Source organism: Canis lupus, assembly GCF_048164855.1.
Source record: "Canis lupus baileyi chromosome 27 unlocalized genomic scaffold, mCanLup2.hap1 SUPER_27_unloc_1, whole genome shotgun sequence".
Lineage (NCBI taxonomy): Eukaryota > Metazoa > Chordata > Mammalia > Carnivora > Canidae > Canis > Canis lupus.
Window position 1 is genome coordinate 519,924 of NW_027326442.1, and position 69,920 is coordinate 589,843.

Sequence of the window (69,920 nt, forward strand, 5' to 3'; positions counted from 1 at the left end):
ACAAATGAGAGAAGAGAAATAACAACCAACACCACAGAAATTTTTATAAGACCACAAACAAAACACCACAAACTTTTATAAGAGAAAAATTATATGCCAACAACTTAGAAAATCTGGAACACATAGATCAATTTCAGGAAATATATAACATAGCAAAAATGTAAAGGAAGAAATAAGAAACTTGAACAGACATATAATCAGCAAAGAAATTGAATCAGCAATCAAAAATCTCCCAACAAAGAAAGTCCAGGACCAGATGGCCTTCCCATTGCTTTTCTACCAGACCTTTAAAGAAGAATTAATATCTATTCTTCTCAAAGTATCCCCCCCCCCAAAAAAAAGAAGAAAAGGAAGGAAAACTCAAATTCATTCTATGAGGCCAGCATTACCCTGATACCAAAGCCAGAAAAAGACCCCACTACAAAGAGAGAGAGAGAGAGAGAAAGAAAGAATTAAAGGCCAATATCCCTGATTAACAGAGATCAAAAACTCTCAATAAAAAACTAGCACAGTAAATCCAACAATACATTAAATAAATTATTCACCATGATCAAGTGGGAGTTATTCCTGGGTTGCCAAGATGGTTCAATATTAACAAATCAATCACTGCGATACACCACATTATTAAAAAAAAAAAGGATAAGAACCAAGTGACCATTTCAACAAATGCAGAAAAAGCACTGACAGGGGATGCCTGGGTGGCTCAGTAGTTTGGCGCCTGCCTTCAGCCCAGGGCATGATCCTGGAGTCCTGGGATCGAGTCCTGCATCAGACTCCCTGCGTGGAGCCTGCTTCTCCCTCTGCTTGTGTCTCTGCCTCTCTCTCTCTCTCTCTCATGAATAAATAAGTAAAATCTTTAAAAAAAAAAAAAAAGCACTGACGAAACACAACCTCCAGTCATGGTGAAAACCCTCAACAGATTAAGTTTAGAGGGAATGTATGTACCTAAACATAATGAAAACCTTAGATGAGAAACCCAGAATATCATCCTCAACAGGGAAACACCAAGAACATTTCCTCTACAGCCAGGGCCAAGACAGGGATGTCTGCCCTCATCGCTCTGATTCAACACAGCCCGGAAGTCCTAGCCACAGCCATCAGACAACAAAAAGAAATAAAAGGCATCCAAATCAGCTAGGAAGATGTCAAGCTTTCACTATTTGATGATGAATGATTTTCTGTATAGAAAACCCAAAAATCTCCATCAAAAACTACTAAAACTGATAAATTCAGTATAAGACACAAAGTGAACTTGCAGAAATCTGTTGCATTTCTATGCACCAATAATGAGGCGGCAGGAAGAGAAATTGAGGATTCACTCCCATGTAGACTAGCACCAAAAACAATAAGATATGTAGGATTAGGCCTAACCAAAGAGGTGAATGCCCTGCACTGTAAATCCTATAAAACACTGATGAAAGAAATTGAAGATGACACAAACCAATAGAAAGGCATTTCATGCTCATGGACTGGAAGAACAACTATTGTTTATATATCTTTAAAGATTTTTTTTTAATATATATTTTTTTAAATTTTTATTTATTTATGATAGTCACAGAGAGAGAGAGAGAGAGAGGCAGAGACACAGGCAGAAGGAGAAGCAGCTCTCCATGCAGGGAGCCCGACGTAGGACTTGACCCCGGGGTCTCCAGGATCAGGCCCTGGGCGGAAGGCGGCACTAAACCACTGAGCCACCCGGGCTGCCCTGTTGTTTAAAACAGGGCGGGGGCCAGAGGCTCCTTTTTTTTTTTTTTTTTTTAACTGGGATCCACTGTGGGCTTTGGCCATCTAGATTCGAATTCAGCTCCACCCTTCACTCCGAGTGATCTCGGGCTCATTGCTCCCCAGTGCGTGGTGGCCGAGAGGCCTGCTGCCCAGAGCCCCCATCCCCTGCTGCTGGTCCCGCTGGGCTCCTCTCGGGGACTTACCCTCAGCCGTAGACAGCCGCCTGGGCTAATGCACGGCCTCCCCCGACTGTGCCCGCTGGATGGTGGAGGTAGGCCCCGAACCCAGGCCCTTGCACCCCGGAGCAGGACCCCTCGGCAGGGACGTGGGGCTCCGGGTGGGGTTAGCCGGGACCCCCTGGGTGTGTTGCACGTGAGCTCGTCTCTGCGCGCCGCAGGTCCCCGTCCCCGCTGAAAGTGCTCTCCAAACACTCGCGCGCAAATCTCCATCTCAGAGGTTTGCTGGGAGCTCAACCTCTGACAGTGGGGCCGGGGGATCCCGGGACCCGCCTCCAGAATGGGACCTGGTGCGGATGTCCTAGGTGCGCTGGCCGCGAGGGCCCCGCGCACACGGTCTCCCGTGCGACCTGGGCGGGATGCCGATGGGAGGCCCGGCCCGGGCACGCAGGTCACTGCGCTGAGGCCCGTTACTCGGAGTTTGAGCCTGGAGCGTGAAGCCCTGAGTCAGGGACGCCTGGGTCCTGAGCAGGAGGTGGTGGGACAAACGGACCAGACCGGCTGTGGCTGTGGACCTGATCCCGCAGACCCCGCATTGTGAGATGCTCATCCTGTTTGAGAGGGTGGAGCACCCCAATGGCACAGGTGCCCTGACTCCCCAGGACTCTCCAGCCCAGCCCCCACCGGGGCCCCCAGAGGGCTGCTGCCTCTTGCTAGGTCCCTGGCTAGAAACCCTTTCAGAACGGGGCCATCGTATCACTGGGGTGGGAGCCAAGGGGTTCTTCAAGTCCTTGCCTTGCCTCAGGACGCTGGGGCAGCACCAAGAGAACACAAAACCTGGCTGACCCACTCAGGGTCCATCTGGAGCCTATTCCCTCCAACCACCCCCACGTTCCTTTTGGGTTAACTGGGGTACAGAGCGAGAATAAACAATTGCTGAACCGCTAAAAAAAAAAATCTCAAAGACTCAAAGAAATAGATAACACAGCAAAAATGAAAAAGGAAGAAATAAGAAACTGGAACAGACAGATAACCAGCAAAGAAATTGAATCAGCAATCAAAAATCTCCCAACAAACAAAGTCCAGGACCAGATGGCCTTCCCGGGGCAATTCCACCAGACATCTAAAGAAGAGTTAATATCCATTCTTCTCAAATTATGCTCAAAGCAATCTACACATTTAATGCGATGCCCATCAACATAGCAATGGTATTTTTCACAGGACTGGAACAAATGATCCTAAAATTTGTATAGAACCACGAAAGATGGGCTGCCCAGGGGGCTCAGCGGTTTAGCACCGACTTCGGCCCGGGGCATGATCCTGGAGACCCGGGATCAAGTCCCATGTCGGGCTCCCCGCGTGGAGCCTGCTTCTCCCTCTGCCTGTGTCTCTACCTCTCTCTCTCTTTCCCTTCTCTGTGTATTCTCATGAATAAATAAATAAAATCTTTAACAAAACAAAAACAAACCATGGAAGATTGAAAATAGCCAAAGCAGTGTTGAAAAAAAAAAAAAAAACAAAGCTGGGGTTCCAGATTTCAAGTTATATCACCGAGCTCTAGTGATCCAAAGAGTATGGTGCAGGCACAAGAAGGAGAGCCTTAGATCAATAGAACAGAACAGAAAACCGGAACAAGACACACACCTGTAACTCTATGATCAATTAATCTCCAACAAAGCAGGAAAGAATATCCAATGGCAAAAAGACAGTCTCTTCAACAAATGGTGTTGGGAAAACTAGGCAGCCACGTGCAGAAGAATGAAACAGGACCACTTTCTTACACCATGTATGTAAAAAATAAATTCAAAATGGATTAGGGACCTAAATGTGAGACCTAAAACCATAAAAAGAAGAAAAGATAGGCAGCAACGTCTTGGACATTGGCCATTGGATCTTCTTTCTAGGCACGCCTCTGAGGCGAGGGAAACAAAAGCAAAAATAAACTATTGGGACTTCATCAAGTTGAAAAGGTTCCGCACAGTGGAGGAAACAACCGTAGCTAAAAGGCAACGTACAAAATGAGAGGAGATAGTTGTAAACGACGCATCCGATAAAGAGTTAGTGTCCAAAATAGATAAAGCAAATATAAATCTCAGCATCCTAAACACAAATTACCAATTGAAAATGGGCAGAAAACATGAATGGACATTGTCTCTGACAGGACATCCCGATGACCACCAGACACACGGAAAGTCACTCAGCATCACCCATCACCAGGGAAATGCAGACCCAAACCACGATGAGACGTCACCTGACAGCCGTCAGAATGGCTAAAATTAACAACACGAGAAACAACAGGTGTTGGTGAGGCTGGGGAGAAGGGGGAGCCCCCTTATACTCCTGGTGGGCATGCGACCAGGTGCGGCCACTGTGGAGAACGGTGTGGAGGGGCCTCAAGAAGTTAAAAGTAGAGTGACCCTACGATGCCGGAATTGCGCAGCAAGGTACTTGCCCCGAGGATACAGAAGTACAGATTCGAAGAGGGACGCGCAGCCCAGTGTCTGCAGCAGCGTCATCAACAGCAGCCGAACAGCGGACTGGGCCCAGGCGTCCACCGACAGATGAGTGGGCACAGGCGATGGGGGAAATACAGTCACTGCGACGTCACTCGGTCATCAGAAGGGATGGAATGAAGCCATTGACAACGACGTGGGAGAACCGGAAAGGACTGACGCTAAATGAGCTAAGTCAGTCAGAGAAAGACAATTACCATACGATTGCGTTCACGTGTGGATTTTAAGAAACCAATCAAACTGGCAAAGGGGCAGGTGGCGGGGGGAGATGAGAGAAGCAAACCAAGAAACACACTCTTTTTTTTAAATTAATTAATTTATTTATTTATGATAGTCACACAGAGAGAGAGAGAGAGAGAGAGAGAGAAAGAGAGAGGCAGAGACATAGGCAGAGGGAGAAGCAGGCCCCATGAACCGGGAGCCCGACGTGGGATTCGATCCCGGGTCTCCAGGATCACACCCTGGGCCAAAGGCAGGCGCTAAACCACTGTGCCACCCAGGGATCCCAAGAAACACACTCTTAACCATAGAGAATAAAGTAATAAATACCAGAGGAATGGGGGGGGTGGATAGGGAAATGGGGGATGGGGATGACGGAGGGCACCTGGCATTGTATCCAAGGGTTGAATCCCTATGGTGTACACTTGAAACTATATTACAGTGTGTTGACAAACAGGAATTCAAGTAAAACTTTAAAATAATAATTGTTAGTATTGATGAAATGGTGCGCCCAAGGGATAAAAATACAAAGGAAACTAAAAATCCAAATAAAGAGTATTTAGAGCCACAAATCCCCTCATTATCTCAGCTCAGGAGACGCCTGCCCTGTCTATTCTCACCCCAGCAGAAGCCTGGAGTTGGATTCTCTGGAGAGGCCTCTGACTGCGTGGAGCCAGGCTGTCCTCGAACCCAAAACCTAAATATAGTGCATAAAACTAAACCCCTGAATATACTGGAAGTCCCAGCACCAGGCACATGCCAAGACCCAATCACTAATGGTACACAGACAATAACCTAACCCTAACCCTACTGAAAACCAAACACTAACCCCAAACCCCTAATCCATAATCTAACAATAAATACAAACCCAACCCCTTACCCTAACCCCTAAACTTAACCCTAACCCTAACACCTAACCCTAACCCTAACCCTAATGCTAACCCCTAACCCTAACCATAACTCCTAACCCTAACCCTAACCCTAATGCTAACCCCTAACCCTAACCATAACCCCTAACCCTGACACCTAACCCTAACCCCTATCTCTAACCCTAACCCCTAACCCTAGCCCTAACCCTAACCCTTACCCTAAGTGGTGTGGTTTCTGTTTGTGACTCACCTAGGAGCAAACTTGATGTTAGGTTGGTTATACGTGTTTTGATCTAGATATGACATGAACACCTCTTTAAAAAGATATTCATTGACCCAATGCAAGAAATCCCTGCTTGCCATACACCTTCCCCTCACCTTTGAATCCCTTTAGTAGGAAGATATCCAGTCCCTACACCCCTTGTCTCTCCTTCCTATACTGGAGACAAGGTGTTCTCCTATGCTGAACCCAGAGAATGTATCCATTTGTATTTCCCCCCCCCCAAAAAAAAGGAGAAAAAAGAAAACCACTATGAGAAAGAGCCCCACCCCAAAAGAGGAATTCTCATGCCAACTCTTATTTATTTGAAAAAAGAAAATTCAATCAATTCCACCCTGAAATGCTATAGGAACCCTTGGCTTCTGAGATTGTGGGTAATTTTTTTTTTTTTTTTAATTTATGGGTTTCAGTAGTTTCCTGGTTTTCAGAATATCCTTTTCAAATAAGAAACACAAAAGAAAAATTATGGAGTTTTTTTGTTTGTTTTGGGTTTTTTGTTTTGTTTTTTCTAAAACACTCACTTCTGAAGAGGGTGTAGCAAGGCCTCTGTGGAGGAGGCAGGGGGACCCCATCACCTGCAGACCAGCTTCTGTGAGGCTGGTCACTAGGCCAAGCAAGCCCCCTAGTGGGGAAGCCTGGTAGCTTCCTCCACTCCTCTAGGGTCTGTTAAAAACTGCTTTTATAGAAAAAAATTTGTTCCTTGACGTGGATTTTGACAATGACTTTTTGGGTTTAACACCCAAAGCACAAGCAATAAAAGCAAAAATCAACAAGTAGCAGTACATCAAACTAGGAAGCTTCTGCATAGCAAAAGAAACAAGAGGCAACATATGGCAAGGGAGAAAATATTTGAAAAACCGTGTATCTAACCGGCAGTTGATATCCAAAGCATATAAAGAACTCATACAACTCAATAGCAAAAAAATTTAAAAATTGCTAAAAAAAATAGGCAGAAGACTTGAATAGACATTTTTTTCCAGAGATGTACAAATAGTCAACAAGGACACAAAAAGATATTCAACATCACCCATCATCAGGGAAATGCAAATCAAAACCACAGTGAGAGGTCACCTTGCACCTGTTAAAATTGTTATTATAGAAGAAAAAAAGGGAACAGATGCTGGTGAGGATTAGGAAGGAAGGGAATGCTGGTGCGCTCTTGGTAAGAATCTCAACTGGTACAACCACTACAGAAACCAGCATGGAGGCTCCTCAAAACACTACAAAGAGACCTACTGGGACGCCCGACTGGCTCAGTTGGTAGGACGTGCAACTCTTGATCTTGGAGTCGTGAGTTTAAGCCCTGCATTGGGAGCAGAGATTACTTAAAAATAAGTAAAAAGGGGCACCTGGGGAGCTCAGTGGTTGAGCAATTACCTCGGGCTCAGGGCATGACCCCAGGGTGCCGGGATCGAGTCCCACATTGGGCTCCCTGCATGGAGCCTGCTTCTCCCTCTGCCTGTGTATCTGCCTCTCTCTCTCTCTATGTCTCAAATAAATAAATAAATAAATAAATAAAGTGCCATATGATCCAGCAATCCCACCTCTGAGTATATTTCTGAAGGAGGTGAAATTATTATTTCAAAGAGAGACTTGCACCCCCATGTTCATTGCAACATTATTCACAATAGTCAAGACATGGAGACAACCTAAGTGTCCACCAGTGGATGAGTGGGTAAGCATATATATATACACTGATATTTCTTAGCCATAAGAAAGAAGGAAATTTTGTGGATGGATGCATAGTGTTAACTGAGATAGGTCAGAGAAAGCCAAATACTGTCTGAGCTCCTTGGACATGAAATCTATAACCATCGGACGTAAAACAGAGAGCCAGAGGCTAAGGAGTGAGGGGAATGGGGAGATGTGGTCCCTGAGTACAAACTTTCAGCTATAAGATAAATAAGCCCCAGGATCTAGTGTGCAGCATGTGACTATAGTCACCACTGGACTGCTGCCCTGAAAGGCGCTGAGAGTAGAGCCCTCATGTTCTCTCCAGAACAACAATAAAACGATTGTGCAGCAATCCCACGAGAAACCTAATCTGCAGCTTTGGCAGCGAAGAAAGATAGGCTATTCATTAGTGTGGCCCGCCCTGGAGAACGGAGGGCAGATGTGCAAAGTCCCAAGCCCTCCCGTGGCTTACAAGTGAGGGTTTTTAAAGGCTAAAATTAAAGATCAGGCCTCAGGCAGGCCTGGCATTCAACAGTGAGTTAATACAACATCCTATATTGCGGTAATACATCCTGTGATTCCTATCCCTAGAAATTTATTTATTTTTTTAATATTTTACTTATTGATTCATGAGAGACAGAGAGAGAGGCAGAGACACAGGCAGAGGGAGAAGCAGGCTCCATGCAGGGAGCCCGACGTGGGACTCGATCCCAGGACCCCAGGGTCATGCCCTGAGCCGAAGGCAGGCGCCCAACCACTGAGCCACCCAGGTGTCCCTTAAATTGTTTTTTTTTTTTTAAAGAGCTTATTTATTTGAGAGACTGAATGGGGGGAGCAGAGGGAGAGGGAGAAGTAGACGCCCCGCTGAGCAGTCTGCCCAATGGAGGACTCGATCCCAGGATGCTGAGATCATGACTGAGCTGAAGTCAGATGCTTCACTGACTGAGCCCCCAGGTGTTCCTCTATTTTAACTACATTTACCTTAAGTGACACATACCTAAAATTCTGCCCCGGGGATGGACACGGGGCCTCCACGCAGGTTAGCAAGCCAGATCTGCTGCCTTTCTTATGCACTGGGCCCTCACCCCCGAAGGGTTCAAGGGCGGCTACTGCGGATTTTGCGGTCCTCATCGTTATCACAAGTGCGGAGTTGCTTGCACATGGTTCCAGATTAAAACGTCTCATTTCAGTGTGTGCTTCCTGAATTTTAGTTTGTGGCATTAATTCCTTTCAGGGTGCGCTAGCGTGGATGCTGTTTGCTGGCTCCGCAGCCAGGGAGCCTCACCTTAGCCGGGGAGGAGTGCACCCCCAGGGGGCTGGGGACCCACTCACGGTCTCCCAGGAGTGCTCTCTGCACCAAAGCTCTGCTGCAGCTGGGACAGGCAGGAGCCGGCTTCCCCCCGCCCCCTGAGCACCCCCTGACCTTCCTGGCCTCTGGGCTTTGGCTCCCAGACTGTGCCCTCTCGCCTGGCAGCCAGCTGGCCGCCGTAAAGCCTCTGCCCTCTCTGGTCTGCGGCACTCCGCACGCTTCTTTAACAGAGGTTGCTTCCTGCTGTTCCAAGGCTGGCCACCCGAGGGTGTCCCGATGGCCCTGCCGCGGCCATCCCGCTGCTCCCTGGCTGATGGCACCTTTTCCAAGCCAGCGGCCTCCCACTCGCTGGAACTCCTCTGATAAATCCTGCGGCAATTACTGCCTTATCACTATTAATAATAATAGTAGCTATTATTTTCTTTAAGATTTTATTTATTTACCCATGAGAGACACAGAGAGAGAGAGAGAGAGAGAGAGGCAGAGACCCAGGCAGAGGGAGAAGCAGGCTCCATGCAGGAAGCCTGATGCGGGACTTGATCCCATGTCTCCAAGGTCACGCCCGGGGCTGAAGGCGGCGCTAAACCGCTGAGCCACCCGGGCTGCCCAGTAGCTACTATTTTTGAGACATTTTCATGTGCTAGTAGCCATGGTAACTGTCTGGATGCTTTCCACAAATGTTGTCTTTCCATTTTCGCAGAACCCAGGAGCAGACAGGAGCATCCCGTCCCACGTCTCAGGGGACCTGTGCTTCCCTGAAGCAGCTTACACTTACTGGGTCCTTCTGCTAGCACGTGGGACCGGTCTGCTGGCGCTTCCTTTACACAAGGGGTAGGGTCCCCCATCCAAGGAGCTCTGAGACTTGCACCTGTGGGGTCATCCCAGGGGGCCGGGGGCTCGGGGTGCTAGCGAGCTAGCCTTTCTCAAAGGGCTACCCAGAGCAGCATTTCTTTAGAGGGACAATATAGGATTGGGCTGCCAGAGTGGTGCCAGCCCACCTACGTGCAAAGATCCAAGTTGTTTATATAGACCGGGGACCCACACAAATGTTTGTCTAGGGCCTGCACAACCCAGGGATGGCCCTGCCCCTAAGGCAAGCATGGTTATGATTGCCATTTTATAAATGAGAAAACTGAGGCTTAAGGGAGCCAAGGAATCTTCACCAGAATCCCCCAGAGGAGCTGAAACTTGCATATTATCCTTGGTGTCAGAGCATGAACTTCCAGCCGCTCTGCGACACCATCCTTCTCTTCCTTTGCTGATCTCAATGTATGCTCAGCCCAAATGCTCCTGCGGGCAGAGGCAAGGATGTGGGAGCCCCGTGACCTCCCGGCTTGGCCTAGCATGGCGCCCCACACACGGCAGCTCAGGAACTGCAGTACTCGGTTGAAAAGCTGGAACGTTCCCCCACAATGAAAGTCAACCCAGTGAGAGTCCTGATCTCCAGGATCCCTAGCTGCTCCTGGGCCCGTGGAGGCCTGAGCGGAGATGCTGAAATGTCCCCAGGTACCAAAAACTTCCCAACTCGTAGGTCTGAGATGGATGAGAGAGACGGTGGGGAGAGGAGGGCCAGATGACCACGGATTTGCTAGAAGTCCAAGAAAAGAATAGGATACCTCTGGAGATGTGCTTTGTGATTCAAAGGTACTATCCACAATTTATTGTAAGTTATTTTTATTGATCAAACTCACTAAATTATAGGAAGTCTTAAAATTCTTTCCATTGGACTTTTAAAACAAGCTTGTTTTCCACGCGCTCCAGCAACCACAGGCTTTCAGTAATGCAACACAGGCTTCGGAGCCCTCGTCGCCAGGCTTCCCCGGGCCATCCCAGCCTGGAGCCAACACCAGTCTCCGTGAGAGAAGCAGGCAAGAGAAGCTAAACTGTTTCTCCGGCTCCATTTCCACCTGCGATAGCAGGATCCAGCCCTGCCCTCCCCACCTCCCACTCCCAGACATCGGTGGGAGCTCCGAGGGGCGTGCACAGTTTCTCCTCCCTGCTCCACGTGCCACAGAGTCACTCCCAGAGCCCGAGCCCGGCCTGTGGTTGGCTGCTTCGGGGCCTGGCCAGGCCGCCTGCTCCCCGGGGACCTGGGGCGAAGGTTGGCACTGAGCCTCTGCCTGCAGCTGAGTCAGCACCCCTGGGCACTGCAGTGATAGTCTCCGCTCCCCTGGGCTATGACGTGGGTGCCCAGCACGGAGAGGGACAGAAGGCAGGTCTGGAATAGAAAGTACTCCCAAAGCCTCCGCTCCCTTCTCACACTGAGCCATGTTCCCAGCCCCTAATTTTTATTCTCTGTCTTGTCTCCCCCTAAATTCTTGGCCAAGAGCCTCCTAGTCATTTCAACAGGGCCCCCCAGAAAGGCCCCACCCCAAGCAGTGACATTGCACACCAGTGAGGACGGGCCCGAGTGCCCCCGTGGCACGGTGCGGTCAGAGACTCTGCTTAGCATAGGCTACGTCTTGTGGCTGGCATCCTGCTCCTCTTGCCCCGGTGCTCACGCACACACACACACACACACACACACACATGACCCGTGTACACAGTGTACACACGCGCTGCTCCGTGCCGCGTCAAGGTGGGGATTCCTGCGGCTGCTGTGACCAGTCTTCCCAGCCTTGGCCTCTCAAAGCCGCAGGGACTTGTTTGCCTGGTGCTGGAGGCTGCAGTAGGGATCTGGGTGTTGGCCCTGCCGTGCTCTCGGGAGGACCCTTCCTGCCTCCCGTGGCTCCTGGTGGCTCCCGGTGTCACTGGGCCTGTGGCTGCCTTACCCGGCCTGTGCCTCCACTTCCCCACGGTGTTCCTCCCTGTGTGTCCCCGTGTCTTCTCCTTTCCTCTTACAAGGACACTGGTAAACCCAAGATGATCTCAAGGTCTTCAGCTTGGTCAATGAAAGTTAGTAGCTCCACTGAGCGTGCACTACACGCCAGGCGCTGCACACACTTCATCCAGTTCCCACAACAACCGTGCAAAGGTGGGTGTTATTGGTCCCATTTTAAAGATGGGAAAAGTGAGGCTCAGAAGAGTTGCCTAAAGATGGAGTGTTTTGCAGTGATATCGCTATGGAAAAGTCAAAAAGCAACGTGTGTATCTTATTTGGACTTTTATTCAAACATCCCGACTGTAGCAAGGCATCTTTGAGACAACAGGAATTTTTTTTGATGATTATTTCTTCTTTTTTTTTAATAATAAATTTATTTTTTATTGGTGTTCAATTTGCCAACATACAGAATAACACCCAGTGCTCATTCCGTCAAGTGCAACAGGAAATTTGAATGTGGACTGGTAAATGGCACTGTCGATCCGCCGCATCCGATCGTGGCGTGGTGGCTCTGTTTCTAAAACGTGATTATTTGAAGGTGCCGACTGAAATATTTATGGGTAGATCAAGCCTGAAAGAATGTTGACTATTGATGTTAGATGCTAGATTCCTGTGGAAAGGGCTTTATGCTTTCCTACTTTCATGTGTATTTGAGAATTTCCATAATACAAAGTTCTGGATAGGGGTGCCAGGTAAGCGGGCAAAGGATGTTGGAAGACCCAGTATGTAGATGACGGGGGTCTCGCGAAGAGGGTGTTTTAGCAAAGGCTGCATGGGGCATGGAAGGAGCTAAGTGAAGAATGTCCTCTGGGAAGAAGATTCCAGCAATGGGAGCTTGTGCAGCGCTCCGAGGTGGGAGTGTGAGAAGGGAGGGATTCACTCCAAAGAACTGGGCAAACTGTAAGAAATGGGGGCCCCTGGGGGGCTCCGTGGGCGAAGCGGCTGCCTTCGGCCAGGTCACGATCCCAGGGTCCTGGGGCTCCACGGGGTGTCTGCCTCTCTCTCCGCCCCTGCCCGCCGCCCTGCTCAGCTCTCTCTCTCTCAAACAAATAAAATCTTTTAAAAAATGAAAATATGACAACTAGCTTCCCATCAGCATTATAGATATTAGTAATGTGCTTTATTGTGTTAAGCAATAGAACATTTTCACATGGTATCGCTCACACTGAGTTACTGTTTTGGAATTTCCAAGACCAAAGAAATTTCCCGGCTGGGGCCCAGGTTGCTGACCCTTGTAGCTCAGGAACCTGCTTTTCAATGACTCCCTGGACTCGGACCGAAATTAGCTTGTTTCCTCCCTGGTGTTTTTCTCTGTTGGTTATTAATTTAGTTTTCCTGCTTCTCATGTTTATTTTTTCATTTTAAAACTCTCCTTCACTTTTCCTTCTTTTTTATCCACTTGTCTCTAGTTTGTAAGTATTTGTCTATTTTTGCCCGCCGCTGTGTTTTGGTGTTATCATAAACTTCCTGCAGTGAGCTCCGAACAGGCTCGGACCAAACCTCCCCCCAGCTTCCCCCCAACTGAAGGGAGCTGACCTCAGGCCGCCTTGGGCTCCAGGCGCGGGCTGCGGGACCTCCAGCCAGCTCTGCCGAGGGGGTCCCCACGCCAGTCTCCTCTGGAGCCCTCGCGAGGGGACCTTGGCCACGGTGGAGATGGTCCAGCACATTCTGGGTGGCCAGGTGACAGCAGTGGAGGTCACAGGGGGGCCGCGGGACTCCTCCAGCTTCCAGAGGCCCCGGCAAGGTGGGAGTCATGAAGACAAGGTCACCCCCACAGTGAAATACTCTGTGTCGCTGGGAAGGGCTCTGGTGGGGGTGGGGCGTGCTAGCCCTGGGGCTCCGGCAGGAAGAAGAGAGGCAGGAGGCTGCTGCCCCCATCCTGCTGCGGCCTGGGCGGCGGCTCCCAAGGTGCCCAGCCCCGGAAAGCTCAGGGCAGAGAGCCCGCTGTGGGGGGCACGCAGTGCGGGGAGCAGGACTGCACGCTGGGGCTTCAGGACCAGTTCACCTTCACAACGAGCCACGTACCTTCCGTGGCCGCCCCCTCTGCTTGCCCAGGACCCCGGGGCCAGGAGTCCCCCCGCACAGCCCGCTCCACGGCTCCTGCCTTTCGAAGGACAGAAACCCGAAGAGCTCTGCAGTGGGTGCCGAGTAGGACACGCGCCACATTCCGCTCTGGTCAGTGACAGGCTGCTTGGGGACCTCTCGTTCCTAGTCCCAGCAGGAGATGGACTTCAAGGCAAACTCTGAAGCTCCATGGACCATGGGGGTCATGAACACGAGGACTAATGCCCTATGCAAAGCCCTGCTCTGGCCACAAGGACCCTCGGCAGGCTGGCTCGGGGTCCCTGTGTCTTACACACGCAGGGTGGGACCCAAGACCCTCTCACGGGCCAGAAATGCGATGAGATCATGGCCGTGTGTGTGCTCCTGGGTAACAAGATACAAGCCGGAGGGCCACCCGGCCGCCCCGAAGCCAGAGCTTTCAGCTGATCCAACAGTAGCTGGAGCCTCTGCCACCCTCGGGCCACATGACGACCTGCCCTTCCCTCCGTGACCACTGCGCCGAGAGTGTTCAGAGGAGCCACGTGGGGCCCGAGGAGGCCAGGGGACAGGCTGGAGGCCCATGGCACAGCCAGGCTGCCAAGCCCTTCCCTGCCTGCAGCCTGCAGGGAAGGGAGACCCCCGTGCCCCCATCCCCTGCCCCACACCGTGACCTCTCCACCAGCGCAGATCAGAGCAGGAATGCCTCACTTTTGGAGGCCAGGTCTCCATGCAGACCAGGAAAGACCGCTTAACCCCGCCAGGCCCCAGCCCCCAGTCTCCCAGCACCCCTGCCTCACCAACCCAAGTGGGCTGCAGTGAGGCCCAATCAGGCCTCTGGACTGCACCCCACGGAGGGCACCTGTGAGCAGCCAGCGCCAGGAAATTCCCCAGCGTATCCCCAGGGACTCCCATCTACCCACAACATCAGCTGGGGTGGTGGGGCCCCTGGGGTGTCCAAAGCAGAACTCCGGCAGCCCAGATGGGTGCTGGAACCAGAGGTGAGACGCTCGCCTCTCCCTATTGCAAGGTTCACTGTTGGCGGGGATTACGGGGAGCTTCTTCAGGAAGTTCAAGTTCAAACGTACAGGATGAAATCTTTGTCCAAGGTTTGCCAACAAAACTTGCATGAACCTGAAAGAAAGCAAAGAGGGAACGTGTTTTGAGAAACACACTTGGAGTGTGACCCAAAAAGGAAAAGAGTTTCAGGTGGCCAAGCCACATTCCCCACACTTTAAGTGGAGGGCGAAGGTCCTGAGTTCTCCGGAGCCGAGCAAGCTGATGGGGAAGACAGGCTGGTGATCCACGCAGACACCTGCCAGGGCAGCTGCCGTGGGACATGGGCCTACCAGCGCCCTCAGGATGGTCTCCCAGCCCCGGGGCAGTTTAAACATGGATCCTGTACCTCCTTGGCCATCACATCCTTGCTTCCAAACCACCACTGCTCGGGGGCAAGAGGAGGGACTACTCACAGCTGCAGCAAATGTGGGTCTCCTGTTGGCCCTGAGTTGGGAAGGGAGTGTGAGTATAGGGAGGTAAAAAACAAAAACAAAAACAAAAAACCAATACGGGTGCCTGGGTGGGTCAATCAGTTACATATCCAACTCTTGGTTTCAGCTCAGGTTGTGATCTCAGGGTCGTGGGATGGAGCCCTGGGTCCGGCTCCTTGATCAGTGGAGAGTCTGGAGCTGGAGCTTCTCTCTCTCTCTCTCCCTCTGCTCCTCCCCACCTGCTCTCTCTCTCTCTCTCTCTCCCATAAATAAATAAATAAATAAATAAATAAATAAATAAATAAATCTTAAAAAAAAAAGAAAAAGAAGAGGAAGACAGAAGGGAGCAGTCACCGATCCAAGTTCTGCTGCCTGTAGCTTTATTGAAACACAGAGCTCAAGGTGGCCACATCACAGCTTCAGGTTCCAGGGTAATGGAGCCACAAATCAGTGTAGATCCACAGCTCTGGACCTGTGTCCCTCCAGGGAACGTTAACAGCCAGGTGAACTTGTCAAACTTTTCCACTAGAGGAACGTCCCATAACCATTGCCCTTCAGAACCATCCCGAAATGGGGCTGAAGGCTGGCAGCTGTCTACTTTTGGGGGTACTGGCATATCGTATAGAACCATGTATAAATTGGCCCAAATAGTCTCTTCCTTGGTCAGTTAGCCACACGGAACTCCTCATGAGGACATGGGTCATGACTGAGACAGAAGAGAATGTAGTAGGAGGATGGGTTGTGGGAATCTTGCTCCTGTGATTTATTTGTGCCTTTAGGTGTTACAAAGGCTCAATTTCATCTACATCCTTCCACTTGATGGTGGAGAGCTCTTACATGCACCCAACTTGGTAGTTTGATGGGTCAGACTATATCCAATTATCGTGAGTCGTCGAGCCGTTCATAACTTGGCAGTTCCTGGTCAAGCACTCAGTCAACTAGAGCCCCGGACAAGCTAGACACTGTTTCTCCAAGAAGAACAGGCATTGGCAGAGGACTGTGCAGCTGTATCCTAAGACCCTAAAGTCAAGCTCTGTGATTCACCTGACAAAGGCTCCCTAGAGCACCCTGATCTGCCACAGGCACTTTGGACGCCATCAAATCTGATGAGTCATGTGGCACAAGTAGCAGAGCGGCCTGTCTACAGTTCAGACATGTTGCAGCTCTTTCTCTTGTTCTGGCCCAGTCAAAACCAGCAGCCTTTAGGGTTATTCAGAAAATGGGCCAAAGAAGCACGTACAGATGTGGTGTGTGTTGTCTCTGAACTCCAAGGAGACCCACTAGGCTGGGTGCCTCTCTCTCAGTGGTCGGAGGGAACAGATGCAACAACATGTCTTTCACATCGGAAGCCACATGTTCAACAGGCCTACAGGCCTCAGACACTGGACTGCTAGAAATGTCATTAAGGAGGCAGAACTCTGAAATGTTAAGGGGCTTTTTTCTCACCTACTCATAACATATGTCTTACCCAGGTGTCTAGAATGGTTGCGACTCCTGCCTGCCACAACTAAATCAGCATAGTGCCACCGCCATCACCCTGCGCCAGCATGAGGTCTGGTCAAATGGAGAAATTATCAGTTCTCTGCAGGGCAAGTTGGGACAGAGGCCTGGAGAATTATATTTCCCTCAGCCTGGGCAGAGAAAGTGGATTTCTTGTCGTGCCAGCTGGAAGCAAACTGCCTTTGTCGGGATTCCTAACACAAATAGAGAGCATAGCACTGACCAGACACACAGCTACATACCGGGTGCCAGAGAATGTGTTGCCTTGCTCTAAAAACAAAAAGGCATCTGGGACAGCAGCTGGAGTGACCACCTGATCAAGTTGAAAATAATCCAATGTCACCAAAATACACCTGCCCCTTGTATAGACACAATTGAGCAATTCTTGAAAAAGGAAGAAATCAGGGTTAAGATTGTGCAATAAACGTCTGCCCAGAATTCAAACCCATCTGCCCGGTTCCAAAGTTTAAGCCACCTCCCGGCAGCATCAGACCTCAGGTTGTCACCCTCAAGTCTGGACCTTGAGGCAGACTCATTACTGCAAATAGTTAGTCTTACATTTTGGTAAAAAATACATTAAGAAAAAAAATTCACCTTCTCCCAAATATTGAATGGCTGGCGAGGTAGTTACCCCAGATAAGACCCAGTCCTTCTGCGATCATTGCGTGGTTTCTGATAGTCCAGATGGCACCTGGAGGGCTTGATGGCTCAGCGTCCTCAGTGGCTGTGCAGGGCCTGAGGGAGGGCCCGGACCGCGCTCAGCTCCCGAGCGGAGCAGCAGCCCCTGGCCGAGCCCATGCAAACGCCCGCAGCGACTCTGTACGACTAAAAGTCCATTTCCGAGCTGTCCGCCAGGGAAAATCCCTTAACCTCGGTGGCCCGGCTGCACACGGCATCACAGACTGTGAAGCGCTCCGGGGACAGTGCGCGGTTTCGGGGTGCTGGTGGCTGTGGACACCGATGAGGCCCAGGATCCTGATGGTGACCCTGACGCTGACCGGGCAGCGCCCTGTTCCTGGCTGGTCCTCTGAAGACAACAGCAGGCCCCATACAGCAAACCCCCCGAAGGGGCAGACACTCCCGGGGAGGAAGAGGGCAGGGGGTGACAAACACCTAGATGACCTCACGGCAGCTGGGCTCCTACTACTTCCCCATGTCCACACAGCCTGTCACAGAAAGCTGAGCTCCTCTGGGAGGGCAGAAACAGGTGTGAGGAGATGCAAACCAAATGCACAGAACAAAAATTAGCTGAAAGACCAAATATTAAAAAGCAGAGCTACCATCCTGAAGGGGGAAGGGTGGAGAAAGATGATGCATTCTGGAGACAGGGGTTGGGATGATCTAAATCTCTCGCTGTTGAGATGTGGTCATCCTATATCAGATTTCTTTTTTAAAGATTTTATTTATTTATTTATTTGAAAGAGAGCAATAGCCGGGGGGGGCCAGAGGGAGAATCAGACTTCCCACTGAACAGGGAGCCTGAATGGGGTTCAATCCAGGGACCCCAGGATCATGACCTGAGCCAAAGGCTAAGGCTTAGCTGACCGAGCCCCCCAGGTGTCCCTTGTATTGGACTTTTTAACAGTATCAAGATCAGCGTCAGACACTGTTGAGGGCAAGAACTTTATACAGTGACCTAAGGAACCCATGAAAAATGCCCAGTTCATCTGTCAGAAGATGACTTTCATATGCTTGAAAGTTCAATGTTTGAATATTGTGTTTAACCACATCACGTTAAACCTTTGCAGCGCGTCTGCGCAGCACTTTTGTCTCTTTAAGCCAAATGAAAGAATGTAATTGCTTTTTTTTTGCCTTATTCTCCCCTCTGACAAATAGTATCTATTATGTTCCTTTCAGTGAAATACTTATTTGTGCTGGGCAATATCTAAACTGAATTAGGAAAGAAACTGTAGGTCTCTTTTGAATAAAGAAGGGAACAATCAGGAGAATTTTAGACTTATGTGCATCAGGCTATTGAGATGAAGTGAAGAACCTAGGACGAGGCCCATAGGAAGTGCATACAAATGTTTGTTTCTTCCTCTTCTGTCTTTGTTTAGGGAGAATGTTCTCTTTCTTCTGTTTGGGCATAAGGAGTATTTCTAGTATAAGCTGGAGGGTGGAGGGGCTTTCCAGGTGACCAGATTTTCCTGGAGTAGACTGGGATCCAGGAAAAATCTAAGGTGAAGCAAGTACCTGAGTTTATGCTCTTCCTGTGCTGATTGATTGATCTAACCAGATGAGTTCATTTACTGGACATGAGCATTTGGAAAGGAAATTCATATTTCCAAAAGCTAGAGTTGAATTGCTGTCTTGCCAACACAGCACTTCTAATTTTCCTCAGAGGAAACAGTATGGAGGTTCCTCAAAAAGCTGAAAATAGAGCTACCCTATGACCCAGAAATTGCACCACTAGGTACTTACCCCCAAAGGTGCAAATGTAGTCATCCAAAGGGGCACCCGCACCCGGTGTTTATAGCAGCAATGTCCCCAATGGCCAAACGATGAAAGGAGCCCAGATGTCCATCAACAGGTGAATGGATAAAGATGTGGTCTATAGGGGATCCCTGGGTGTCTCAGAGGTTTGGCGCCTGCCTTTGGCCCAGGGTGTGATCCTGGGGTCCCGGGATCGAGTCCCACGTCGGGCTCCCTGCATGGAGCCTGCTTCTCCCTCCTCTTGTGTCTCTGCCTCTCTCTCTCTCTCTATCATAAATAAATAAATAATTTTTTTTTAAAAAAAGATGTGGTCTATATATGTACAATGGAACTTTACTCAGTCATCAAAAAAAGAAACCTTGCTGTTTGCAACCGTGTGGATGGAACTAGAGGGTATTATGCTAAGCAAAATAAGTCAATCAGAGAAAGACAATGATCATATGAACTCATTTATGTGTGGAATTTAAGAAACAAACAGAGGATCGCAGGGCAAGGGAGGTAAAAATAAAACAAGATGAAATCAGAGAGGGAGACAAACCACAAGAGACTCTTAATCATTGGAAACATACTGAGGGTTGCTGGACAGTAGGGAGTGCGGGGGGCCGGGGTAACTGGTGCTATGCCAGTATGTGATACACTATATGCTAATTAATTGAATTTAAATTTTAAAAAATTTACCGCAGAGGGACGTATATAACATGAAGTAATAATAGCATAGTTTATCCTTCTCTGTTCACTGTCCGACTATTTTACAAGTCTGAGCAGAACCAACAATTGAGAACTGGCCATTTAGGAGAAGCCCACAGAAAAGCTTTGTCCATAGTCAAGTACCATGTATGTGACCTGGTCACTAGTTCACTCCCTTGAGACATCTGCCTCCTTATTTTGTACCCAACATGACTGATCGTGATGATGCACAAAAGTAATCTTTTCTTCCTTTCTTCTTCTTCTTCTTCTTCTTCTTCTTCTTCTTCTTCTTCTTCTTCTTCTTCTTCTTCTTCTCTCTCTCTCTCTCTCTCTCTCTCTCCTATTTGGAACAGGGAGAGATGCCTCCTCTACTCTCTCGGCGTAGTATTACAAAATAGCAAGAATGCAAAACTTATCATGGCATAATCCAAGACCAGACACAATCCTTTGCTCCGTTCTGTTATTGTGTTAATATTTACTTAAATTACAGCTCCCAGAATGGATATGCACAGATGAAGGAAGCATGGGTAACATTCTAAATGGCAGAGGAGGTACCTCACTGGCTGCTGTAGGATCGTGCAGGTACACTCAACACAGCGACTCTAGCAGCATCTCAAAAGACAGGGGAGACACAGTCATCTCCTGGGATTTATTCCGTGTGGAAACAGGCTCTCTGGCCCTGCGTTTTTCACATACTAGAAACAAGCTGCTCTAGTAGCGTGATCTACTTGATGCTTCCAATTCAACATTAATCCTGAAATGGTGGGAACCCTGGGTGGCGCAGCGGTTTAGCGCCTGCCTTTGGCCCAGGGCGCGATCCTGGAGACCCGGGATCGAATCCCACGTCGGGCTCCCGGTGCATGGAGCCTGCTTCTCCCTCTGCCTGTGTCTCTGCCTCTCTCTCTCTCTCTCTCTGTGTGTGACTATCATAAATAAAAAAAAAAAAATCCTGAAATGGTCTGTCATTAACTATCTTATAATTTTATCTAAGGGCCAAATATAAAAAGTTCTCCGTTGTAAGGTCCAGAAACTGCATGGTTCAGCTAATTTTATCTTGGCTCTTGCCTTCTTAATAGCAATATTTTATAAAATCTTATAAAAATAAAAAATGTTCACCAATGTAAGTTTGCCAGATGAATAGAAATAGCAATCAGTTCCTCTGATTTCACTGCACCTACAGCAAAGACTTAGTCAAAATATGAATGTGTATGACAATTTGAGAAAAATCAGCGAACTGACAAAAAGCAATATTATTGGCTGTGTACTGGATGTTCTGTGGGACACTGAAGTCATATGCCACAATGTGTAAGGGTGCCCAGCACAGTATCATTTATTTTACCACTTAATGCCGAGTCCTACACTTTGACCATATTAAGGACTAAGCAGTTGTCTATCTGAGGGGCAGGTCACATCTGGCAAGCTTACACTGGTGAACATTTTTTATTTTTATAAGATTTTATTTATTTACTTGAAGGAAAGAGAGCATGAGCAGGAGAGGGGCAGAGGGAGAAGCAGACTCCCACTGAGCAGGAGCGTGACACAGGGCTCCATTCCAGGACCCTGGGATCATGACCTGAGCAGAAGGCAGACACTTAACTAATGAGCCACCCATGTGCCCCTGTCTTTGGTTTTTTTTTTTTTTATTTTTTTATTTAGCATCCTTTGTTCTTCGCTTTTACTTTTTCTAAGTTTTTATTTTAATTCCAGTTAGTTAACATACAACGCTATATGAGTTTCAGGTGTACACATAGGGATTCTACACTTCCATACGTCACCCGGTTCTCACGGCAAGTGCACGTCTTCATCCCTGTCACGTATGTCCCCTATCCCCCCAGCCACCTCCCTTCTGGTGACCATCAGTGTGTTCTCTGTAGTTAAGAGTCTGTTTCATCATATGGTTTCATTCATTTGGGGAATATAAAAAATAGTGAAAGGGAATAAAGGGGAAAGGAGAGAAAATGAGTGGGAAATATCAGAGAGGGAGCAGACTCTCAGAACATAAAGATTCCTAACTCTGGGAAATGAACTAGGGGTGGTGGAAGGGGAGGAGGGCGGGGGGTGGGGTGAATGGGTGACGGGCACTGAGGGGGGCACTTGACGCGATGAGCACTGGGTGTTATTCTGTATGTTGGCAAATTGAACTCCAATAGAAAAAAAAAAAGAGTCTGTTTCTTGGCTTGTGTCTCTCTTATTTTTTCCCCCCTGCTTGTTTGTTTTGTTCCTTAAATTCCACATATGAGTGAAATCCTGTGGCATTTGTCTTTGACTGATGTACTTCACTTAGCATCATACTCTCTAGCTTCATCCATGTTGTTGCAAATGGCAAGATTCCATTCTTTTTATGGCTGAATAATATTCCATTGCACGTATACACCACATCTTCTTTATCCATTTACTAATCTATGGACACGTGGGCTGCTTTTATAATTCTGGTATCGTAAGTAATGCTGCTCTAAGTATGATGGATGCATGTATCCCTTCAAATTAGTGTTCTTGTATTTGGGTAAATAGTAGTGCAACTGCTGGATCACAGGGTAGCTCTATTTTTAACTTCCTGAGGCCCCTCCACACTGTTTCCCACAGTGGCTGCACCCACTCGCATTCCCACCAGGAGCGTAAGGGGGCTCCCCTCTCTCCCCAGCCTCACCAACACCTGTTGTTTCTTGTGTTGTTAATTTTAGCCATTCTGATGGCTGTCAGGTGACATCTCCTTGTAGTTTTGAATTGCATTTCCCTGATGATGGGTGATGCTGAGCATCTTTTCATATGTCTGTTGGCGCTCTAGATGCTTTCTTTGGAGAAATGTCTGTTTATGCCTTCTGCCCAGTTTTTAACTGGATTATTTGATTTTGGGGTGTTGCATTTTATTAAGTTCTTTACATATTTTGGATACTAAATCTTTATCAGATATGTCATTTGCAAATATCTTCTCCCATTCTATAGGTCGCCACTTAGTTCTGTTGTTTGTTTCCTCGGCTGTGCAGAACATTTTTATTTTGATGAAGTCCCAGTAGTTTATTTTTGCTTTTGTTTCCCTTGCCTCGGGAGGCATATCTAGAAAAAACTGGCTATAGCTGATGTGAAAGAAGTTATTGCCTGTGCTCTCTTCTAGGATTTTAATGGCTTTGGGTCTCACATTTCGGTCTTTCATCCATTTTGAGTTTATTTTTGTGAATGGTGTAAGAAAGCGGTCCAGTTTCATTCTTTTACATATTGCTGTCCAACTTTCCCAGTACTACACAGAAACATGTAATTTGTCTTCCCATTAGATGTTCCTTCCTGTTTTGTTGAAGATCAATTGACCATTTGGTTGTGGGTTCGTTTCTGGGATCTCTATTCTGTTCCATTGATCTAGGCGTCTATTTTTGTGCCAGTACCACACTGTCTTGATCACTATAGCTTTGTAATAGAATTTGAAGTCCAGAGCTGTGATATCTCCAATTTTGCTTTTCTTTTTTAAGATTGCTTTTGCTACTGGGGGTATTTTGTGGCTCCCTACAAATTTTAGGATTGTTCGTCCTGGCTTTGTGAAAAATGCTGTTAGTATTCTGATAGGCATTGCACGGACTGTGTAGATTGCTTTGGGTAGTATAGACATTTTACCAGTATTTGTCCTTCCAATCCATGACGGACATTTTTTAATTATAACACCTTGTTAGATTTACCCAGACCCTAGAGGCAACATGTTTTGAGTTGCGAAACTTTCATAATGTTTAACACCAGCCCTTGCATTTAATGAGTGCTTGATGCATGCTCACTGACTCCGTGAGCACTTTTTAAAATGCAAAAGAAGCTAAAATAATTCCAGTTCCAATCCTCAAGAACAAAAATTTTCTTACTGTAGCTCTTGGTTCATAAAGTTGAATGTTATTCATACCTGATTAAAAATGCTTTTTCACAAAAGAAAAGGATGTGTTTACTGATTTCATAGGCTGTTAGCACTTCTTTAAACTAAATCTATGCTCATCGAGTGACTTATGGTGAATTATAATTTTCTGTGCATGTTTAAGTCCTTTGTATGGTATGTTTGGCAGGGTTGGAGGACAGAAATAACTCTGCCATGGCAAACAGAAGGAATCTCAGAACTGAGTTGTTTTCCCCAAAATAACCAGTGACCCACGAATGTTAAACTTGATATCTCTAGCTATTTGGTAGCAATCCGTTAAAAGATCTCTGGTACAGTTTCTTAAAAAAAAAAAAAAAAAAAAAAAAGGAACATTACGTAGGTAAAGTCTAACACCAAGAATGCAACCCTCTATTGCTTTTATGGTCTTTCTTTCTAAAATTGGAAGAATATTTTGACACATCTCAAATTGAAACAATGATTTCTGTGTGTAAAAAGCTTAACAAGTTTTTTGTCACGGCTCGAGAGTTCAGGAAAAAAGGTGACTACACCCATGCAAAGGATGGAGAGGTGGGAGAAATGGAGGAAGGCAGATTAGGAAATAAGAGTCTCAGACAGGAGAGGTACTTCTAAGTCAGTGCCCCTGAATGAACTTGGAGGAGGAAGATGATCATGCCCATGAAAGAAGAAATGCCCACAGTTGGGTTCAGTTTCAGGAACCTCACTATCACTACCAGGGAGGACTCCGATTCGGTGCTTCAAACTCAAGACCAGCTTCCGCTCACCCATCAGCGACTTTTCCCACCTTTGGGAAAAGGGGCTGAATTGAACCTCCCCCTTATGGCATGAATTGATTCCCTGACTACCTAATAGGAGAGTTTCCTTGGGGCTTGCCCAAACAGTAACATTATAAGCCAGAATAGAGCATATAGGTTGCCACTTCCTTAAATTGTATAAGAGAGGATTCCTCAAAGTGGATTTTTAAGCTACAAGTTCACTGCTGTGTCAAGGCAGAAGTTGGAACAAGATCACCATCCCTGTGGTGAGACTAAGCCTGTTGCCATCCAGCACTGGGGACCAGGCTTCCTCATCATATATTCATAAATTACTGCTGGGTCTAATAAGCTTGCTTTATGCTCAGGACCCTGGAGCTGAGGGAGTCTTAGGGGAAGGATAATTAAGAGGAAGAGAAGGGAAAGTAAAAGCCAAATTGTTCCCAAGACCCTGATATCTCTCTTGTATGGAAAGAACAGCTCCAGCAAGAAACAGGATAAGAATCTGTGAAGACTTGATGGACTCTCTTGCTGTCTCATGTCTCAGCTGCCAATGCTGAGGCCTACTTCCGTAAGGTAAGATGTTCTTGGGCTTGTCACTTTAGATCGTTCCCCCCCGCCTCCCCGCCCCAGGAGGGATGGTCATTGAGAAGAGACCCTTGACAAGAGCCCTCTAGGATTTATGATGAAGTATGAGCAAAGGATTTGGATTGTTTTTTAAGATTTTATTAATTCATGAGAGAGGCAGAGACACAGGCAGAGGGAGAAGCAGGCTCCCTGCAGGGAGTCGATGTGGGACTCGATCCCGGGACCCCGGGGTGATGCCCTGAGCCAGAGGCAGACGCTCAACCACTGAGCCACCCAGGTGCCCCGAGGTTTTTTTTCTTATGTGTTTGTTTTGTAACCATGAATCACTTTTAAATGATAATATATTATAGAGCTCCAACAGAAATTTGTGGGTTATAATGCAATGGGGGAGACCCCTTAGACAAATGAGTTAAAGACATAAGGACAAATTTTGGCTTTAAAATACCACCTCTGTGTATAATAAAATGACCACCAACTTCTCAATAATAACCGGTATTAGAATAAAACAGTGAAGATATTTTCAAATCAGTAAGAGCCTAAATCCTCACAAGGGTTGACGAGGTCATGCATGACAGGCCGACATCCTCCTCCTCCTCCTCCTCTGCCTCATGGGCTCCCTTGTGGCACAGGCCAGGGGTAGCCCGGCCTCCGCACCTGCTGGGCCTCCGCCTGGAGCGCCCCAGCCCTGCCCTGGTACCTACAGGGCTACACCCCATTTCCTTTAGGGCTCAACTCTCTTGTCCTCTTCTCTGTGATAAAGTTTAAAAAATGGCCTGCTGGCAGCTGAGCTACTAAAAAGTGGAAAATCCAAACAGAAAGCACAAATTTAAGAGTACCCCGACTTGTGAAGGTGATAAACTGACAGGCCTTGTCCTAATGTGTATCATAGCTCAAATTCTTTCTTTCTTTTTTTTAAAGATTTATTTATTGAGAGAGAGAGAGAGAGAGAGAGCGAGTGAGCTCGAGTCAGGGGAGAGGCAGAGCAAGAGGGAGACTGAGGAGCCAATGTGGGGCTTGATCCCAGGCCCCTGAGATCATGATCTGAGCTGAAATCAAGTCGGTCACTTAACCACTGAGCCACCCAGGTGCCCCACAGCTCAAATTCTTGTGACGCCAGTTTTCTTCGGCTCACACACCTTTTCTTTAACAGCTTTATTGGGACGTAACACACAGACCTGAAAGTCACCCTTTTCAATTGCATACTTTGGTAGGTTTTGGTATATTCACTAAATGGTATAGGGTACAGCGATCCCATTATCTAATTTGTTGAATTCTAGAGCATTTTTATCATCCCCCAAAGAAATCTTGTACCCACAAGCAGTCACTGCCCATTTCCCTCTTCCCTTTGTACCTGCCAGCGACGAATCTACTTTCTCTTTCTACGAATGTCATTAGACAATACGTATAATTATTCTATGGCTCGTTCCACTCAGTATGTCTTCAAGGTTTGTCTGCACCGGAGCAGGTGTCAGCGCCACGTTGCAACCCTTTTCACCAAATATCTATTGTATCGATACATCACATTTTATCTATTGATTCATTATTTTTTTTTCTTGCAAACACTGCACATTATGTGTACCTTAAGCAGAAGAGCATCCCACGACTTTTTGGGAAACAACTTTATGTTATTTCCTGAGGCAACTGTACAGATTTCTTTCCCAGTAACTACAGCCCGCATGACTCTGGCCAGAGGTAATCTGGTGAACTTGTATTTTCACTACGTTTCTTTCAGACAGCAAAGTAGAAATAAATCCTTTTTAAATCTCAGAGATATGTTAGAAAAGTCAGATGACCTAAGTAGTCAAAACAAATCAGAATTAACACACAAATACACACACACACACACACACACACACACACACACTTAGACAATCCCAAAAAATCAGGACATAGTGTCATATGTAAAATATTTCATCATGGAAAAAATAAATATGTGTACAGGAAATAGGTCAGGAGAAATGTATAGTAAATGCTACCCAAGTTTTTCTTTTAGTGAGATTATTGTAGATTTTTTGTTTATTTTACTTATTTTCATTTTCTGTTTTTTTTCCTTCAATTAACTTGGATTATTTACGCAATCACAGGAATAGTACTTATGTAATTAAAAAATAATAACAGATAACAAACATACTTACATGACAATGTTCAAGTACTTTCTGTGTATTTTAAAATATAATACATGGGAATGTATAACTCATTCAAATTCTCAAGAGCCCTCGTAGATGAGTATTCTAATAATCTCCATTTTACAGATGAAGAAATGGAAGCAAGGAATGGCCCCAGAAACATCTGAAAAGTGAACAAAAATTACTAAAAGGTGCATTTAAAGTTGTAGAAAAACCTGCATGGTGTCCACCAAATTACTTAAGTATTAGAAAAAAATCAGTTACTCAAACTACTGATTTTGACCAGGTAATAACAATTTGTTGTTGACCAACTTATCTGGAATCCACAATCTGGGGTGAGATAAGGGTGTGGGAAATGGAGAAGGAGGTTTCATTGAGTAGGTATTGCTTGAATCAAATCATGGAAGATAGCTAAATGCTCAGCAAGCTGGCAGGTTGGGGGTAGGGGATACGGGACGGACAAAGGCATCCCATAGATGGGGCGTAGAAGATGTAAGATTTTTTTATATGTTTTTTAAAGATTTTATTCATTTATCCATGAGAGACACAGAGAGAGAGGCAGAGACACAGGCAGAGGGAGAAGCAGGCTCCCTGCGAGGAGCCCAACGAGGAACTCGATCCCAGGACCCTGGGGTCACATCCTGGGCCAAGGGCAGGTGCTCAACTGCTGAGCCCCCCAGACATCCTGATTTTTTACATTTTAAAAGAAAAGACAGAATAATACATTTTTATGCTAGCTCCTTTGATTTTTAATTGGCAGCCACGAATTCAAATTTCTAGAACATTCTAGGGGCCCAGCTATGTTGGCAGATGAAACACATCTGGGGGCCTTTGGGTCTGGCCTCTGGATTAGGCCTCGTGCCCAGTTAGTTGCTCAAGCATGTGGAAGACACGAAAGGCTCTGACTCATTTATTTCAGTGTCCCCGCTCGGGGCCTGGTCTTTGTAGGAGTCCGTGAATGTCACTGATGGGAATCAAAGGCAGTCGTGTGTGGAGAATGAATGGGCTCTCATGCGATGATCCTAGAAATCCTTCTGGTGCAGGAATGTGTCCCTGGCAGCCACCACATGCTTTTTTGCAATGGAACTAACTGGAAGGCAGTGCTCTCTCACCTTCTCAGGTCAAAGCCTGGAGTGTCCTGGATTCCTCACTCCATGGATGCCCGGTGACAACTCCTTCCCCTCACCCGCAAACCTATATCACATGCTGGGATCAACTGCAGGCCAATAAGCATTTTATCAGAGCTTCTAACAGAAACAGAACAAAACAAGATATGTTTGAGTTGCCTCCTTTTGGGAGGTGGGGAGGTTACCAGAATTTGCTGAGCATAAAGAGATGGAGTCCCTAGAATCTTAAGTATGGAAACACGTGTGGGCGTGAAAGACGGGAACAACAGGGCCAAAGGGCGGCGAGACCCCGCACCTCCAAGCCCCAGATGGGACAGGACTTCCCTGGAGGGGACCCAAATGTAGAACCAGTTTTCTTGGGGGGCTTCTGCTACCTATGGGCCATGAAGGGTGAGACAACATTCCTTTTTAGTGGCTGAAGACTCAGCCTCTTTCTCCACACCTGCTCGCCGCCCCAGGCCTTCCTGTTGTAAGGCTCCGACTCCCCATCTCCTTGTCTCCTGCATCACACTCTGAGGACAGGAGCCAGTGTTGCTCGGGTCTGAGTCGGCGACATCAGGAGAGTGCCTGCGCTCAGGAGAGATGGGAAGGGCTACAGTTCTCACATAGTGAATGAGCACTGGGCTTTTGGCGTCAGGCGGAGTCTGATTGCTGTTTTCATGTTTCATTCATGTTTTCGCCTCCATATCCTCATCCGAGGGAGAGAAAATAATAACCCTGTAGAGGGGTTCATGCTTCAGTGAGATAGTGTATGCGAACGTTTTTTTTTTTTTTAAGGTATAACCAATGAAGATTGAGTGGCCCAAATCTAAAGTGCACATTTTGATGAGTTTTGACATATGTATACAGCTGCCAAAGCATCGCCACAATCAAAATAAAGACATGCATTCCCTCAAAAGTTTGCTCATGCCCCTTGGGAATCCAACCTCCTCTCTTCTCCAAAGTAAAATTCCCTTCCCAAGCAACTAGTAATAGTCTTTCTGTCAGTGTGGATTAATTTATATTTTCTAGAATTTCCTACAAAAGAAATCATATAGCGTGTGCTGTTTTTGTCTTCTCTCTTTCAACATAATTATTTCAAAGGCCATACATGTTTCTGTGTGCACAACAGTTTTTTTTTTTTTTTTTTTTTTTTACCGCTAAGAAATATTCCACCGTACAGGTGCAAATTTGTTTATCCATTTACCTGTTGATGAGCAGATGCATCATCTCCAGTTTTTGCCTGTTACAAATAAGCTGCTATGGTCACTTGTGCACAAACACTTTTCATTTCTCTTGGGTAAATACTTAGAATAGTGGAGCCAGATGGTAGGTCTATGTAGAGCCTTTCAAGAATCTTTCAAACTACTTTCTAAAGAAGTTGTACCAGGACGCCTGGGGGCTCAGTGGTTGAGCATCTGCCTTCGGCTCAGGTCATGACCCTGGGGTCCCGGGATCGAGTCCCGTGTCAGGCTCCCTGCAGGGAGCCCACTTCTCCCTCTGCCTGTATCTCTGCCTCGCTCTCTGTGCCTCTTATGAATAAATAAATTTTAAAAAATAAAGTAGTTGTACCATTTTACATTTCCACTAGCAATGCAGGCAATTTCCAGCTACTTCTCGTCCTCGTCAAACTTTTTAATTTTGGCCATTCTGGTGGGTAAAATAGTGGTATCTCGTTGTGGCTTTGATTAGCATTTCCCTGATGACTAATGATGGTGAGCATATTTTCATGTGTTTATTTGCCATCTGCGTATCTACTCCCTTTTGCCCATCTTTCACTGGGTTTTTAGTCTTGTTAAATTGTAATTAATTGTAATGTATCATTTTTATAAGGTTTTAAAAAACCAGCTAATTGTCATATATATAATTTGAATACCGTACAAATTACTTGTTTGAAATGTACAATTAAATGAGTTTCACTTTATCCACAGAGTTATGCAATGAACGCCACAATTAATTTTAGAACCTTCGTCATGGCAAAAGGAAACCCACAACCTTTAGCCCTCGGCCCACATTGTCTGGGCTCGTCCTCCCAACCCCTGTCCCCAGCCCTAGGCAACCATTAATCTAGTTTTTGGCTGTATAGACTTGCCTATTCTGGACATTTCATGTACATGGAATTATTTTCTCTTTTGGGGGGTGACTGGCTTTTATCACTTAGCAAGCATTCAAGGTTCATCCATGTTGTAGCATATATCACTACTTCGCTTTCCTTTAATTGGGCAATAATATTCCATTGTATAGACCTATCACCTTTTATTTATCCATTCATCCATTCATAAACATCGAGCTGTCTCCACTTCTTGGCTGTTAGGAATAGTATTTCTATGAAATATTCGTGCACAAGTTTTTATAGAAGGGTGAGTCCTCTTTTCTCTCAGGTGTGTACACAGGAGGGCAATTGCTGGGTTATATGGCAACAGCATGTTACACCTTTTTTTTTTTTAAGGTTTTATTTATTTACTCACGAGAGACACCCAGAGACAAAGGCAGAGACACAGGCAGAGGGAGAGGCAGGCTCCCTTCGGGGACCCGATGCGGACTCGATCCCAGGACCCCGGGGTCAAGCCCTGAGCCAGAGGCAGACACTCGACCCCTGAGCCCCCCAGGTGCCACCAAGATATTTACCTTTCTAATCCTCCATCTACTCACTTGTAAAATGGGGACATTTTGATTGCGGCAATCTGGGTAAAGGGCTTAGCACAACGCCTGACATGTAGAAATACCGCTAAATGTGACAGTCATTTCTCGGTGCTCCCCGCACTCCAGCACCCAGGCCAAGCGCCACCGCTTTCCTGAGGGTTTTCCACTCGGTCCAGCACAGCCCTCGTGGCTCTGCTCCGACCTCCCTGGCTGCTCGGCTCGCCTATCCTCTGCTCTCCGTGTGTTCCCTGTGCTTCGTCTCTAGGAGGCCTCACCCAGTCTTGGGACTTTCGCTCCGTCTCTAGGCTCTGTCTCCAGCCTGGAATTTGACTTTGAACGTGAGATGGGTACGTGCCAGAGCTGGTCTTTGCCATTTTGTCTCTGGATCCATTCCTCGGCTGTCCCCTGCTCTGCGTCTTGGGGGGTGGAGGCAGTGTGGCCCCGTAGCTTCCCTTTCTTAGGCTCCTGGGTCACGAGGGTCAGGCTGCATTTGCCCCCAAGGGGGAACTGGTGGGAGGCTCGGGGGCAGGAGGCAGGAAGGCCACGGGGCGGAACCCTCCTCTCCGGGCCCAGAAGCGTGTCTGGCAGAGGCGGCTGCTCAACACAAGCACCACGGGGCTCTGGCCACACGGCCCTCCCCCAGGTCCTCAGCCCTTCCTGCCCTTGCTGCTCTCTGTGGGCCTTGCCTGAGGCCTGTTGGCTTCCTGGCTGCTCTGCCACCACGGAGCCACTTCCTGGGGGTGGAATCCCTGGTGCGGGTCCCACCTGCAGAGAGTAGCCTAACGAGTGTCTCATAGTCAACACGTCTACCACGACTCTCGTTTCCCTCCCAAGCTGCTCTCTGTGCTTTCATCGCTTGAATTCAAGTGTTTGCTCCCCCTCCGCTGCTCTCAGCACTGTGTCCAAGCCATCACGACCTCTACTTGGATGATTGCAGTAGCCTCTGATCGTGTCTCCCCACTTCCCTAGCTGACCTCAGCAGTCAGAGTGATCTTTCTAAAGTGTGAACCAGAGTATGTTGCCTTTCTATTGGAAACTCTCCACTGGCTTCCCATCTGGGTAGGAAGAAGAAGCACAATCTTTACAGTTGCCCCTCTGAGGCACCCAACTACTTCTGGGACTTCATCACATTCTGTTCCAGCGACACCAACCTCATTGCTCTTCCCAGAACCCACCAGAATATTCCTGCCTCAGGGCCTTTGCACCTGCTATTCTCTCACCCCAGAATGGTCTTTCTGCAGTATCTACATGGCTCTCAGCTGCCTTCCTGTTTATGTTCAGTTGTCACCTCATCAAAGTCCTTTTCTATCTTATACATAACATAGGGGTGTCCTCCATTGTGCCTTTATTGTTTTATTGTTCTTCGTGGCGCTTTCTACTATTTCCTGTTACATGTTTACTCGTGGTGCGTGTTTTCCCATTGGAATGTAACAAGGGGAACAGGGACCTTGTTTGCTGGCTTCTAGATCCTTAGTCTCTCTCTTTCTCTTTTTATTTTTATTTTTTTTTAAGATTTATTTATTTATTCATTCAGAGAGAGCGAGAGAGAGGCAGAGACATGGGCAGAAGGAGAAGCAGGCCCCATGCAGGGAGCCCAATGAGGGACTCGATCCTGGGTCTCCAGGATCACACCCCAGGCTGCAGGCGGCGCTAAACCGCTGTGCAACCGGGGCTGCCCTCTTTCTCTTTTAAAAAAAGATTTTATTTACTTAATCATGAGACCCACACAGAGGGGCAGGCAGAGGGAGAAGCAGGCTCCCCGCGGGGACCCAACCCCAGGACAGGATCCACGGCAGCCGCTCAGCCGCGGGAGCCACTCAGATGCCCCCATCCCTAGTCTGCGCATTTATGAATAAAAAGCCCTGATACTGGGCATATTAGAGATAAAACAAAATGCAAAGCGGCCTTGCTGCTCTGAGCCCTTGCACAGCGCACTTCTTCCGCGCGGGTGCGGAGGGCGCGGCCCGGGTGGAGCAGGTGCGGCGGGGGCGCGGCCGGGCTGGAGGCGGAGCCTGAGCCCCTCCCCCGCCCCTCCCCTCCCCTCCCCCTCCCCCCACCCCCCCACCCCCACCCCCCCGTCCGCGGCGCATGCTCCGAGCCGGCCTGGGCGGGGCGGGGTCTCGGCGGCACTTCCCGGCGGCGGCCGCTGCGATTGGCGGCGCGCGTGGCTGGTGGGGGGGAACCGGCCCCATGCGTCCCGGGTCCCGCCCTCGGGCTCCGCTCAAGAGGCCTTGCGGCCGCGGCGGGCTGCGGGGCGCGGAGGGGTGAGTGCTCCGGGGTGCAGAGGGTGCGGGCTGCGGGGCTGGGGTGCGTGCCCTGGGGCGCCGGGGCTGCGGGCTGCGGGGTTCCCGGGGGGGAGGGTGCGTGCCCTGGGGCGCCGGGGGTGAGTGCTCCGGGCTGCAGGGGGGTGCTGGCTGCGGGGCTGGGGTGTGTGTGCCCTGAGGAGCCGGGGGTGAGTGCTCCGGGCTGCAGGGGGGTGCTGGCTGCGGGGCTGGGGTGCGTGCCCTGGGGCGCCGGGGGTGAGGGCTGCGGGTGCGTGCCCTGGGGCTCTGCGGGTGCGAGGTTCCCGGTGAGGAGGGTGCGTGCCCTGGGGCGCCGGGGGTGAGTGCTCCGGGCTGCAGGGGGGTGCTGGCTGCGGGGCTGGGGTGTGTGTGCCCTGGGGAGCCGGGGGTGAGTGCTCCGGGCTGCAGGGGGGTGCTGGCTGCGGGGCTGGGGTGCGTGCCCTGGGGCGCTGCGGGTGCGGGCTGCGGGGTTCCCGGGGGGGTAGGGTGCGTGCCCTGGGGCGACGCGGGTGAGTGCTCCGGGCTGCAGGGGGGTGCTGGCTGCGGGGCTGGGGTGTGTGTGCCCTGAGGAGCCGGGGGTGAGTGCTCCGGGCTGCAGGGGGGTGCTGGCTGCGGGGCTGGGGTGCGTGCCCTGGGGCGCCGGGGGTGAGTGCTGCGGGCTGCGAGGTGCGTGCCCTGGGGCGCTGCGGGTGCGGGCTGCGGGGTTCCCGGGGGGGTAGGGTGCGTGCCCTGGGGCGCCGGGGGTGAGTGCTCCGGGCTGCAGGGGGGTGCTGGCTGCGGGGCTGGGGTTTGTGTGCCCTGGGGAGCCGGGGGTGAGTTCTGCGGGGCGCCTGGGGGTGCGTGCCCTGGGGCGCCGGGGGGTGAGGGCTGCGGGGCGCCAGGGGTGAGTGCCCTGGGGCGCCGGGGCTGAGTGCTCCGGGGTGCAGGGGGTTGCTGGCTGCGGGGCTGGGGTGTGTGTGCCCTGGGGCGCCGGGGGGTGCGTGCCCTGGGGCGCCAGGGGTGAGTGCTGCGGGGCGCCTGGGGGTGCGTGCCCTGGGGCGCCGGGGGTGCGGGGCGCCGGGGGTGAGGGCTGCGGGCTGTGGGGCTCCGTATTGTCCTGGCCCTGGGGGCGCCCCCCGCCCGAGCTGAATCTCTGCGCCCCGGGCCGGCCGGGATCTAACGGTGCTCGCCCAGGTGTCGGCCCAGGTGGGAGGGAAGCCGGGCGTGGGCGCAGCGAGTGTAAACGGAGCCGAGCTACTGCCGGGCGGTGGACTGGGTCCTGACCACACCGTTACCTGGGACCTTGGGGCCGACCCCTGTCTCGTGTTCCAGCACCTGCGCCGCGCACCTGCTGTGTCCAGGGCGCCCCCGAAGATCCAGGGGTTCTAAGTGACTCAGATGCCGCCGAGGGAGGGCCGGGGTGAAACAGGGCCGAGCCTTGCTCGCCTGTTACGGTGTAGAAAGAAGGGAGATTAAAGTTGCTAAGAAAACCCGGAAAAACAAACAGAATCCAGCCTGGAAGGGAGCTTTGTCTTGCTCTAAACTTCTCAGTCATCATCCTTCCCAGGACCAGTTGACTACTTGGTTGAAAAGCTGGCTTAATGGGATGGCAGGAAAAGTGAGCAGAGGGACGCGTGCAGTTGAGAGCCCTTAGCTGTTACCCTCCTGCAGCTTCTCCGCAGATGCTCCGGGCTCTGTAGGTTAGCATCCGGTGGAAGGCGTCTGCTGCCACGGAATTCTTTAGTTGTGGACATAACCTTTCTTTCTTCCTTTCAATCTCTTCCCTGCTCCCTAGTAAAAAAAAAATGGACTTTGGGGTGGTTGAATTTATGATAAAAGGTGGCCTGGGAGGTGGCCTTCCCAACCACCACAATAAAACAGTTGTGGGTAATTGCCAAGGGAGCCTCTCTGCCAGTGCAGACTCAAGGTTACATTCCTTTCTTTCTGGATGCACAGTGTGCTCCGTGGCTTGGAGAAGTAACTGCAGCATCAACAGGACTTGCACTGGCAGGATTTGCACGACAGTCTCTAGAGAACGTCTCTAAGGTTGGTGGAATACTCAGATAAACCGCCCTAGTGTATGGATGTACAACGGCGACACTTTAAACCAACGGTTCCATAACTTTTGCCGTACGTGTGCTCCCATGAAACCCTTGGTAAATTCAGCATAGTGAACCTGTCCAGCTCCCTCAAAACATTCCTTGTAGCCCCTTGTAATCCTTTCTTCTCGCTCCTTTTCTTCTCAGGCAGCGGAGATCTGCTTTCCATCAATAGAGATTATGTTGCATTTTCCAGAGTTTTATATAAATGGAATCATATGTATTTATTCCTTCTTTTTTTTTTTTTTTTTAGGTCTGGCTTTCATTCACATAATTGTTTTGAGATTCATCCATGCTATTGTGTGTTCACTCCTTTTATTGCTGAGTAGTAGATATATTCATATGTGTGTGTGTGTGTGTGTATATATATATATATATATCCACCCATTTGGGGCATTTGGGTTTTTCTAGTTTTTGTGTATTATACACAGGCTCTTATAAACATGTTTGTACAAGTCTTTGTATGGATATACATGCACACACCTTTTTTTTGAGTGAATATATTTTTAAAAGCGAAGGACGCTTTGGCTGCAGCTCCAGTTTTGCCTCTAACCATCCAGGTTCCTGGGGGGACTCTCTTCACTTTGCATTTAACATTCAGCCCCAAGGTCTTTGCTGTGCTGTGATTTTGCACCATCCCTGGTGGGAACTAGATCATCTTTGTGGGTGGTTGCAAGGTCTCAGCAGGGGAGAGGGATTGGTCTTCTATCCTGTTTCTCTTCCAGGCTCTCGTTCATTCCAGTCTTTTCCTTGGATGACATATCTGTTTTATTTACTTTTAAAAACATATTATCATACATTATAATGTGTAGTTGACACAGTGTTGACACAATGTTACATTAGCTTCAGGTACACAACATAGTGGTTCAACACCTTTGGACTTCATGCTGTACTCAGAGTGTAGCTACCATCTAGAACCATGTAACTTCGGCTCTATCCCCTGTGCTGTGCCTTTCATTCCCAAGACCTATTCCTCCCATAACTACAAGCCTGTAGCTCCCACTGCCCTTCACCCATTTTGCCCACCCCCTACCCCTATGCCATCAGTTCTCTGCATTTATGGGTTTGTTTCTGATTTTTGTGTATTCTTCTTCTTCTTCTTCTTTTTTTTTAGATTGCACATACAGGTGGCATCATACGGTATTTGTCTTTCTCAGTCTTGCTTATTTCACTTAGCATAATATTTGAGTGACAAATTTGAATCCTGACGTGTAATTTTGTGTGGGAACAGAAACAGTAGAAGGCAGAACTGATACTGGACTTGAAAATGTTTAAATCACAATTAGAAGGGAAAAGGTGGGAGGCTAACAGGCGCTGGAATTCTGTGGCTCTTCCCTATTTTCAGCCTATTGTCTTCTAAGTCCCCTCTTCTGTTATTTCTTAGGAACAACTGGTTGAACCTTGTGGTGAGAGAGTGAGTGGGTGTGCTGGGCTCCGAAGGTCACATGTTAACTGGTGAAGGCAGGTGGGGGAGTTTCCTAGTAAAAAAGTGATTCCTTATTTTTTGGTTTCCCTATATGGCTGGAGTCTTTTGTATCGTATTTGCCCTTAACCTGATGTTTACCTGCCCTAAACCTGGTTCAGAACTTTTTATGGAAGCATTAATCTACCAACATAAGCTGTGTAGTGAAATTCAGACAAATAACTGCAGACTATTTTGTGCAGAATGAAAATGCAGCTCCTGGGATTGGTGATCTGTTTGGTCCTTGGGACCCTGCGTTCTGAGGCCCTCAAAGGGAAGCTGGCATCCTTGGATCCTGAAACGAAGATGAACGTGGTAAGTTTCTCAGAGTCTCAAAGAGGCTTTTAAAATGCAGCAATGACAGATGTGCACTATTTTCTGTGATTCAGTTATGTGGGCTACATGAAGCTACAGACTAATCTCTTTATATGTCATTGTGCTTTTCATGTTCTCTGAACCTTAGATTTCGTTTGCTGCCTTTCCCACCAGGTAATGTGCGTTTCATGAATTGCACTTAACTGGTAAAACTACATGCTTCTTGATGGGATAAATGACATTTTTATAAATTCATTTCATCTTTAAGTCTCACTGCATTTATTGAAAGAATGATAAAAATGTATCAAAACTTTGCAAGAATGTGCTACCAAGTGCTACTTTTATAATACACTGGACAAGGAGTGTGATTAGCAATGCCCAGGGAATACAGTTCAAGACAAAGATCAACATATCTGAAAAAAAAATTGTTAGACCAAATAAGCAAATATAATTTGTTGAGTAATTGACACAGTTCAGAGTTATTAATCTTAAGTAAACAGTAAAATCTGGAAATACCTCACTTAGACATAAAATATTGGGAAAATACAAGTGACTAAAGAAAATACTTTATTTTTTTATTATTATTATGTTTTTTTAAAGAACAAGCATGGTGGGGAGGAGCATAGGGAGAAGGAGAGAGAGAATCTTAAGCAGGTTCCATGCACTGTAAGGAGCCTGATGCGGAGCTCGATCTCATGACCCTGAAATCATGCCCTGAGCTTGAATCAAGAGTTGGACACTTAACTGAGCCACCCAGGCGCCCCAAGAATAGCTACTTTGAAGCAGATGATGCAGTGACCTCAGTGAAGAATCCAGGCAAGCTCAGAGGCAGATAAATCCATAGTGAGTCAAGAGAATATAACCTGATATATCAGGGTCTTAAGGCCAAGTGTTATTTCTCGTCCCCAATTTTTTCTTTCATTCCTCTCCCTCCTCTAAAATTTTTATTCTGTAAAAATGACGCAATAAATTCTTTCAAATACTTGTGATAGAGAGGATAGTGAGCACTTACATTAAATCGAGATGCTTGAATTATCCACACCCACTGAGCTCCTGATTGACAGTTGGCTCCATGGGTTGTTCCTTATGGAGAAGTGAATTTGATCATAACTTCCTATTTTTCATCTCTTATTCTTCAGCTCCACCTTACTATCGTGTATTTTATTACTGTCTCTTGTTAGCATTATTTTATTAGGTCATTGATAAAAATGGGTTAATGAGATACTTTGTTTCCCAGGACAGGCCCTCTTAAAATAAGGGTAGTGGTAGATGGCTGTATTAGCTGACATATTTAGAAAAGAAAGAAGTGTGTGTCTCCCTGTGGAGCCAAGATGGAAACAGAGAGGTCGAAAGCCGTGGTGAATTAGACACGTTTGGTGTAGAACATGCTAGAATGTTGAAACCAAGGTTAATCAAACACCTGTGAGCAGAACACATGGATAAAACGTGCGGAGGCTCCCCCCTGTTTGGGTGGTGCTTCTGGAGAGAGCACAGTAGGAGTTCAGGGACAATCGATGGCTTAAAGCCTGAAGAATGCCCACACTTTGTCTTCCCCTCAACCTGTTCAGGTGGGAGAGCGTGTCAGCTTCTGTCCACAGACTTTCCAATATTCTTTTTCTCTCTAGAGTGAAATTATCTCTCACTGGGGATTCCCTAGTGAGGAGCACTTCATCGAGACGGAAGATGGATATATTCTTTGCCTCCACCGAATCCCTCACGGGAGAAACGGCCGTTCTGAAGGTATGGGCCTTTTCTCTGGTGAGAGAGCAGGGCTCTGCGAAGTACTCGCACTGCTGGTATTTGGCTGGTTTTGGTATCAGTGACCAAGTTGAGTTTTAACTTCAAAGCATTGAAATGTTATTTTTAGGTCAAAGTACTAAAAGTACTAAAAAGTACTAAAAGCGTTACAAACAGAAAATGTTAGAGCATAAGGCACGTCTGGAGAAATGACTGAATTGGGATCAGATCCTTAGTCTGATACATGTTTAACAATTTCAAGTAGTCTGTCTAGAAATTCATTAATCTGAATCAGAAACCACAGTTTTGCTATGGGAAGATACATACCTATCTTCAAAGCTTTAAGGACTTTCATGTATTACTAGCGAGAGTGGAACAAGACCACACGACAAGCAATTTAACAGCATCTGTCAAAATCACAAATGTATTCAACATCCTCCGACTCAAAAATTCTATTTCTGGAAATGAATCTTACAAACAAACTTGCACACATACAAGGTTATGTACAACTGAAGTATTCGTCTTCTACCGGAAGACTAGAAACAGCCCAAATGCCCATTATTAGGGCATCTGTCAAGTAAGTCATGGTATAGCTAAGCATGTATAGCTGTGCGATTCTATAGACTCGAACAGTGAAGGGACGCCTGGGGGGCTCCGGGGTTGGGCGTCTGCCTTCGGCTCAGGGCGTGACCCCGGGGTCCCGGGATCGAGTCCCGCGTCGGGCTCCCCTGCATGGAGCCTGCTTCTCCCTCTGCCTGGGTCTCTGCCTCCCTCTCTGTGTCTCTCATGAATAAATAAATAAAAACTTAAAAAAAAAAAAAAAGAACAGTGAAGTATTCTATGTATTTTATGGAAAGATTTCCAAGATATTAAGTAAAAAATTCAAGAATCAAAAGAATGTGTGTTACAGTCCACCTTTTGTATTAAAATGGAAGCAGGGAAAAATAATAATTATGTTCATATCTGTTTCTAAAGATATTTTTTTAGAGGTGAAGAAATCAGAGATTTGGGAAGGATACATACACACCTGGGGGAGTCCAACAACGAGACAGCAGGGAGGGATTTCACTGTATGGCTTTTTATTTCCTTTAAGTTTTGAACTATGTGAATACATTGCCTATTCAACAATTTAATTTTCAAACAGCAAAAGCTATCTACGTAATCCTCAAAACCTTTCATTAATAAGGTGCTTCCTTATGACAAAGAGAGCAGAGATTTCAGCACGTCCTCCAACAAAACTGACCTTTGAATCTTTTTTTTTTTTTAATTTTTATTTATTTATGATAGTCACACACAGAGAGAGAGAGAGGGGCAGAGACACAGGCAGAGGGAGAAGCAGGTTCCATGCACCGGGAGCCCGACGTGGGACTCGATCCTGGGTCTCCAGGATCGCGCCCTGGGCCAAAGGCAGGCGCTAAACTGCTGAGCCACCCAGGGATCCCTCATTAAGCTTCCTTCTTGTAAGTATGTTGCAAAAAATGAGTAGTGAGCTATGCTGAGGGCTTCTATTTTTTTTTTCTGCTCAAAACACACAAAAATGTATACTTATTCCCGAGTGAACATAGGATCGTACTTTCCTTGCTGTTTGTTTCTTTGTTTGTTTTTTGTTTTTTTTTAGTAAACCCTTTGCTTTCAGATCCCATATAAAAAAAGACTGCACTGATATCATATCTCTTAAGGTTAGTTGACCAATTAGTAATGTGAATCTCTGCTAAAAGAAGCTCCATGAAAACAGGCCTAGACAATGCACCCCCTCTGTTCTGTGGATGTGCCCCCAGGCTTGGGTCTCACGCAGCATTAGAGCTGATAGATAGTGAGGGCTGCCCACCATGCGGGTGGGCAGCACCACTCCTGCAGCTGGAGCGCTGTGCTCTGCCAGGAGAGGAAAGTGAGCACCGGTCTCAGTTGGCTCCCTGGTGGCAGGAAGGGGTCATGAGTTCAGCGCTAGGTCTGTGTCAGCTGGCAGAGGCGCTGGTGCTTTTGCCTCTGCATCTTGGATTCTTCACCAGCAGAAACAGTTGATTGGCTGGATGATCCCATAACTCCCTTTTAGTCTTGCTCACTTGGGTCCTGTGGCTTCTAGTCTAAAGTCTTTGGTGGTGGTGGTGGTGGTGGTGGTGGTTGGCAGGCATGCGTGCTGTGGGGCCATGGATACCCTTGGTCCTCGGAATGGGGAACGCACAGGACCCTAGGACCCCGAGCTCATGACCTGAGCCAAAGGCAGATGCTTCACTGACTGAGCCCCCCCAGGCAGCCCCATACACCTTCTCTGTAGTAAAATAGAACAGAACCCTGTGTACACACGTATGACACACATTTGTAGAGGGTTTTTGGACTCAGTAAAGAATGTACTGGTGTAGACAATCATTTGCCTGTCTGGCCAATGTCCTACCAGTCAGTCAGTGTGGAAAGCTCTCAGTGGCCTGTGGAGCGTCTGTGTGTGCTTCTCGGTGTTAAGCCAACTTCTCTGTCAAGTGTTGAGCTACCCCTGCCCTGCACTTGCTCCAAAAGGGAATTGAAATTAGGAAACCCATCTTTAGAAGGGAAGTGGTTCTGTTTTCACGTGCTCAACCTAATTTCAGAAAGTCACGGGACGCCAGCACTGGAAGGATGTCAACGTCCTGTGTGAACCCGGGATCTGGAGAGTTTGCATTTTAAACTTACTTCCTGGTGGATTCCAAGGCCCTTGCATTCTGGAACCTGTGTTCTAGGTGAACACCCTCATTTTACTGGGTGATACAGAAAGAAACTGCTTTGAGGCAAAGAGTAGTGGCCCAGCCAGTCTGACTCCAGAGACAGTGCTCTTTGAACTAGAGAACGCAACCTTAAGTCATAAGTATGGGGCAAGTGGATCCCATGATGATTAGGTGATTTCTTTTCTTTGACTAAAACCAGGAAATGCATATTGTCTTGCCTAAAATAGAACAGCGACCACAACAAGGCAGACCTGTTGCTTAATTGGGAAATACGTTCCCTGTAACGCAATTGCCCAACAAAGCGCCAGGAGTGGATTGGTTTATCTGATACAGGTACCTCATGAGTACCTGTTGATGGTGGCATGATGGCCCCATGAGCCAAGCGGTGGGACTGTGGGAGATGAGTAGTTGTCTTCAGGTGTTTTGAACTTCCCCTTGGCCGAGACGCCTCAGGGCTGGCCTCTGGAGCTTTTGAAGTCCTCACTGAAAAGTCACAGTCAGGCTTGTGAATTGGATCTTTGGACAGAAGGGCCATTGACTGTGTTTGCCTTTGATTATTTTAGGGTTCTGATTATTTCTGGATTTTCTGTTCTTCTGTGCAATCGCTAACTGAGCAGTCTGAGGAAACGCTGTGCCCCAGCGAGCTCCCCGAAGGCCCCAACAGGCTGAGATGTAATTCCTGGCCCCTCAGCTACACTGGGCACAGGCAGGGTCTTTAATCAATGCCCGGCTCGTCGGCTCTGGCCAGCTGAAAGCACGCCCAGGTGTGCTCGGCTCCAACGGCACGTGGGGTAGGCGACTGTGTTCAGACCTTGGCCTCACGGAGCTGCGCAGGCCGGTTCCAGCCTTGCACGTGCTGTCTGTGTGCAGGCTGGGGCTGCAGCAGTCGGGGTGGAAAGCAGAGTGTCCCGCCGGCAGCCGTGCCTCCTGCAGTTCCCCGTCTTCCTCCTGGTTCGCCCTCCCTCTGTCCTGTCCCCCGCGTCACCTCTCCGGGAGGATTCCCCAGCCGCTCATTCTGAGCCCTCCAGTTTCCCTCCCAGCACCGACGGCGGGAAGACCAAGGTCATAACGTGTTCCGATGCTCACGGGGTCTGTGATTTCCATCCTCACTAGACCGTACACTCTCTGAGGCCGAGGATTCTTCGGACTATTCAGTTGTCCCTCCAGCCAAGGCTTCAGTCTCTCCAAGAGGCCTTCCAGCCTGGGCCCTCCTGGGACGCGGTGGAGCAGGGCACGAGGGCCAAGGCCACGCAGGTGAAGGAGTCCGTGCTCCGGAGCTCGCGCATAGCCACAGATGCCCGTGGAAAGTGCACGGCTTGGAGCCTTTCCTGGGGCTAGGCCAGGTGCTCCCCATGGATCAGGAGGTGGATTCTCGTGCAACCCTTACCTCTGTTACAGGTGAGGGGACCAGGGTTTATGGGGCTCGATTGGTTTGCCTGTGGTGAGGCAGCTGGTTGACATGGCTTAGGACTGAGCTCCTACCCACTCCGCCCTGGGGACAAGGCGATGTCCCCAGATAAAGCCACAGTATGGGAGGTGCTCTGTTCAGGTGACCTGTGCACCAGCTTCTGTCGTGGAAGTTCCTGGCCCTGACTGCTTTGGAGATAAACCCCTCCTTCTTCTTTTCTCCAGTGTGACTGTGTTATGACCACGGCTTCCCCCTGGTACTACTTGCTGAGAGTGCTCTGGGCTGTGTTTTGAGGCCGACTCTTCAAATTCACTCAGTAGCCCTCTGCTCTGGATAAGTGGAGGTCTGCTCTTCATAGTTCTTAACAAGGAGGCTCTAGAACCGCCTCCAGGAACCTGTGGGATGTCAGCCCGGGATCTCCACGTGTGGCCTCTCTCTGGGCATTTAGGCAGCACGGTCCTCTCTGGGCCAGGCTGGTGCAGCAGAGGGAGAACCTGCGCCCCGTTGGGTGAGGGCCCCTTGAACGCAGCTGTGGGCGGGCGGCATCCGGAGAGCTGAGGCAGCCTGTCGAAAATAACTACTTCCAGGCCTGTCCCTGGAGTTCCTAAATCAGGATTTAGTTCCCTAAATCAGGAGCTGGGCCTGAAAGGTGTATGTTTTTGAAGTGCTCCAGCCGGTTGCGTATCTTTTGATACGCAGCCAGCTTTGGGAAGTAGCGTGCTCGGCTTGCGTTGAAGTGGTTGGGTACAAATGGAGTACTTGTAAGCACACCTCTTGTCCCCTACCACTTTGCTTTTTAATGCCGATTTTGTTGGAGCAGTGGTTAAAGCGGGGACTTTGGAATGAGGAGAGCTCGGCTCCCGCTGGGTGAGTGTGCTAGCACAGGTCACGTAACCTCCCTCTATCTCCAGGCATCTGTTGTTTTTATCACGGGGGTGGATCGTCACATTCTCTCATAACAGCACAATCCATGTGGAACACAGTGCCGGACCCATAATCAGGAGCTGTTATGAAAATACTAGTGATAACCACAAATTAACCAGATGCCAGAATGCCTGCTACGGTTTGGGAGTTTTTTGTGATCGGAGTCCTGCCTTAGGGATGGTTTGAACCAGCCCTGGACTTTGGGCTCGTGCACTATTGAGGGCCTGCCTTGCTGGGGCTCCAGGTCTCTTGAATTGTCCAGTCCTAGGGATGATTGCAGGGACTCTAAAGCGAGGGGCGATCCTGACTTTGCCTTACCCGGTGCGACATGGTGGCAGTGTGTGCACCTCAAGCAAGTCCTTGATGCCATTTTGTCTAGAATCTGCCTTGGCAGAAGGAGCAGGAGGCCGGGGAAGCCCTCGTGTGACTCAGAGCCCACCTTCTGAGCTATTCTGGAAGGTTTTAGGTTGTGCAGACTCCTTCCAAACCAGCGAGGAGCCAGGCCTGTTTCTTCTTTAGGTCCTGGAGACGTACGGCCCGCCTGTGTCCTGGTCCGGGATTGCTGGCTCTACGACCCCACACAGATTCCTTAGCCATACTGTGGCTTGATACCTCACACTCCTCCTGTCTGACGGTTCTGGAGGTCAGAGGTCCTAAGACCAAGGCGTTGGCAGGGCTGCGTTCCTTCTGGAGGTTCTAGGGGAGAATCTGTTTTCTTGTCTCTTCTAGCATCTCGAAGCTGCCCACATTCCTTGGCTTCTGGTCCCATCCCCTACCTTCAAAGCCAACAGCGAAGCATCTTCCACCTCCCTCTCCCTCTCTGTCTAGTCCTCCTGCCCCCCTCTTAGAAAGACCCTTGTGGTTACATGGACTTGCCAGCTAATCCAGGCTGATATTCCCATCTCAATATTTTTTTTAAAAAAAGTTTTATTTATTCATGAGAGACACACACAAAGAGAGAGGCAGAGACCCAGGCAGAGGGAGAAGCAGGCTCCATGCAGGGAGCCCGACCTGGGACTCGATCCCGGGACCCCGGGGTCACACCCTGGGCCGAGGGTAAAGGCTCCACCACTGAGCCCCCTGGGTGCCCCACTAGAGCGATACTCCTTTTCCAGCAAATGCTCAAGTCCTTGATTGATAGTGGGATGGGGAAGAATGACATGATCCCTTCCCTCCTCTCGCCTGACAGGAGCGGGGGAGGGATGCCGGCGGGCACGCGGGCAGGCCCATCTCCATGGCCCTGTCATTTCTGGGTGCCCTCCTGCAGCCGCCGAATGCCAGGGGGAGGAGACAAGCTTGTCAGCATCTCTGTGCCACCTCTGTGCCACCCCAGGCCAGGCTTGGTTAATGTTTTGTCTGCCGATGACCGATTGTGTTTAACAGAATCATGGGTGCCAGAAGCCCATGAGGGCCCTTTGGTTCTAGAAAGAAAGGAAGGTGGCCCAGCCTGGAAGGACGTGCACCCCACAGGGTCCTTCATGTCTCCGGGTCACACAAGGCACCGACCTTGACCACCGGCCCCCACCCCTCCTGGCATCTGACCTCAGGGAGCATCCGCGTGTGCTCTGGGGTCCCGGCTGGCTGCAGCCTGGGGCGCCCTGTCGGTTCTACGAATCCAGGAACCCTTTTCTTCGCCAGAACCCCCCGTGCGGCCATCTGTGTCTCCCTCCCTGGCTAAAGTGTCCCTGCCTCTGGCTGCATGACTTTTTTTCCTGTGGGCTTTCCTGAGGGGGCCTGGCCTGGAAGGTGACTGTGTGTCTGTTCCTGGGCCGCAGTGGAGCGCCCCGGGGGAGGGCGTGTGCGTTGCCCACCTCTGTCTCCCACGTTTAGCCCAGCGTCTGAGGTAGTGTAGGTACCGGGAAAGGTTTATGCAAAATACGTGTTTTCAGTCACTTCTCTTTTTTTAAAAAAAGATTTTATTTATTCATTTAAGAGAGAGACAGAGAGCGCACAGCAGGGGGGTAGAGGCAGAGGCAGAGGGAGAAGCAGACACCCTGCTGAGCAGGGAGCCAGACTCGATCCCAGGACCCTGGATCATGATCTGAGCCGAAGGCAGATACTTCACTGACTGGGCCCCCCTGGGTGCCCCTTGAGTCCCAGCTTGATGGGTTTGGGCTTCTAGCGCTCTTCTTGTCCAGCAGGCTCAGTAGAAATTCTGCAGATGCGTGGCTAGGACCGAGCAGCCCAGCATCGCCGTCAGGCCATGTGTCACCCCCTGCCCCGGTGGCAGCTCCTTTCCTCACCTCACTCCCACGAGGTAGGCCGGGGTCCCGAGCACATGCTGCCCTGACGTGTGCCCCTTCTCGGCTTTGCATTTGCCCTTCCCAGAGAGCCTCGGGGGCTTCTCGCCGCCCGTGGGATCCAGGGATTTACTGGTGGTGGTTTAAGAGTTTCCTGGTGTATCGTCAACTTGCCAATTCCTACATTTCTCCTTTGCAGCTCCTCGGTGAGGGAGGGAAGTGAAGTACAGAGCCCCCGGGGACCTGTGGCTGCTGGCCCCCTGCAGGCCTCGGCCCCGGCCTGGCTGCACCCCCCAGGGAGGCCATGCCTGCCTCCCCCGAGGTGGCCCAGTGCAGAGGCCGCTTCTCGGCCAGGGGTCACCAGGCTCCTAGAGCACCTGACTCCGCATTCCCCCGGGGAGGCGGCACCCTGCAGACCGTGCTTCTGTGTGACCGCGGATGTCACAGGCAGGTGCACCCCTCGGAACAAGGCAGTCCAGGCCGGTCATGCCTGAGTGCGGCCAGTGTCTCCTCGATCAGCCTGTCTTGCTGGCCTTTTAAGGTCAAGTCTTACTCCTCCCGGCGTGGCCCAGAGCACCTTTGATGGAGGCGAGTGTCTCACTGTGCGGAAAGAACACGTTAGCGGCAGCGTGTGGCTTCCAGGGGCCTGTCACACGGGCTGCCCCATTACCCTGAGCCATGATGCCTCTTGTCGCTGTCGCTGCACACAGGGCAGCCCTGCTGACGAGCAACTGTTGTTTAAAACCTATCACGTGCACTAAAATTTATTTACTGTATTTATTTTATTTTTTTAATTATTTGGGAGTGTGAGAGAGAGAGAGAGAGCAAGAGTGGAAGTCAGGGAGGGGCAAAGGGGGAGAGAGAAGCAGATGCCCTGCTGAGCAGAGAGCCCGACGCAGGACTCGATCCCAGGACCCTGCGATCATGACCTGAGCCAAAGGCAGACGCTTCACCAACTGGGGGGAGCCCCCCAGGAATCCCTTTATGATGATTCTTATTTCCGCCGCCGGATTATGATCTTCACTAACGGTGAGGAGCTGGCCTCTCAGATGCCATAGATGCCCTGGCCCTTGTACGTGGAGCTTTCTGAGCCGGGTCACCCTGGTAACGTGGCACCAAAATGAGCATTGACCTCCAAGGAGTGCTCATAACGCTGCCCCAGTCCTGTCTGTTTTGCCCTCTATTCTCTCCGTGACGGTGGGAGGTCACGGACGGGTCCCCGCTGTGTGTCATGAGGTCAGAGGAGTTGCGTCGGGCCCTTGTCGGGCAGGGCGTCCCGTTGCCTTTACAGACGCAGCACCCACGCGGTGCCCGTGCTGGAAGCGCTTGGACGCTGCCCCCGGAGCTGCCTGGAGAGCCCACCTTGCTTCAGAGGGACAGTCACCACCCAAATCGTATTTGGACATAAACAAAAATAAACATTCGTCCAGACAGATCTTTCTTCCCTTTTTCCCTCGCTGCTTCACGCTCCTCCCGCTTCCTGCGCGTCGTCGCTGCCCTGCTGTCGTCCAGAGTAGCCTGTTGTCTTGTGCTTTGCCTTCTTTCCCCACCTTCCAGGCCGCGTCATAAGCTTCCAGGCTGCCACGGTCCTTGTCGTCGCTGGTGGCAATAAATAATTGGACTACTTAACAGTTAGCTTCCCCCGCCCCCCAGGGCCAGACAAGCTCATTCATTTCTGTTGACAGTTGTTTATGGAGTGGAGACCCAGACTGCCCGGGTGACGGTAGTGAGCCGAGTGCGTCGGACGCTCCTGCGTGCCAGGCACTTCGCTGAGAGCTCTTCCAGGAGCATCCCGTAGCTCGCTGCCCGCTGGCCCTCGTGAGGCACGTCCTACATCTCCCTGCTGCGGGGGACCGTCAGGGTGGCAGATGCTGAAGGACCCTGCGCGGGGCAGCACGTCCCAGGTTGGAGGGACAGCCTTGAGCCTGGGCGTGTCTGTCTCCAACACTCATGGTCAATATGACGTCAGCTCTGTGAGGGCGAATTGTTTCCCCCCTGCTACGTCCCCAGTGCTGGGAGTGCCTGGCACATAGTTGGTGCTCAATACGTGTTTGGTCAACGAATGACTAAATGGTCTTAACATGATGTCAGCAGCCAGAGGTCACGTTTCTCTGGCTCCCGAGTCTTTGTTTTTCCACTACGTCACCGTATAGGTGAGCAAAAAAAAAAAAGTAGATAAAAGAACGTGTGTAGGGATCCCTGGGTGGCGCAGCGGTTTGGCGCCTGCCTTTGGCCCAGGGCGCGATCCTGGAGACCCGGGATCCAATCCCACATCGGGCTCCCTGCATGGAGCCTGCTTCTCCCTCTGCCTATGTCCCTGCCTCTCTCTCTCTCTGTGTGACTATCATGAATAAATAAATAAAATCTTTTAAAAAAAAAAAAAAAGAACGTGTGTATATAAGTTTAGGAATTTGTGTGCATATTTTTCTGTCTTTCGATTTATTTTGTCAGGATACATTGTAAGAAATGCAATTACTGGACAAATAGGTTACAGAAGCATTTCACGAGGTCTTAAGAATGTATTAACATTTTTTATGGTGAAGTGAATGTGTCTTGTTGCTAGCTACACAAAATCCTCTGTTTTTGCTGTGACTTTGCCAGCAGCACTTAAAAAGATGTTCTTTACTGATGTTGTATAGGAGTACGTCCTTACCTTGACATTTAATTTGTTTTTGAGTCACTGTTTGGGATCTTTTATGAATTATCTGCTCATCACGATCTCATGTTTGCTTTACAGCTGGGTGCTCCCCCGCCTAAACACGAGTGTTTTCCAGGTCCTAAGACAGTGGTGTTCCTGCAGCATGGCTTGCTGGCAGATGCTAGTAACTGGGTCACCAACCTGCCCAACAGCAGCCTGGGCTTCATCCTGGCCGACGCCGGTTTTGACGTGTGGCTGGGGAACAGCAGGGGCAACACCTGGTCCCGGAAGCACAAGACCCTCTCCATAGACCAAGATGAGTTCTGGGCTTTCAGGTGTGTGAGTTGCTCTGCTTCCTTAGCACCCTTCAGGCAGGCACTCTGGGGAGGCAGATCGACAGGGAACTCAGGGCGGTAGGAGAGGTTGTAAAAGGTTGTTAAAGGGTGAAAACCTACTGAGGAATTTAGTAAATCACAGCAAGTTGAATTACAAGCAAATAATTACGTTTGAGACTTAGATCCGGTTACGATGTTTAGTTATTTTGGCAGTCCGGGTCGTGTGGGAGCTGCTGGGTGACTCGTGTCCTATGACCTTCTTCCTTCCTCCATAAACATGCGCTGCTTTTCTATTTCCAGAAATTGTCCTCTCCTCTCTGTTACTTCTGGCTCTGCCTATTACTCATGGCGTGACATGTCAGTAATGTTTTTTTGTAAAACGGGGCTAATAAATGCCTAACTCACGAGGTCATCGAGAGAATCAAAGGAGAGGATACAGGGGAGAGCCTGGCGCAGGCGGGTGGTAAAGTCTGCCCGCGCATCTCCGGATGACAAGCGGCACACGCGCGGGCCCACGGCTGTGTCCTGCTACCTGGTGTTAGAGAAGGTCAGGGCTGTGGACTCCTCCAGGCTTGTTTCCCATTTGAAAATCCGTAGTTACCTAAGGACAGGAAACGCGAGCGTGGGAGTTTTTACCAAAGGGCCAAGCAAGGATATACTTGTTGTCACACCATTTGTAGTGGTGAAAAGGCCGAAACTATCAATGCCCATCAGAAGTGGATGGACAAGGTGAGTGTTGTGTGTCTACACAATGGATGGCCAGCGGCCACACAGCAGCATGGATGTAGCCAGACGTGCTGTTTGGCCACACTTACGGGAAAATTCAAGAATTAGGGGCACCTGGGTGGCTCGGCATCTTAAAAAAAGAATGGGTTAAGCTAATTTATGGCACGAGAGATGAAGGCAGTGGTGACCCTTGGGAGGCACAGTTAGAAGGCGGCCCGCACCGCCCTGTTAACACATTCTGTGCTCGGTGCTACTCTTCCCGGCTGGGCTCAGCTTGCGGGCACCGTCACATCGCAGCCTTACTGTGCGTGTGTGCACTTGTGTTTGCATGTGGTGTCCTCACAAGAGTGTTCCTTTTTTGGATTCCAGTTATGATGAAATGGCAAATTATGACCTACCAGCTTCAATCAACTTCATCCTGAATAAAACAGGCCAAAAGCAAGTGTATTACGTGGGTCACTCTCAAGGCACCACGCTAGGTATGTGATAAAGACGAGAGCTTGATGGAATGTCTTAGTCCGGTTTGCATTTGTTGCTGAAAGTGAAATATGGAAAAAAAAATAACGTTAGTTCAAATTGAGATGTGTGTTTTTGTTTTAATGCCAAGCAGAAATAACGAATAGGAGAAGGGCAGAGAATGTGGGTACTACCTCATGTTCTCTGGAAATGCAGACTTTTGTATCGAGAGATACGTTAGAGCTAGAACATTCTAAGCACATAAGTTCCTTTTGAGTCTTTGGTGACTGATCTGAGGGCCGCGGTAAACGTTCCCTGGGGCTGGTGGTGGGGCTGCCTGTTGGGGAGAGTCTTTCCCAGGCTCGGCTTAGCTGACCGAGGGGGAGCTTCTGGACCTCGTCCAGCGCGTACGCAGGCTCAGAACTGAATCAGCTGCACACGTCCTGGCTTCACTCAGCACCCTCCTGGTTTGCGGGTCCTGCCCCGGGGGCCGTGCTGCTGCTGCAGGGCCCCAGGGCTGCCGCGCAGCCTTGCCGGCCCCAGAGGAAGTCCCGCAAGAGGGAATTCCAAGTATCTTCCTTCTGTTCCCACAGGTTTTATAGCATTTTCACAGATCCCCGAGCTGGCCGCAAAAGTCAAAATGTTTTTTGCCCTGGCTCCTGTGGCTTCGATCCAGTTCTCTACCAGCCCTCTCAGCAGACTAGGAGAATTGCCAGAATTTCTCCTGAAGGTACGTGGACTCCCCCAACCCCAAACCCTCTTGCCCCACAAACTTCCTTTTCAGACCTGAAGAATTGGCCCTTAGAGGGAGAATCTGCGCCTTCCCCCCGGTACGTCTCGCTGTCGATGGAACAGTGGGGCTTCTCGCCATGGTGTTTCTGTCCCCGTCACCCCTGCTTCCAGGTCCTAGGGGGTCAGGGAAGGCGGGTCACTAATGCTGCAGGGGCATTGTCTTCTCACAGGTCACTTGTCAGTGCCGCTGGCCACCCACCACACAAAGGGAGCCCAAGGGAACCCTTAAGCAGCTAGAGTTGCTCTTGATGCTGCGTGGGGAGCCCAGGGAGCCTGTGCCTGGGAGGAGGAGGCAGGTGCTGCTCCCACATGCTGGCTCCTGGCCCCGAGGTCAAGGCCCAAAGACACTGTTCCTATTGCATGTCATAGCCTGACCCCAAACACAAGCCAGTAACCGCCTGAGGCTCAACCCAGGAGCTCTGTGAGCCCCCCAAGCTCTGTCCAAGGACGAAGCAGTTTTCAGGAGGAGGAGTTGAGAGCCAGCAGAGGCCAGATGGCCCATTACTCATGCACCCGATGTGCTTCCCGTGTGATACATTTATACACACGCACAGGGAATGCTGCAGACTGTACTCTGGTCTCGGAAGCCGACCATCACATAAGATGGATCCTCTGCCCCCGTGACCAGAAGTGCACGTAACGTGTGGCCCCCTCTAACCAGACTCGGGTCATAGAAGCTTCAGGTTTCATTACAAACAATTCAGAGATTGCAAATAAAGCGCCCTTCCATTCGTTACCCAGGTCCTCTCACTCCTTAGAGTTGAACAAGGTGCTCAGGGTGGGGCCTTTTCCTATAGACCTTGGGTGTGGATTTATTTTTTATTTTTATTATTTTTTAAAGATTTATTTATTTATGATAGACATAGAAAGAGGCAGAGACACAGGCAGAGGGAGAAGCAGGCTCCACGCAGGGAGCCCGATGCAGGACTCGATCCCGGGACTCCAGGATCGCGCCCTGGGCCAAAGGCAGACACTCCACCACTGAGCCCCCCAGGGATCCCCTGGGTGTGGATTTAAATACACACACAGATCCTGAGAGAAATTCAGTGTTTTGTTTTAACGCTGACGGTGGCCGACTTAGGTATATATTGCTCTGCGGGTCGTGGCTTCCACTTGGAGAGCTGTCATGCGACCGCATAAAACACCGTCCCGTTCTAACCACGGGGGAGGGAATACCCCCTTAGCAGGAATTACCGCTTACTTTTTCTTTATTTGTCTTTTGAAATCCAGATAACTAAAACTAAGGGCTTTTTCCTACCTTTTTCTTCTTCTTCTTTTTTAAATTTAAATTCAATTAAGTAGCATAGAGTGTATTATTAGTTTCAGGGGTAGAGTTCAGCGATTCATCACTTGCACATAACACCCAGTGCTCATCACGTCCCAGGAACTGCCGCCTACGTAGCCAGACTCCCGTGGTAGATGCTGAGGTTGTTGCTTATGTGCCGTGGCCGCGCCCCTGTACCTTCTTCCCGAAGAACTGAAGTGGCTCTGTCATAGGAGCATCTCTGATTTCATGTAATCCTTGGAGGTTGTGATCTAATAGCTTTGTAAAGGTAGACCCCCCACTTCCCGCCTTGGAGGCGGTGCCTCGTTAAGTCTGCAGAGGGCCCTGGAGATCTGCAATTTCACAGAGCACCCCATAGGACCCTACTGTAGACTAAACAGCCTGGTCCTCGGGAGTCCCTGTCCCAGACAGCGGTGTTTTCTGATATCCTGGGACAGTGACAGAATAGGAAAAATAAATGTTCCTAAAACCTCTCAATTAGCAGCTGTGGGAAATCTGGGTTGCCTCCACGGAAGTTCAGTGCCCTCACTCTCAGAACACGATGATGTAAGTTAGGAAGACTTCAGGATTGACCTGAGCAGGCCTATAAGTGTACATAAGGTGAATTTTTCTTTTTTGGAACACACTGTCCTGCTTTGACGTAGTTGCCGGTGGAGCATGCCACAGTGACGTTCGGTTAGCAGTTTTAAAGTTCAAGGTCAAAAAAATAAAAAATAAAAAAAGATAAAGTTCAAGGCCAGCGTCACCACCCCATCTGTCCAAAGGAGAACGTGGCGTATTGCACCCCATGTCAGGGATGCCCTGTCTCCGTGGTTTTAGTAAAGAACCTCAAAATCTCTTTGTCACATGTGACCGTCACGTAGACTTAAAGCCAGTTTTGCATACTGATGCCTCTTCCTGCAGCGTCCTGCTCTGCACATGCTTCTCGCTCCCCCCCAGCCAGTCATCATGCAGCTAGTCAGGAGAAGAGGCAACCCGAGGGGACCCAGTGGCCATCCTGTAGAAGACGGGTCCGGTAGAGCTCACGGGCTCTGCGCACGGGGACAGAACTTGCCCGAAGTAGGGCTGAATGTGGCCCGTGTGGTGTAACAACTTCAAATCAGTCACACCCTTTAAAAAGCATATCTAACGCTGAAATCTCAATAATTGATTATTTTGGGGGGCGGGGAAGTGTTGTGTACCCCAAAGCGGTTGCACCCTTAGGCTGGGTTAAGCTTTCCGGTTCAGAACGTCACCCAGGCAGCGTGGCATTTCACATTCGCCGTTTCACACGCTGCGCTTTCGTGCCGCCGCCGCGGGTCTGTTAGGCCTGTGAGGAGGACCCTGCCTCGTGCCTCGCCCCCCGCTTCCGGCGGCTTGCTCGGCTCTCCTTGGCTTGTAAGAGCCTCTCTCCCGTTTCTGCCTTCATCTCCGCATGTGTGAGCACCCCCTGCGTGTCTGTCTCTACCCAGAGTCCTCCTTTCTGTAAGGACCCTGGTCCTACCACGTGGGGGCCGCGCTGCTCACCTCATCTTCCCTTGACAGCCTCTGTAAGGGCCTGACTCTAGTAAGGTCACATGCCGAGATACTGGGAATTAGGGCTTCCACATACCTTTTTTTTTTTCTTCCTGGGATGGAGGAACACGGCCTTGGTAGGCATTTGAACTTTTCACCCCTGCTCGTCCCTCCGTGGGGTAGGCATCTGCAGAAGTATAAATCCTAGGGGGACAAATTTGGGTGCAACGTAAGGAAGATGCTTTTCCTGTTTCGCATTGCACCCGTACGTGAAGATCTTTGGGGGCATAGTGATTGCCCCAGAGATCCTTGAGCACAGACTCAGCGGCCATTGGTCAGGGCTTGTGGAGACAGGAGTCGGCACACTTGGTCTCTAAAGGGCCCCGTAGGACGTGTTGTTGGCTTTGTGGGTCACATGGCCTCTGTCGTAACAACTGAACTCTGCCCCTTTAGTGTGAAAACAGCCAGAGACAAAGCAGAAGAAAATGAGTGCACCTGTGTGCCAATAAAACTTTATTAACGAATAGGCAGCGCCGGTGGAGGAAGAAGGAGGAGCTATTGTTTAGTGGGAACGGAGTTTTCGCTTGAGATGTTGGGAGAGCTCTGGAGAGGAGTAGTGGTGTGGGTTGCACAATAATGTGTGTCCTAATGCCCCTGAACTGAACACTTAAAAAATGGTTAGAATGGTAAAATTTTGTGTTCCTCATGCTCTATCACAATGAAAAAGCATGAAAAGAAAAACACAACAGGCAGTGGGCAGGAATCGGCTCACTGGCCAGTAGAATTTATATGGATTTTATATGGATGTATGTGTCCTACGTGAGATACGTTGTTGACCAGCCTTGGTTTCGACTTTCTTGGAAGTCACTACCAGCTCGGCAGTCAATGAGAGTTCTTGGGGATGGCCCTGGGAAGAGTGATCATTAATGCCCCTTCCTTTTCTTTTTCTTTTTTTTTTTTTTTTTAATTTTTACTTATTTATTCATGAGAGACACAAGCAGCGGGGGAAACGGACTCCATTCCAGGACGCTGGAGTCACGACCTGAGCAGAAGGCAGAGGCTCAACCCCTGGGCCACCCACACATCCCATTGCCCCTTCCTGCTGTACAAAGTCTGCTGTTTGTTAACTTATTTGGTTTTTCTGCCTCTTTTCCTCACTGGAGACTTTAAGTCCACGTCTCTAACATCTGCTTTTGCCCTAGTAAACCTATCGTGTATGTATGCTGGTGTGACCGTCCGCCGGTTGCCATTCGCCTTCTCGGGTCTCATGTGGGGACACTTGGCGTGCGTCTCCGCTTCGGAGGTGGGGCTTGTAGGCCAGAATGAAATGCTGAGATATTCTTGGGTTTCTTTTTATTTTATAGGACTTACTCGGGTCCAAAGAATTTCTCCCCCAGAGTATGCTTCTGAAGTGGCTGAGCGCACACTTTTGCTCTCACGTCATTCTGAAGGAGCTCTGTGGAAATGCTGTTTTTGTTGTCTGCGGATTTAACGAGAAGAACTTAAACATGGTATGTGTGTTTATGATCACACTTGCTTGAGCTTTCAGTGAGTTTATCTTGTGTGTGAACATGTGTATGTGCTGGAGGATGTGAGAGAAGCATGAAATGACCTCGCTGAAGACGCACGGGATTCACTTTGGCAGGTGCCTGGGGATGCTGTCTGCTGGTCTCAGGCCTGCTGTGGGCAACTTCCTGCTGAGTGAGGAGACTTGTCGTAGTTTAAGTCCTGATAATTATATTCATTCTAGTGATCTGTTTCTTTTGAAACAATATGGTTAAGTGTATTTAAATTTGTGTGTGTGTGTGTCTATGTGTGCACACATTTCTTTACTTATTTTATAAGATGTAGATCTTTGGTCAGCAATATGCTGGTACTTCTAATGCTTTTTTTAAAAAGATTTTATGTATTTTGAGGGAGAGTGAGAGAGAGTTTGAGCATGCACAGGGGCAGGGGCAGAGGCAGAGGGAGAAGCAGGATCCCCCCGAGCAGGCAGACGCTTACCCGGTTGAGCCATGCGGGCGCCTCAGTGCTGGTATTTCTAAATATATTTGTCATTTGTAATGTTGCATTTTGAAAACAGGCTTTAAAATTCTAGAATGAAGACTCCAGGGAATTCTTTTAAGTGATATTAATTTTTCTTGTTCCCAATGACAAAAGCAAGGTCTGAAGAAAATGGAAATGACCCGTAACCTCAACCCACGCAGCCCTACAGTTAGTTACCGTGTCGCTCTGCTTCCTTCCTACGTATTCTGCGTGTGTGTGGTTGTACGTCTTTTTATAGGACGTATTTGTAGTCAGAGAACTAGAACTTTTTTCCTTGCTCTTCGTCTCATATATTTGAGATTGTGGCTCCGAAGTGCAAAACATGATTCTTACCCGTGCCTCCTGAATGCCGTGTCCTTTACTTATTTCAGTGTATTTATTTTGCAGTCTAGAGTGCCTGTGTATATATCACACTCTCCTGCTGGAACTTCTGTGCAAAACATCTTGCACTGGGCTCAGGTAGGTGTTCTGGGGGCGCGCCGGGGTTTGCCCACCATCCCAAGCCCTTCCTGCCCCCCACAAAGCCGGTCCGCTTCCAGAGTGGCGCTGGTTTCCTGCCCCCGTGTCCTGGGTTCCTGGCATTGTGCTACTGTACTGCTTGCGAGTTCACCCAGCAGCTATCAGGCTTGACCTTTTTCCCCTGCCCTCCCCTCCCCCCGTCAGTTTTTCACAGAGTCCTAGATTTATCTTATTTCTGTGTTGTTCCACAAAGCAAGATTTTGGAGCAGCTTTGAGAGGGAGGCTGCAACGTCAGCACTAACCCATGAACACAGTGGATAAACCAGAGCTAAACCAGTCATCGCATCAATGGGAACCACTTGCTTTTAAAATGCAGTTTTGATTGTCTTGTCCTGTACCAGAAAGCAATGCATGTTCATTCCAGAAAATTCAGAAATCATGTATAGGAAAAAAATAATAATGCTCTTATGATAGAAATAATAGTTGTAGGAAGAGGCTGATTAATTAATTAGATGGCTTATATTATTTTCTTCTACTTATTCTTTCATAACTTGCTTTTTTTCCCACCTAACAGTATTATCAGGGACTTATTTCTACCTTAGGACATATTTTTGTAGGAATTTCCTTCCTAACCTTTTTTTTTTTTTTTAAGATTTTATTTATTTATTTGAAAGAGGGAGAGAGGGGGAGGGACAGAGAGAGAAGCAGACTCCCTGCGGAGTAGGGGGCCAGCCCCGTGTGGGGCTCCATCCCAGGACCCTGAAGTCACCACCTGAGCCCAAGGCAGATTCTTGATTAGCCTACTGGGACACCCAGGTGTCTCTATAACTTCTTTTTAAATATGAACTACTCACCATTTAAGCTCCAAACCAAGATGCTGTAGGTGCCTTGGAGACTACACTGGGTAGTCACCATTTGCATCTGAGTTGCCCCTTTTAACAAAATATTGTTTAAAAAAAGTAAGGGGAGTTGGGCTCACGGTAGGCTGTTGGGTTGGCTATAATCAAGGCTTCTAAAAGTGGATATGTAGAAACTATGATGGGGATGATAAATAAATATATTAATTCACAGATTAGTAGATGTAGAACATAGTATTTATAGTAATCCACGTGAGTACGTTAATATATGATCAGTATTTTATGCTAATATGAATATATTAATCCTTGTACATTTTAATCCCTATGTAAGTCTTAATATGTATATTATATGTAATATGCATTTCTTTCCCAAATAAGGTAGTTAACTCTTTGAAAATGTTTAAGATTCAAATTTCAGTAAACAGCATAAAGTTTATCTCATGAGTATAGTCATCGATCCAGTCATTCACAGCACTGTGTAGCTGCTTTAGTGTGTCATAGGGTAGCTACATTCCAACCAAAATGAAATTCTTGTATTATTTATTTTATTGAAGTGTAGTTGATGCACAATGTTACATTGGTCTCAGGTGTACGGCACAGCGATTCGACGAGTCTTCGGGTCATGCTGTGCTCCCACGGGCGTAGCCACCATCTGTCACCACACAGCACCGTTACAGTACCAGTGCCATTTAATTAATTTATGTAAAGATGTTATTATTTATTTAGAACTATTTAGAGTAGGGGAAGGGGATGGAGGGAGAAAGGGAGAGAATCTCAAGCAGATTCTATGCTGAGCACAGACCCTGATGTGGGGCTCGATCTCATGGCCCTGAGATCATGACCCGAGCCGAAACCAAGAAGCAGACACTCAACTGACTGAGCCACCCAGATGCCCCCCGCCCCATGCGGTTTTATTTTATTTCATTTCATTTCATTTCATTTCATTTCATTTCATTTCATTTCATTTCATTTCATTTATTTATTTATTTATTTATTTATTTATTTATTTATTTTTATTTTTTATTTTTTGCAGTTTTATTTTAAATTACAGTTTGGAAATAAAGAGTAAATCTGGGGTCAGCATAAAATGGACTTCTGGGGATACAGCTAACTCTAGCAACCTGTGACGCTTTCTCAAACTTCTGTGTCAGATAACATTTTCCCTCAAATTATCTTTTTTTTTTTTTTTTTTCAAATTATCTTCTTTTTAGTTTATTAAATACCAGAAGTTCCAAGCCTTTGACTGGGGAAGCTGTGCCAGGAATTATTTCCATTACAATCAGGTAAGGGCTTCAAAAGTCTTTAGAATTAAACCTGGCTCTGAAAAACCACCAGTGGAGCCAGCTGGAGTCACCCCTCTGGGCTGGGTGGGGGGTGGGTGCTTGGGTGCTGGGGGAGATGTGAGGCAGACCTGAATAGAGGGTGGCAGTTTCTCTCCATCTTCTGGAACAACCTGAGCCTTGTGGTGGGTGGTGTGGTCTGGGCCTCCCATCCTGGTCCTTTCCGCTGGCTCTGTAACAACTGTCACCACCTCACATCATTCAGCGTGACCAGGAACACGGACTCTAGGGTCAGGGAACCCTCAGTCTGCTCCCTGGCAGCTGGCCGGGCTGCACAGCCTAAGCCTTTTCTTCCACATACACAGAAACAGACCATTTTCTGAGTGCCGAGTGCTCTAAAGCCTGAGGCACGTGGCCCATATTTTTCCTGTTTAGTTCTCATGCTGCCCGTGTGGCAGGTGCGCTGGCTGTTATCATTCTGGAAGGTAAGGGAACTGAGCTGGGCAGAGTTCCTATGACCTGTGTGGAACCCCAGAGGGAGAGGTAGTCAGAGTAGGGTATAGGACGGCCCCGCCCAACCACCCAGGCTCCAGGGCTTCGCATCCGCTGCCCAGAGACCAGCACCTTCCTCTGGGGCCGAAGCACTGAAGCACCTGCCATGGTGTCCGGCACGGGGCAGGGGGCGATAGCTGGCAGTTACTAGGGTTACAGGTCTGTGCTCGGGGTTAGGTTTCTTTTTGCTCCGATAGTAGTGACTTCAAAAGTGAGCTGAGAGCCGTTGTCAGAACTTCGTCTTCCACTGTCCCATCACACTTACTAATCGGTATCGAATGAGGATTGCTTGTGTTTTTGAAAAGTGAAACAACAGCAAAGCCTTCTGTTGGTTTTACTGCAGACCTACCCTCCCCCTTACAAGGTGAAGAACATGCTCGTGCCCACCGCCGTCTGGAGCGGTGGCAACGACTTGCTGGCGGATGTCGACGACGTCGGCATTTTGCTGCCCCAGATCACCCACCTGGTGTACAACAAGCTCATCCCTGACTGGCAGCATCTGGACTTTATCTGGGGCTTGGATGCTCCTTGGCGGCTCTACAATGAAATAGTGAACCTAATGAGGAAGTATCTGTGAGAGCCACGCTGGAGAAACTGTCACCGGTTCGGGTGACGAGTCACGTTTAAATTTGTTGGCTTAATTTCTCTAAAATCATTGTCTTTCCCAGGCCTTTTAAATTTTTTGTATCCCATCGAGTGATGACTGAAGTTGCTCAGGTCTCTCCGGGATCAGAAACATGCTAGCTTACTTTCTCTTGTTGCGGCCTGTGTAAAGCTCGTGTCTCAAACATGGTGCAGCCTCTTTAAAGCTACCACTGACTTGCAAAAGGTCCTAACTGTCGTGTATATCCTTACAATTTAAAATACACAATACTGCCTTTTTACCTTGCACAAGACACACATGCTGAGTATGTGATGGGGTTTGAAAGCTGTGAGGTTCGTTGGCAAATAACCGGACTTTTGATTTGAAAACGGTCAGGATGTACCCAGTTCTTATCTCTTTGCCTCAAAGGGCTGCTCAGTCCAGTGGCCTTGGAGTCACCGGGGAGCTAAGTGACACCCTCATGTTCTCATGCGGTCGGTGCAGAGCTGGGCCAGTCGTAAAGATTCTATAATGAATTTTAGCCAACAACCATGATTCTCCTTATTTAGCAAATGTTTAAATTGCTCAGACCAAACAAAACAATTGGCTGGAATCTTCAGACAATAAATTCTACTCATTAACACGACCCCCCAACACCCTATATTTTACATGGCCTGAGTACAGGCAAGCCTCCGTAGTCAGGAACCCCTCATCGTGCAGCAGGCCAGAAATCCACTGGTGTGAGAAGACAAGTGGACCAGGAGGGAGCCCCAGTCTCCTCTGTGGGGTTAGCGTCTGCTAGGCCGGCCGCTGTGACTCGGTGCTTGGGTGTTGGAGGCAGGAGCCCAGGGCTGCCCGGGAGGAGTGTCCTAACCATTTTCACCCAAGAGAAATGTGACATGAATGTTTTCAGATTAATGCTCAGGGATTCTTCCCGTGTCTTTAGTTTCGTACGTGTCCGTGCTGTCAATGCTCCTGACCCCACTCCTAGTTCACGAAGCCCTTACTCACCTGCCTTCCTTGCTGCGCCATGTCCTTGCAATACGAACAGATGGACAGAAGGACAACCGATAGGTTTTTCTGGTTCAGCTCTTTTGGCTGCGATAATAAATGATGCTTGGTACTGGCTGATGTGTGCAGGCAGCACGATACCACTTTGTAACACTGAAAAGGTCTTGTTGGAACTTTGCAATAAAACTCAGTAGCTTCATGGACCTGAGGGGCTGTGTGTATGTATGTGTGTTTTTTTTTTTTTTTTTACATTTTATTTACTTATTCATGAGAGACACAGAGAGAGAGGCAGAGACATGGGCAGAGGGAGAAGCAGGCTCCCTGCAGGGACCCGATGCAGGACTCTATCCCAGGACCCAGGGTCACGCCCTGGGCGGAAGGCAGATGCTCAGCCACTGAGCCCCCCGGGGGCCCCTGCGTTCTCCTTTATTTGCTGGCCCTTCTGTACTTGCCTGTCTCTTATGGCAGGATTTAGGCTTTTCTTTCTCATCTTCTCCCCTCCCCTCTCCTTGTAAAGCCTCACTGACACTGCCCGTGGGCCTTTGGGCCCTTCACTTGGTAAGGAGAGAATGGTCGCGAACCTAAGGGGCATGGGGGATATTTTGGACACAGTGGCTCTCAGCCTTACCCCAGGGGCCGTTGAGCTCGTGAGGTCGGTTGGAGACCAAGCAGAGACCCCTATCCGCAGGGGGTGGCCGGCTGCAGGAGGAACCGTGGATTCAGGGACTGTCCATCTAACCCCTCCCTTGCAGGAGGCAGCCAGGCTGGCAGAGACCAATCATTCATGCTATCAGGTCCCCAAGGCATTGATCTGGGGGCATCTGGCACGATCTCTCCATCACTCGGTGTGCTTGAGGGCCAAAGAGCCATCTTACCCGTTTCTATAGACCCAGAGTCGAGCAAAAGCCTGGAATAAAGCGAGTCGATATGTACCCGTGGACGGACAAGCAGTGTGGAGAACGAGACCACACCAGTCAGCTGAGTGGAGTTAGATGCACAGTGACATCCTGGGAGGGGCTGAGGTCTGAAGCGGAGCCTGTGTTTTCAAGGCACCACAAAAGACCCCAGTGGCACCAGAGGCACAGGCTATACGTGCCCGGGAGGGTGCCGCTCCTCACTGTCTCTGTCCCACCCCCCCCACACACACTGCCCTTTCTCCTTGGGCCAAAGCAACCCCTTGGGCCAAAGCAACCGCTCGGGCTGAGCAGCCACGGGATGCGCGGGCAGGGCTGGGAGGAGGGAGCTGGGCAGGTGCTTCCGCCTGCTGCCCTCGGGCACTAGTGGGCGACAGCTTGCCCCAGACGCAAGGACTTGGATCTAGGCTCCGCTTGTGCCTTGGAGAAAGAGTCAGTAGAGTTTTGGGCACCGGGCGACACGACACGGATGTGCAGGGTGATTCGTAGAGCCCCTCCCACCGGCATGTGTATCGCTTCCCCCCTTCCCAGGCTTTCCTCCGGGGCGTCGTCTTCAGTGTGGGGCAGGCTAGACGTTGCATAGCTGTTCTTGCTACAGTCCTGGCACCTTGCACGTTTGCCTCTGTTGGTGGCCTCTTGTTCCTGACATCGCTGCATAGCTCCTTTTTTTAAAAATTACAGAAGCTTTATTGTTTTTTTAAAGATGTTATTTGAGAGAGAGTGAGCAAGAGAGAGAGCACAAGCCAGGGCCAGAGGGAGAAGCAGGCTCGCCGCTGAGCAGGGAGCCAGACTCGGGGCTCGATTCCAGGACCCTGGGATCATCACTTGAGCCAAAAGCAGATGCTTTATGGACTGAGCGACCCAGGTGCCCCTGTTTTATTGTTTAACAAAACAGTCTTTTTTTAAATTTTTTTTTATTTATTTATGATAGTCACAGAGAGAGAGAGGCAGAGACACAGGCAGAGGGAGAAGCAGGCTCCATGCACCGGGAGCCCGATGTGGGATTCGATCCTGGGTCTCCAGGATCGCGCCCTGGGCCAAAGGCAGGCGCCAAACTGCTGCGCCACCCAGGGATCCCAACAAAACAGTCTTGCTTTATCTTTGGCTGAGTGGAGAGGAGCTTGTCCCTTAAGAGGTCCTGGTACAGGTTGGTAGGAGGTCTGACTCTTCTTTTCAACTAGGTTTGATATATATTCCTTTGAGCAGCACCAAAGATACCCAGAGATATCCAGGGCAAGAAGACTAATTAATGCACCCAACTTGGGCTGTAAGATGCTGTGGTCACCCAGGCAAAGCCCCCAAATGGTTGAGAACACAGTCATTTCTTGCCGTCGCCATCAGAGGGCTCTCTCGGCTTTGCTTCCAAATCTCTCCCTAAGGAGGCTTTCCCTCCCTTCTCTGGCGGCAGGTGGCGATGGCAGAGAAGGTCCTTGATCTGAGAGTCACTTGGCAATTTGAGGACTGGTGAGAACAACCGTGTCTCTGGTCATTTCTATCCAGGATTATGACCAATTCTTGCCTAACTCATAATATCTGAAAAATGTCCTCAAAGAGTAGCTGTGCCCCAAATGCAACATGAAGATAAAAATATGCCTGATGGGTAAGAGAGTCCTGGGAGCCTCAGACAGGCAGGGGAAGTGGGCAAGGCTTCAGCCTGGCCTCACACTTAGGAAGGACCAAACTTTAGACCATTGATACTATCTTCAAATAATGGAGATCATTTTATGTCTGAATTAGAGGGGTTAATGCATTAAATGTAAGTATTTAAAATATACTGTATTTTTTACTTCATTTATTTTTTAATTTATGGAGATATTTTCAAAATGTGACACCCTCCCCCCCCAAAAGGTGATATTAGATGTCAATAATTGTTCTGATTTTTATTTTTTAAAGATTTTATTTATTTGAGAGAGAGCACAGGCTAGGAGAGGGCCAGAGGGAGAGGGAGAAGCGGACTCCCTGATAAGCAGGGAGCCTGACGTGGGACTCGATCCCGGGACCCTGAGATCACGACCTGAGCTGAAGGCAGACGCTCAACCACTGAGCCACCCAGGGGTCCCCCAACTACATGTTCTATTTGTGGAGGTGGGGACAGTATCCAGAATCTTCTGGTGAGTAGTACCAAATAACTTCGAGAGTATGTTAAATACACACAGACTTGATAGCTGCACTCATAGACGTGATTTGATCTCCAGGGTAGCTGGAGAAGAAAGGAATCCTGTCCTCCCACCCTGTCAGAAAGACCATGCCAAGATAAAAATGATACACAGAAAGTCAAAGTCAACTGGAAGAGCACAAAAATAGTATGGCCCAAGTTCTAATACTACTAGAACCCAGTAAATACCCCCTCTATGGAAAACCATCCCAGTGGGGAGCGGTTCCACCCTACATCCCAGTAGGTAAGTAGCTGAACCACATCAATCAGTGCTCTAAAAAAAAAAAATTCACTTTTAAGCTTCAATTTAGAGCTAGTATCTTTAAAAACAGGCATTGAGTCCACAGATATCTTTTGAACACTCACTATATGCAAGGTATAATGCTTGGCACTGGGGGAAGAACCCCTAAAAGATGGTACCTGTGCCCTAAAAAGACCCAGCAAGCTGTTCAATCTGTTTTGTGTATGGAAGTTTTTAAAGGTGCACATTTGCCAGTTCAGGAAATGATACCACTCTAGTCAAGACTAAATAGGGTTCGATTTTATTTGGGTCCATTACGTGATGCTGTCTTTGTTGTCCGTAATGTCATGCTTACTTTTTCTGCATCCTCCCTGTGACCTCGAGTGGACAACGATGAGATTATAACTGATTAACGTCCCTGAGATGGTTGCATTTGTATATCAGACACCGACTTCTGTCCCAGGCAGCTGACGGGCTGGAAAGGCAGGGACGCCAGTGGCTCTTCTCCGAAGTTCTATGAGCAAGAGGGGAGAGCCTGAGCCAAGTGGAAGTTTTACTGAAGTTTTACTGCACAGGACTTGATGCAATTGGCCCATGGAGAATATTCGAACAGGTTTAGTGATAGAGGATGGAAGAACCAAAGAAGGCAAAGAACAGGTTTTGGTTGGAGCTGGGGGCACAAAGGGGGCAGTCCTGACAGCAACCTAACAGCTAAGTGCAAATGAAGCATGTTGGCCAATGCCACCCACTGAAAAAATCCACAAGAGTATCCAAAGCACCCAAGCATGATTGCTGAGACCTCGGGAAGAGGACAGCGTGTGCTGAATGGAAATTTGCAGGTTGACTTAATTTCTTTTGAGGGCAAATCTGAGTGATGATTTACCTCTGGGCAAATCCTTTCATTCGAAAAGTCGGAGAAAGTGAGCTCTGGCCATCCTGGGGCCCGCCGAGGGTCTAAGAGTGAAGGAGACCAAGCCCATCCTCTTCCCTCTGAGATGCTGCTTGAGCCATGCAAAGTTCAAGGGCAAGCCATGTCTGCCAGGACTGGGAAAGAAGGAAGTCCCTGGGTTGCCCTAAAGGTGAATTGGACTGAGCAATAGATTGGGGTGGGGGACTGAAGAGGAGCCCTGAACCTACAGGCTGCCTGCGAGCTAGACACTCGCCAGCGAGGGAGGCCAGGGGCCTGCGCCATCCCTAGCTCTGCTACCATCTAGATATCCAAGCAGTCAGAAAATCCCCCCTCCTCCTGTTTTTGCATTGATGGTCAAGAAGCTCAGAGCTGTTTCTGAATCTCTGTCTCATCAATATACAAGCAGAATATCATAACGTTCTCTGTCTGGCACACTGAGGTTCTAAAGAAAACAAAGCTGCAGCATGGCCAGGGGCTGAGGCCCCAGGGAATGGGCGTCTAGGGAATAGTGTATTCCATCAGGGTCGGGGCAGGGGCACACACCACTCAGGAGGTTCTGAATTGGGAACTGGCTTGTTTAGGTTATACGCGTAGCAGCCAACACATTACTAGATTTCAGTATATAACCATGTATTATGAACTGGCTTATGGTTTATCATATGCATATGTGTACACATCCCATAGAGTGTTATATTTCTGGGTCCGTAAACTGGTTTATATTTCTGTTGTATTTATTCTTTCCTCATAATATGTGGCATTATCCTTTTATTTCTCTTTACGTGATTTTCTTTGATTTTCATTGTAAACTCCCTCGGTTCTTCAGGTGAAATGTGGAGCACACATTTAAAATAATATGTGTCTTCCTTTGCCAGCTTGCTGTGTGCCAGACACTCTGCTTTTGCCCCTGTAGGGCCACAACGTGGATAGCCACGCTGCTTCTGGGCAGCTTGGGGTTCCCAGTCTGGATGAAATCACTTCAACTGAAGCACTTAGCTAATGCCTGGCAGACATTCTTTAATTATTATTGTCTTCCCATTTTAATGCTTGAAAGAACCTCATGAGATGGTGACCTGCGGTGGGGATGGATGGGGGGTGGATAAAAAAAAATGCAAAGCTTCGAGAAGTGGTGCACTGTACCCCAGCCTCACAGGGACAGGGGAGGCAAAGTTAGAATCAGTGGGGAGCGGTTCCACCCTCAAAACGTTCATCCCCGACTTCCACGCTCTAGGGGACCCTTGGGTCAGCCGCCTGGGGTCAAAGGCGGAGATGGTTTCCTAGCGGGTCCCAGGGAAGCCCCAGGTCGACCGACTCCCGCTGGGCCCCCCCACCCCAGAGCGGGGAGCGGGAAGCGGGGAGCCGCGGTCAGGGGAATGGGGTCGAGGGGGCAGGGTGGGCGGGACCTCTGCTGCACCTGCAGCCCCTGGAGGCCGCTGCCCAGGAGGAAACGGGGTGGGGGTGGGGCGTGCAGCGGCTTTGCAGCCAGATCCGGGTGGGATCTGGGTGTTCAAGTCCAGCACCTGTGTGTTTTGAGGTTTGTTGTTCTTGTTGTTTGTTTGAATTTTTTTTTAAATTTTTATTTATTTATGATAGTCACAGAGAGAGAAAGAGAGGCAGAGACACAGGCAGAGGGAGAAGCAGGCTCCATGCACCGGGAGCCCGACCTGGGAATCGATCCTGGGTCTCCAGGATCGCGCCCTAGGCCAAAGGCAGGCGCCAAACCGCTGCGCCACCCAGGGATCCCTGTTTGTTTGAATTGAAGCCACACAGCCCAGGTCTCTGCCCAGTCGCCGGGCCTGCCCGTCGGGATGCGGGTCGGGCCCTGCACGCCACAGAGAGGAGCAGCCGGCCTGTGCGCGCCCCGCGGGGGTCCCTGCGCGGGGGAGCCGGAGCCAGAGCTCCTCACGGATCGCGCCCTCCGTCCTCTTCCTCTACCTGCGCTGTACCCCCTGCCGCAACCGGGCGCCCCGCGGTTCCCGCCTGCGGAAGGATGCGCAGCTCGCAGGTGGTCAGATCCGCCAGCTCAGATCCAGCAGGTCAGATCCACCAGCTCAGATCCGCCAGGAGGTGCGCCCCTATGGAAGCGCGGAGACACAGGAGGGCCGGGGCCCAGCGGTGGAACGTCTGCCTGGGGCTCAGGGCGTGACCCCAGGGTCCCCGCGGGGAGCCTGATTCTCCCTCTGCCTGGGTCTCTGCCTCTCTGTCTCTCATCAATTAGTTAATTAAATATTTTTTTAAAAAAGAGAAAATGACACGTCTGCACTGAAACGCACAGGGACTGGCGCGGATCGTAAAGCTCCTGGCGGCGGCGGCGGAAACACTGCGTCTTGTTTGGGGTGAGGACGCGGAGGGATGCGGCTGTCGGGGTTCGCGGGTCCGCGGAAGGGCCGCGCGTCGTACCCCGCGGTCGCCGTTCGCCAGCCGCGCGCACTCGGGGCGACCCTCCCCTCCCCACGCCATGCGCACAGGGAGGTCCTGGGGGTCTTCCCGCGGGTCCGGCTCCGGTTCCAGCTCCAGCCCCGCCCGGGGAGGGGGGCGAGGGAGGCTGACCTCGCCGGGGCGGGGCCGGGGATGCTCCCCGGGGCGGCCCTGGGGGGTCTTCCTGCCCGTCCAGCTCCAGCTCCAGCTCCGGGCTGACTTCACTGGGGCGGGCCGCGGAGATGCGCCCCGGGGCCGCCCTGGGGGGCTCTTCCCGCAGCTCCAGCTGCAGCTCCAGCTCCAGCTCCAGCTCGGGGCTGACCTCGCTGGGGCGGGCCGCGGAGATGCGCACCCGGGCGGCCCTGGGGAGGGGTCTTCCCGCGGGTCCAGCTTCAGCTCCAGCTCTGGGCTGACCTCGCGGGGGCGGGGCCGCGGAGATGCGCCCCGGGGCGGCCCTGGGGGGTCTTCCTCCAGCTCCAGCTGCAGGTCCAGCTCCAGCTCCAGCTCGGGGCTGACGTCTCCGGGGCGGCTGACACCACCAGGCTGACATCACCGGGGCGGGGCCGCGGCGCCCACAAAAGGCGGCGGGCGAGCGCGGCCGTCAGAGCCGAGCATGAGCAGCCACAACAGCTCGGGGCCCCTCGCCCTGGGCCCGCCGGGCCAGCTCCTCCTGCAGCCGCTCTGGGACCAGGTGCGCGCCCGGGCCGCGCTCGCGCAGTCGCCGCCGTTCGCGGTCCTCTTCTCCATCACCGCCTACCTGGGCTGCTGCCTGCCCTTCGTGCTGCTGGACCTGCTGTGCCCCCGCGTGCGCGCGCTGCGGCGCTACAAGGTGCACCCGGACTGCGGGCCGTCGGCGCGCCAGCTGCTGGGCTGCCTGGGCCGGACCGTGTGCCAGCACGTCGCGCTGCTGCTGCCCGCCTCGCTGCTGCACTGCGCCCGCGGCCCGGCGCCCTGGCCCCGCGAGGCCCCCGAGCTGCTGCAGCTGGCGCGCCACGTGCTGGGCTGCCTGCTGCTCTTCGACGCCGAGGTCTTCGCCTGGCACGTGCTGCACCACAGGGTGCCCTGGCTGTATCGCACCTTCCACAAGCTGCACCACCAGCACGCGGCCTCCTTCGCGCTGGCCACGCAGTACATGGGCGCCTGGGAGCTGCTCTCCCTGGGCTTCTTCCACGTGCTGAACGTGGTGCTGCTGCAGTGCCACCCGCTGAGCGTGCTGGCCTTCCACCTGCTCAACATCTGGCTGTCCGTGGAGGACCACTCCGGCTACGACTTCCCCTGGTCCACGCACAGGCTGGTGCCCTTTGGCTGGTACGGTGGCGTGGCCCACCACGACCTGCACCACTCGCAGTTTAACTGCAACTTCGCCCCCTACTTCACACACTGGGACAGAATCCTGGGGACCCTGCGGTCCGCTCCGGCCAAGTGACGCGCTCCCTCCCGGCGCCGGGGTGCTCGACGGCCGGGGCACTTCATGCTACAGTCGGGAGAAACATGCCCGGGCTGCTCTGTTCTGTGTTGTTTTTTTTTGTAAGTAATTTATTGCCTGATGGAGATTTATGGGTGAAATCCGAGGTGTTTTCACCATCTGGTGAAGTGATTTATATCATCCTTGTCTATGACAGTTGTATTCTTGGACTGAAATTCTAGCTCGCTTCCATAGCCTTGATTCCTGGGTATGTTAGACACTCATCACCGGCATATTTAAATCATCTCACAAAGGACTCGATTGTAGGACAAGGACTTGGCTGTGCTCGCACGTGTCACAGAAAGAGGTGAAAATGACATATTTTTATGGAGAATAGGATCTCTGACTCTATTAGCAATGAAATATGTTCCTGCTGGACAGTGATCACAATTGTTGTAACTCTGTAGTATTTTTTCATATGACTGTATATTTATATTGAAAGAATTATTATTTGTACTTTAAAAAAAAAAAAAAAACCCAGATCATAAACCAAACAAGTACTGGCTGCTGTTTCACTGGCATTGAAATACGAAAACGGGAAGAGGGAGCTGGGGTGGCAGGTGTGAGCCTCCATCAGCCACAGGCCGAGAGGAATCTGGGTGATGGGGTGTTCTGTAGGGGATTTGCCGGGGTGTTCTGGGGGGATGTGTAGGAGAGACAGGCCGGAGAAGGGGTCAGTTTGTCTGTTTGGGTCTAGCAATCTCACGGAGGCAGAACCACTGTTCTTCTGAATGTTTTTCAGCTGATGTCTGCGTAACAAGCAACTCAAAGAATTACCCTCTCAAGTTTTAGAGAGATTAATTAACACCGCTCAACCCTTTGATTATTTGGAGGAGAGCAGTGTCGGGGGGGGGGGGTGGGGGGGGGGGTGGGGGGGGGGATGCGTAGAATCAGCAGAGTGCTTTGCTTTGCAAAACTGGCGAGTGCGAGCGTGTGCCTTAGAGGTGCTGATACCTACAGAGGAGACTCTGAGTCGGCCCTTGTTTTTATGGATGTTTCTAGCATAAGTGACCCTCGCAGCTGCTGCAGGCTCTGCAACTGGGGATTTTGGGGTATTCACTTTTCTTAAGTCAAGACATACATGCAAATTACCCCTTTCTCAAAGAGGAAAAAAAAAAAGTGAAATTTGGCCTTAGGCCCCTGGTTCCTCATTTGTAAAAGGGGATTGTGTTCCAGATGTTCTGGGGATTACTTGCCACGGTAAATGTCCCTATTCCCGACCACACACCTGCTACCCATTATGTACCCCAGCCAGCTGCTGCCTGCTTGTTCTCATTCTATCTTTGGAATTGGGTTATACAGGCTAAAGTAAAACATCGAGACCGTTTAGACAGAAAAGCATAAGGAA

The 69,920-nt window shown here is 49.6% G+C and overlaps 2 protein-coding genes across 4 annotated transcripts; both read left to right on the forward strand.

Annotated features, from left to right (window-relative positions):
* Nucleotides 1-32,943: 32,943 nt before the first annotated feature.
* LIPA (lipase A, lysosomal acid type) lies at nucleotides 32,944-60,680 on the forward strand. 3 transcript variants are annotated; one of them, XM_072819118.1, is made up of 12 exons: nucleotides 32,961-33,080; nucleotides 35,034-35,123; nucleotides 36,561-36,641; nucleotides 36,842-36,953; nucleotides 38,579-38,693; nucleotides 48,733-48,931; nucleotides 50,027-50,136; nucleotides 50,707-50,843; nucleotides 55,049-55,195; nucleotides 56,118-56,189; nucleotides 58,258-58,329; nucleotides 59,222-60,680. In XM_072819118.1, exons 3-12 carry the CDS (start codon nucleotides 36,622-36,624, stop codon nucleotides 59,453-59,455), a joined length of 1,218 nt encoding a protein of 405 aa, XP_072675219.1. In that variant the 5' UTR covers nucleotides 32,961-33,080; nucleotides 35,034-35,123; nucleotides 36,561-36,621; the 3' UTR covers nucleotides 59,456-60,680. The 3 variants fall into 3 exon arrangements, with proteins under 3 accessions (XP_072675218.1, XP_072675219.1, XP_072675220.1); XM_072819119.1 differs by lacking the exon at nucleotides 36,561-36,641; XM_072819117.1 differs by lacking the exons at nucleotides 35,034-35,123; nucleotides 36,561-36,641 and having other exon boundaries at nucleotides 32,944-33,080.
* Nucleotides 60,681-67,699: 7,019 nt separating this feature from the next.
* On the forward strand, nucleotides 67,700-69,069 carry CH25H (cholesterol 25-hydroxylase). Its single transcript, XM_072819100.1, has one exon. The coding sequence runs from the start codon at nucleotides 67,721-67,723 to the stop codon at nucleotides 68,531-68,533; it is 813 nt and encodes a 270-aa protein (XP_072675201.1). The 5' UTR covers nucleotides 67,700-67,720; the 3' UTR covers nucleotides 68,534-69,069.
* The last annotated feature ends 851 nt before the right edge of the window (nucleotides 69,070-69,920 follow it).

Bases quoted from the DNA above. Each gene is read 5' to 3' on its own strand.
- CH25H (XM_072819100.1), top strand. From the start codon at position 67,721: ATGAGCAGCCACAACAGCTCGGGGCCCCTCGCCCTGGGCCCGCCGGGC.
- LIPA (XM_072819117.1), top strand. From the start codon at position 33,007: ATGCGTCCCGGGTCCCGCCCTCGGGCTCCGCTCAAGAGGCCTTGCGGC. The intron at 55,196-56,117 runs GTATGTGTGTTT...TTTATTTTGCAG, and splicing joins ACGAGAAGAACTTAAACATG to TCTAGAGTGCCTGTGTATAT. The intron at 56,190-58,257 runs GTAGGTGTTCTG...TCTTCTTTTTAG, and splicing joins ACATCTTGCACTGGGCTCAG to TTTATTAAATACCAGAAGTT.